General features: G+C 28.9%; 5 protein-coding genes across 6 annotated transcripts; 2 read left to right on the top strand and 3 right to left on the bottom strand.

The window, feature by feature from the left end:
• Positions 1 to 12,635: 12,635 nt before the first annotated feature.
• On the bottom strand, positions 12,636 to 51,670 carry LOC113378641. 2 transcript variants are annotated; one of them, XM_026619198.1, is made up of 27 exons: positions 51,500 to 51,670; positions 50,695 to 50,784; positions 49,814 to 50,015; positions 47,374 to 47,528; positions 45,507 to 45,653; positions 44,187 to 44,298; positions 43,880 to 44,046; positions 43,418 to 43,516; positions 38,077 to 38,241; positions 34,824 to 35,040; positions 34,348 to 34,567; positions 32,300 to 32,772; positions 31,024 to 31,331; positions 30,785 to 30,967; positions 30,447 to 30,638; positions 30,253 to 30,378; positions 29,668 to 29,934; positions 29,252 to 29,555; positions 25,525 to 29,117; positions 23,964 to 24,161; positions 18,998 to 19,276; positions 18,774 to 18,863; positions 17,831 to 17,967; positions 17,498 to 17,708; positions 16,290 to 16,489; positions 14,328 to 14,496; positions 12,636 to 12,715 (listed from the first exon to the last, which is right to left on the bottom strand). In XM_026619198.1, exons 1-27 carry the CDS (start codon positions 51,503 to 51,505, stop codon positions 12,686 to 12,688), a joined length of 8,340 nt encoding a protein of 2,779 aa, XP_026474983.1. In that variant the 5' UTR covers positions 51,506 to 51,670; the 3' UTR covers positions 12,636 to 12,685. The 2 variants fall into 2 exon arrangements, with proteins under 2 accessions (XP_026474983.1, XP_026474984.1); XM_026619199.1 differs by lacking the exon at positions 43,418 to 43,516.
• A 2,279-nt stretch (positions 51,671 to 53,949) lies between these two features.
• Positions 53,950 to 57,683, bottom strand: LOC113376794 (vacuolar protein sorting-associated protein 52 homolog). Its single transcript, XM_026616854.1, has 8 exons — positions 57,246 to 57,683; positions 56,697 to 56,842; positions 55,947 to 56,514; positions 55,550 to 55,705; positions 55,364 to 55,482; positions 55,013 to 55,133; positions 54,752 to 54,944; positions 53,950 to 54,454 (listed from the first exon to the last, which is right to left on the bottom strand). Exons 1-8 carry the CDS (start codon positions 57,501 to 57,503, stop codon positions 54,018 to 54,020), a joined length of 1,998 nt encoding a protein of 665 aa, XP_026472639.1. The 5' UTR covers positions 57,504 to 57,683; the 3' UTR covers positions 53,950 to 54,017.
• A 190-nt stretch (positions 57,684 to 57,873) lies between these two features.
• On the top strand, positions 57,874 to 60,352 carry LOC113376795 (ubiquitin-like modifier-activating enzyme 5). Its single transcript, XM_026616855.1, has 8 exons — positions 57,874 to 58,221; positions 58,304 to 58,439; positions 58,497 to 58,693; positions 58,764 to 58,950; positions 59,489 to 59,600; positions 59,689 to 59,824; positions 59,889 to 59,974; positions 60,134 to 60,352. Exons 1-8 carry the CDS (start codon positions 58,085 to 58,087, stop codon positions 60,319 to 60,321), a joined length of 1,179 nt encoding a protein of 392 aa, XP_026472640.1. The 5' UTR covers positions 57,874 to 58,084; the 3' UTR covers positions 60,322 to 60,352.
• Positions 60,353 to 61,509: 1,157 nt separating this feature from the next.
• On the top strand, positions 61,510 to 66,298 carry LOC113376880 (potential E3 ubiquitin-protein ligase ariadne-2). The gene is made up of 7 exons (XM_026616969.1): positions 61,510 to 62,062; positions 62,682 to 62,919; positions 63,283 to 63,458; positions 63,522 to 63,704; positions 64,448 to 64,750; positions 64,824 to 64,973; positions 65,591 to 66,298. The coding sequence occupies exons 1-7, from the start codon at positions 61,838 to 61,840 to the stop codon at positions 65,738 to 65,740; spliced, it is 1,425 nt and encodes a 474-aa protein (XP_026472754.1). The 5' UTR covers positions 61,510 to 61,837; the 3' UTR covers positions 65,741 to 66,298.
• A 119-nt stretch (positions 66,299 to 66,417) lies between these two features.
• LOC113377970 (proline-rich protein PRCC-like) lies at positions 66,418 to 68,201 on the bottom strand. The gene is made up of 6 exons (XM_026618446.1): positions 67,934 to 68,201; positions 67,714 to 67,874; positions 67,458 to 67,511; positions 66,947 to 67,384; positions 66,650 to 66,871; positions 66,418 to 66,530 (listed from the first exon to the last, which is right to left on the bottom strand). Exons 1-6 carry the CDS (start codon positions 68,112 to 68,114, stop codon positions 66,444 to 66,446), a joined length of 1,143 nt encoding a protein of 380 aa, XP_026474231.1. The 5' UTR covers positions 68,115 to 68,201; the 3' UTR covers positions 66,418 to 66,443.
• Between the last annotated feature and the right edge of the window lie 3,888 nt (positions 68,202 to 72,089).

Genomic DNA, 72,089 nt, shown 5'->3' with positions numbered 1-72,089 from the left:
CATTTCACACCGCCGTGCCCAAAATAGGCTATTTTTTGCCTTAATTTATTTTGCATCTATATTTTGAGGTGAAAATTGCTATCACTACTAAATGATATCAAGTTATATAGAGCGAAGGATTCGAATTGACGACGTGCGAACATTTGACTCCGATGCAATATGTTTAACAGCAAATTTCAACAGATATAATATACAAAATTAAATATCTAATAAGAAAAAAAACACAATATCAAAACGATCTCAAATAAGGCAGTCAATATATAATTTTAGATATTGAAAGCCATTATTATTATTTCATACTAGATAAATTAACAAAAAACATAACGTAGGTAAAATTTAAAATAACTGGAACCGATTAAAATTTACAGCGTCAATAAAAGTTTCTCAATTAATTGATATACTTGAGAAAATAATTGAAACTTAGAGGAATAAAACTGTCAATAACAAGTAGAAGCTTACCTTGCTTGTATAAATTATTCCAACTCCATTTTGAATTCTTTACACAAATATAGTTAAATATATTTTAAAAATTATAAAAACATAAACTAATTTAAATGTTTGCTACAACTTTACTATTTTAACTTTTATAATTCAATATGACTATGAAAACTATTCTCTAATATAATTCTTTTATGAGATTTTTGCAAAAAAAATATTATAGTATTATTTTATTGAGGAATTCATCTGGAAATTGATATTTTTAATATACTTCCTAAACAAAAACAAATCCCTTTAAGACCAATAAGTTCAATACCTCGTAACTTACTTTATTTTTTTTTATAAAGTTATTTCACAACTTTTTATGCACGGCATGTGGTTTGATGAACGATGCATGTGCTATTTATCATTTCAGAATAAAAAAATAACTGCGGATTATCCCAATCATATTGCAAATTGAATACAATTTATTTGCAATTTATAAGAACTAATAACACGTATTGGTAATAATAAATTGACATTCGTGGAATTTGAACATCTTCAGCACTGAAAAACAGCATTCAACTGGTGAAATTTTGGAACAAATTACTTTAAACCCTTTAAGGCATTCAAATATAGATAAATTTTCATTAGCATCAGCATAAGCATTTATCATAAAAAATAAATTTAATAATATATTTACTCTAAGCCCTTTAAAATTAGATAAAATCTTCATTAGCATCAGCATTAGCATTAATTAAAAAAAATGAATTTTATGAATAATTTTACTGTTGTTTGTAGTGGTATTTCAATTAATGTTCAGATTAAAGTATTTTAATATAAAATGGATATTTTAATATCAAACTACAATTTCTATATTACATAATACCGTATGTAACTTTTTATATTCTATTGATAAAAAAATTGTAAACAAGCAACAGTTCGAGTGATATAAAATTATAAATACTAGAAAGACATGTTCTTTACATGACCTGATCTTTTTTAATTGAAATTCGATGTTTATTGAATTATTCGGTTAATTTTTCGACCTTGTATTACAGGCTGATGAACCCTCATTTGTATTAATTTCAGTGTTATGTTGCAATAAGGCGAAACGACGCGCATAATATCTCTGATCTTTTCTGTGCAACATATATAAACAGCTGATGCAAACTTAAAAAAAAAAATCAATAAATAATTCAAATTAAAAGTTAATAGTTTAATATTTTAAAATAATCTTGATACAAAAATATAAATAATTACGTTATTTCACAAAACATTACAAACAATATATTACAATCACAAATTGAATTTCAATATATTATTAAGATATTATAAATGCAAGAAGAATATTCTACCAAAAAAGATCTAACTTGAAATTTCTAAATATAAGCAAAATAAAAAATAACCCAAAAACTCAACGAATTTGGCTCATAGAAAATGTTTTAAATCCTAAGAAATGGAATGAATTTAATTTGAATGATTTAAAAAATCACTAGAGAACTGTAACAATGAAAATTTATATATGCATTAAATATTAAATCTAAAACTCTATTTTTTGTGTTTAATTAACCACATTAGTTGATTCAGTTGATTAATCAGATTTATGGAATTAAGAATTAATATTATATTAAAGTGACTATTGGTACGTAATCATCAATAAATATCATTCTGACTATTTTTATTAACTTTTCAAAGAAGTAAATTTGGACTTCAAGTCTTAACGATCATTCTAAAATATTTAATGTCTAAGAAAAGTGCTTAAAATTCATTAAAGTGTGAATCAATGAGCCGTGTCCAAATTTATATAGAAAAAAACTATGTACTATTTATATAGAAAAAAATTAAAAGAGTAAAATTTTATTAAAACAGGTAATAAGTAAAAAATAGACAAGATCAGTGTGAATAGACAAGATGAGTGAACCACGTTAATTCTTTTCGGATATCTTTTAAACTTCGGACAAAAAGGGGGTTTGGAAAAAGGGGTCACTTTCACATAATTTTAATGATATCTCAGTCATAATGATAATAAGCTAATAAGAGAGTTGAATATTAGTACATATAATTTTTTCAATAAGACCTATAAAACAGTGTATAAATTGTTTAAATATCAGGGTGGTGTCGATTCTGTGTAGTAACCCATACCCTTTGTTTTGTTTGAGGGTTTTATACGAAAAAAGGGTAACATATCGAATGGTATAATTATAATTATAATATTTAATTAAAGTTTAAAAAATTGACAGAATATAATATGTAAGATTATTGAGTAAATATTGAAAAATTAATATAGGTCGTTTTTCTATATTTTTGAAGTAACATACGAGTATTGAATTTGAATACTATAATGCATCTTTGCATATGATTGAATTGTTTTTATTTTAGTAGTTTTCTTAATAAAAATGTTGTTAGCATAAACGAGAAAACAAAATATCAATTTAATAACGCTAACAAGGAGAACCTCAGGTTTACTCTTCTAAGATTTTGATGAAACTTGGCATAACGATAGAGATAGAGGATAGATTATAGGTCTATGAGATGCGGTTTAATTATAACATTTGATTAAAGTTTTGGAAAATTGTGAGATATAATATGTGGGATTAATGAGTAAATATTGAAAAATTTAATAAAGGTCGTTTTTCTATATCTCTATGTCTCTTTATCGAACTATTCGTTTACCTTCGACAACATATACAAGATGATATAATTTTGTTTAATTTTCTGAGTACACCTGGTATCGGCCAGCTCTCCCTTTAAGCTACTCTTGATAGAATTATCAATGTGTGCATGAACGCCGCATATTAAAGAAAAGTAAAAGAAATGATAAAACATACGATTCGAGATAAAAAGAACTTTATTTGGCTAATGCACAAATACACTCGTACAAGTTTCCGTGCGATTTTGAAGTTTCGAATACGAGATTAAAGAATTTATTTTCTCTCATTCGGGATTTTCCATGTTCGCAAAGGAATGCGATAGGCTTCGACAGAGTGAAGTGTTCGAACATTTCTTACTTTTTTTAAAAGATTAGCAGTTCACCAATATTTAAATTGATATTATAGATAATGAACAAGTACGATGTACGTTTAACAGTAAACTTCAGCAAATATAAAATACAAAATTATACATCTAATAAGAAAAATAAAAATTTGTATACATTAAAACGGGCGAGGCACAAAGGTCCTATTCGAGTTTGAGCAATAATATTCTAAAAACCCATACCAATTACATTATAACAAATAACAAATATAAGAAAACAACTATTTCATTTAACTAGTTTTGTTTTTTCTGTTTTACACACATTTGTCACCTTGCCCATTTTACCCCATTGACGGGGTAAAGGAGACAAACAGGTCCAATTTTTTAAAATTTGTAATTTTAAAGAAATTCTACAAAAATATAGCTATATTTCAACCAATGCAAAATAAAAATTTCATGAGTACAATTTTTATAGAGATAACGCTGTATATAATGAAGAAATATTCACCAGCAGTGTCAGAATAACTTTTTACTTAATTTAAATCTTGTAAAATATTTTTGAAAAATGCTGTTTTTAACTTAATTTACTTTTTTGTTGTTTACACCTTTGCCAGGTTAAAGTTTCAGTTGATCCTTTTTACCCCACCCACGTGCAAGCTTTTATATGCCATATAAAAAACACTGTTAAATCTCACTTAAAATTAACAATACATTTTACAAAACATCTAAATAATGTATACTTGAAAATTATATTGAGGCCTTGTGAACTAAACAACAGTGCTCACAACCAAAAAACTAACAACGAAACAAAATACTTTTGTTATTAATTTTCAAACATCTTCTGACAGCAACGTCGTAAAAAGCAAAGTGATGGCTGGTTATACGCCTTTTTCCTTTTCCTTTCAAATATTGTTAAAAAAATTCTAACTTTACTTGTTTTTGAGATGGTTGACCATTTTTACCGCGCACCTTTAAGACCCGCTCTATCCTACTATATATTTCCAAAAATATTTTACACCACTAATAATTCAGTTTGCACGCTTCATAATATTTCATTGAGGCGAACCAAAAATTCAATTTATTTGATTATTTTTCCATATAAAAAATATGAAAATCAATAAATATTAGAAAATATTTTTTATTCAAAAAAAGATACCACACTCGGAAGGTGTGGTAATTCCGAAGTTATGTGAATCTCGTTCTCTTCCTCAAACCACAAAATATGTAAATTAACCACACAGTATTTTTGGTAATATGCCGAGCAAAAATAATAAATAATAATGTTATATAAAAGAATAAAAAAATGTGAAAAGAACTTTTTTACTAAGTGAGGCTAAAGTTAATTGAAAAGATTCATTAAAATATATGGTTATTTTTAATATGAAAAATTGAGAACAAGATTCATATGCTATTACAGTTTAGAAAATGTACATACAATAACTCATAATTATTAATTCAATTTGATGATATATTATAAATAGTGCATTTGTATTTTTATAAACCCGTTCGCTAAAAATAGTGACAGATAAATATAGCATAAAAGAATTGCGAAGTTGCATTAAGATCGTACTGAATTAAATGCCCGAGAGAATCATTTTTCTTCTTAGAGCATACAGTTAATAATTTCACAAATTCGATTAAACTACATTCAAAAAGGTTTTGTTGCGTTTATTATATGAGTCAATTGATGCAATCATTGGCGGAATAATATTCATATATATTACACATCGTATAGTATTTCATTAATAACGAAACTGTTGAATTTGAGACAAATTCATTCATAGATGTATATTAGTTTAAATTATTTCGTATAGTTTATATAAAACTACACAACAAAATTAAAAAGAAAAAAGCATATAGATTAACCTAGTTTATAAACCGTAAATCTTAAAAACAAGTAAAGTTAGAATATTTTTAACAATAATTGAAAGTAAAGATGTACAACCTACCTTATAGCTATTAATCTATCCAAGGAAGGAGTACAATTTTTATTTATAGAATAAAATACAATAATTTATTTGCACTCAATTTTTTATTTTGTAAAAAATAGTCAATAGATTTCGGCAGTTGTAAATACATAAAAAAATATTATATTAGTAGCAGCAAACAGAATTTAATTGCTCTACAAGTTCGTTGTGACCAATTCTTAAAAACGTTGCTTTATAGTTGGCAATCCTAATCCTGATGACTTTTCATTGGATACAACAATACCGGCTATTTTCATTTCGAAACATATTACTATCTATATTTTCAAGTGAAAACCTATGTCACTACTGCTTGTGACTGCTTGTACATGAGGAAGTTACCAAACCTGGAACGCCTTTGAAAGACCATAAACCCTAACCACTAATCCACGGGGAAGCCCACATACATAAGATGAAAAAACAATTATATTAAATTAATCCCGAAAAATAAAATTATCTATGGTTGGTATATTTGTATCTGGGCGATTTTGGCACATTTCTCGAAGCTCTATGCAAAAGTCGGTTGATTTATAATATAAGTGATCACATATGAGCAGACGAAGTGTCCAGAGTTGACCAACATTGAGCTGCTCATAGTCCCTTGGTTCAAACGTTATGTAACAAGAGAAGGCTGTTTTTATTTAATTTAATATCATATTTTAGATCTTTAACGAGTTACAAGCCAATTTTGTAGAACTTTTGCTTGATTTGGTTGACCAACTCAGAACTAGTGGGTGCTTTACCACATTCTTACCACGGAGCCGCAGCTACTCTTAGGAAAATTTTTAATGATTTAATACAGACCCTTTCTTTTATCAAGAAAATGTTTATTTTTTCAAAAACTTTTCAAATCGTCAAATTTACTTCAAAATTACTAAAGTTTCCGAGCATATTTGATTTGAATTGTGTAAACCAATCCATTCAAATCACCGCACATATAATGCGACAAACGCTCGGAAATTTTGAATTTTCTGTTATTTGTAGTCAATGCATAATGAAAATGAAATGCTTTAAATAAACTGTCAATTCAAATCAAAATATTCACGTAATACAAATCGCGTTTATTTGCTTTAAATTCTATTCACGATCTGATGAGGCATGCACGACATGTCTGGCTCGTATATAAGTTCATTCACTATTAATGATTAGTAAATATCATTACGTTTTAGACGTAATTGTAGATTTCCGAGTCATTAACGAAATTGAAAGATGAGTCACAACGTTTCGAATAATTATTTGATGTGTATTCGATCAAATTATGATAACAACAATTCTGGAAAAAATAATTATTATTGAACTTGACATGTTATCATGAGAATAAATCAAATGAGGAAATAAAACAACAATTATAATTACCCATTAACACTAGTATGATTAACTTGCACTCCTTTATGAATAAATTAAATTATATAGAACGGTTATACAGTGGTATCTAATATAGCATAAAATGACACAATCATAGTTATTGTTTGTATAATTAAAATCCTTGCAGCTTTGTCAAAATACTCTATACTCCGCTCTTACAAAATACAAATACTATGTAAGAATTTCGCAAGAATTAAAAAATCACAGCATTATTCATACATTTTTTATCAGGCGCGTAGCTACCGCCGAATCTGTCCGACCCAATATACTTTTAATTACAATTTGTCATACTAGGACATTCTGTAATTGATTTGATAATCATATGGCTTTTCAAATAAACTATAACCTTTTGACATCAAATCTACCTGATGTCGCTCTTGGCCGTGACTGGTATCGAACCAGCAAACCCGAGATTAATTTGTGCTCGTCTACGACCGAATTGATTACGCCACCGCTGGGCCCAAGTAAAAATTAGTCAAAACCCTCCAAATTTCTCATCCAGATAGAAACTTTAGGAATTCAAAGTTATAATCTACTATAAATGATTTATGAAAGTTTGCAATTTATCAAGAATATTTAAATGCCTCATAGAAGATACCAAATTGTTTAATCCATACCGATGCCAACCTCATTCAGACAAATAGAAAAGTCGCCTCGAAGATCACCCAATCTCACTTGCCAGAGTATTTCGCCACAAGAATTTTTGAAACACTCATTTTTGGTAAATGGGTGTTCTAACTCATGTATTTTCCTTACAAGAGCAAACTGGCAAATTACAGAAAAAAATCATGCTTTGAAGTGCGGAACCCTGAAATACGTGTTTCATACAAATCGGCGTCTAGTAAACTGCTTGATTATTGCTAACACACCGCCGATCTCTTGAATTTGATCGTACGAATAGATAGCATCATTTATAAATTCATCGCGAATATATAAATAGAGTAAAACTATATGTGCATACATATCTTATGACACCATACTTAGCATTAAATCTGTATCATATATTCCATACAAGTTAATCTTCGTGCAATCATGCATGAAATATTCAGATTTCGCAAACATTTTTAACATCAACTTATTTATGTTCTAATTATTTTTTTAAATTTTTTTGAAAATAATTGTAAACATGAATTGGCGTTTATTTATTATTTGATGAACAAAATATATCTTCAAAAAAAAAACATTTGAAGTCAGTTGTAATATTTTTTTTTTGTATTGACATTATTTTTTCATCATTCCTCATCCTTCTTTAAATTTTTGAACTCATTAAAATTTGTTCCAGAATTTGTATAATATTTATATATTAAGTTTTAATATTATAAAATTTATGAAAATAATTTTTTAACCTGGCCCAAATGGGTATCCAACCCGGAACAAGTAGTTCCTAGACCACGTTTATATCAGATTTTCACTTGAGATTGTAGACATACAATTATACTCTGTTATCTATAGATAGATCTAAAATATCAACTCTATTAAAAATTGTCTAAAACTAGAAGGAACAACAATGGGCTCGAGACAGACGAGCTATCTATAATGTTATAGATTATTATGTTCTACTATAAGTCAAAAATAGTAATGAATAACTAACGAATCAATGCAATATTATTAAAATAAATGACAATAAATAAAATGAAGCAAAATCGCTACTCATACATTTCCAAAACTTTTTAATAAAATAACTTTTATACTGATGACATCTGATTGGATGCTGTTATATAGCCAGTAAAGGGCTATTTTACTTAAAAACATATTGCTTTCTTTATTTTCATTTAAAAACCGATGTCACTACTGCTTGATATCAGACTGTACAAAGTAGGTAGCAAACGCGGAACTTCTGATTAGAGGTCTATAGTTTTAACCACGGATGCAGGGAAAAGCCCAATATTCATAGCCCATAATTATAGCATATATTATTCATTTAGTCTAGACATTCGACACAATTAAACATTTTATGGATAATATATGCTCAACCTGTAAAAATGTTTACGTATGTCAGTTTTTTCAAATTGTAAATGATTAAGCGATCTTGAGGGTTAGTCCGTAGTGTTGACTACAACCTATATAATAAATTTTGGTAATATCTTTTTTATTTTTTTATATGTTTATATATTTGAAGTTTATATGTTTGAACAACCAAAATGTTTTGGTTCTATGAGCTATTGTGATGAATTACTCAAACACTGCGGCGGATTTATAGATGACAACCCAAATAGTTGTCCAATCTTTAATATGATCTATTTCATTATTACAATTTTATTAATCCTGGTGAATTTTTATCGATGCAGCAATGCTGGGTAAGATCAATTTTCACTTGGAAACATATTGCTATTTATATTTCAAGCAATAAGAGAAAACCGATGAGACTTCTACTTGACAACAGACTGCTCGAAGCTAGTATCGAACCTGGGACTTTTGATTCAAATCACATTGCTCTATCCAATCACCTAAGAGCGAGCAAATCTGAGCCCTTGTTAATATTTGAAAAGAATTTTTCTTCGCTTTGAGGTCAGGTGCGGGTCAACATGTGCGAGGTGTAAATAATACAAATCACGTATCAGAAATAACGTGAATCAGGAAACCGACATTCCCGATATTTCAGTGACTGAATGTTTACCTATATGTCGGAATAAATAAATTACTCATTGCGAATTCTTAGGATAGTTCCAACAAAGCATCCATATAATTGCTTTTTGGTAAATACATGTTATCTTGCAGTACGCATAAAGCAAATATTTTCTTGCTTTCGATAATCAGTATAGTGATAGTCGAGATATACTGGAAAATAAAAATATTTCAATAAACTAAATGATTACTAGCAAAAAAACATTACAGGCAGTGTTAAAATTGGTATGAATTGCGTGTAAATAATTACTAAATTGGCACTTTTGTATACCTTAATGTTTGCTTCGAACTGGAATCTCAAAAACGCAAAACGTTCAAAATGAACGAGATGTAATGAGCGAAAAGTACTTAAAATATTTACGCTTGTCCGTTGCATAATTTCGGCGTGTTACCGTTGCAAGTGAAGGGCAGGGCCTTGGCCGTGACATATGTTTATGAAATGTATGCATAAAAACGAAATAATTGCAAAAAAATATACCCGTGATGAAATTTAATAATATGCATGCACTACGAAAATATTCAATTCTGAATACACTTAAAAAATTCTGACTATGGCAATATTAGAAAATTTCATTAATTTCAAAGACGAAAAAATATCGTATGTACTATAGATTGCATTTTCTTTCCTTTTTTAATATTTGCACCTATTCCATACTGAACTTTAGCAAATTTTTGGTCGTGTTTGAAAAATATGTCTAAATCAAATGCCAATCCACATCGATTGGGCGTCCGCGTATTATAATCGTATGAAAAATAACATCGATTAAAATGAATACTGCATATAAATAAAAAGTTATGATCTGATATTTATATAATTTTGTACTTGTTTTAATTGTATATAAAAAATTAGACAATCATAAATTGAGTAAAAATTTAATTTTAATTTTTAATTTCCTGAAAAAATACGAAACTTTCGTTCGTACTGTTCCGTTAGAACGAATTTTGTGAGCCTCGGAATTGTTATAAAATAATTTAGAATTGACATTTAATAGTAGGGTGATCCAAATTTGGTAAAGAGGCTATATACATATTATAAAAATATCTATATTAAATTTCTGATAATATGCAAAATTCATATATGAAAAGGTGGGTCCAAAAAAATGCTTAAGGTGTTTCACCGAAAACTAATCTGATCAGCAGATTATCAACATGAATGTGGTGTTTTTCAACGCATATTCAACATATATATATACATATATATATATATATATATATATATATATATGTGTGTGTGTGTGTGTGTGTGTGTTTGTGTGTGTGTGTTTATGTATATGTGTGTACTATACGTACTTATATCAAAATGATTACTTCATAAATGCTAAGATAGGAAAAATGATTTTCTTTTATGATAAAATTTTAGAAAGCTCAGGATAGCCCATCAGTAAGCTACGGTTAATTTTTGTTGTTGCAGTTCTTTTATTTGTTTATTATCTATGAACAGATAAATATGATTATGATAAATTGATTTAAAATAAATTAAAGCATTGTTTATTAGAGTGCTTAATCTACTATTAGACCGCAGACATGTACCTATGTTGTGTATTTTACTTATATAAATGAAATATATTCTGGAAAACGCAGTAATTTAAAACTTTTCTTTGAAAAGTTTTGGTTTTTTATTATCTGTTTTTTTATTATTTGGTATTTTATTAGAAATTTAAATATATGAGGTTAAAAAGCTTAATTTGTTGAAATTGGTAAAGAATCCGCGAATAGCAGTTCAAAGTGTTTCTTATTACCAGATCGTTCGTATGCATTTGATCATTGTAAAAAACGAATGTAGTTTTATCGGCCTTCGTTTTCAACTACAACTAATTTTATGTTTTTTCAAAGTGAAGAAAACTTTACATGTTTGTTGATCAAAATCAATCTTGAACATGTGCCAAATATCCCTTTATAATTAGGAATAGCGCACAAGTTTCGAACGTTCACGTCGCCCGATCTTAAACTAATGTATAAGAACAATAAAAATACTTCCTTGGTGAGATAAACACAAATCTGGACATTGTTCGAATTCATGAATATGCATATTCTGGACCGACACGAACAGTTCATTTATGTACAAATTATAAAATCGTACAAGACAGACTCCGCGTCGTTTATCACCGGATATTGTCAGTATCTTTTAAAATACGGTAAGTTCCTTTTGTGTTATTTATGAAGGGCATTTGAAAAGAATTTTTTAGCGATGCGATTCGCGTATCATGCTAATGCAGAAATGCCTTTTTTGCTTTAAATATGCGAGTGTTAACAAATAAATCATGCTGCGTAATATGTTTTTATTCTCGGACCAGCAGTCCCTATATAAATTGACAACTAGTTTAAGTACTAAAATATTGCTATCATTTTTCTGCCATCGAGATATATTGATTAAACTTTCAATAAATAATGGAGGTAATAGATAGCATGAATGGAGGTAATATAAGCTTGCGTGAAAAAATCAATTATGCATCCTGCAGAGTCAAAGAAGATGCACAGGGATTACATTATATCATGATGGCTTACCATAAAGGTAACTATAACATGATTAACAAATAATAAATAATATGATGAAAAATAAATTCCAACATGAGAATTCTGAACATTGATATCAATAGCAAATAAATATTTAAGTATGCTATAACTATGTATAAAATAATTCAAGACAACACTGAAGAACAATTCATAAAAATACTGGATCAGTAGTGAACACTTGTTATAAATAAAATATAAATTCGCTTTTGTACATAATTCTTAAATAATAAAATGTGTTAGATATTTTAAACCAATAAAAATTTTGTCTTAATAATATATAAAAAAAATTACACTTATTTTTTATTTATTATTTCAATAATTAATTAATTAATAATATACCAATAATATTTATATTTTATCAGAAATTAAATAATTAATTAAATATTGTCTATAATCTAGATGTGATAAATCAAATCACCCTTTACAAAGTCAATTATTTAAAATTGAAAAATTTTGATTTCCTAGTAATAAAATATAAAATTGTAGAAATAAATGTTTGATAGTGGATCATATTGGATAATATATGCTCATTATATTTTATTATATATGTGGTGCTCTTTAGGCAAATTAAAATTCTGCGGCAAAATACATATTCATCCAGCAATTCGCGAGTATAGAAACATAATATTAGAAATTATATATAACATTTTTAATTCATTCATTGTACTATATGTATATACAAGTAATATGGATTTATTTAAAATATTTTTATATATATATATATATATATATATAAGTTATGACTTAATTAATATAAAATTTATATAACAAAGTTTGTTTATAAGTTTTTTAATACGCCTTTTCAAGAATGGATGTCTTGCGATCTAATCTAGAGGAATTTGTTCCAAAACAATCTGTAAAACAAAATATTTTTAATGATAATAAATAATAATAAATAAATCAATATATTTGTTAAAAAATCAAATGCTTCACAAAACTTTAAATAAAACCATTTAGTTAGTAAAAATTGACGTAAATTTAAAAAATAATGTTAATAAATCCAATTAACAGAAAGCAGGATATCAAGACATTGTGTGAGTTCCATGTTAATTTGAACTAAAATTATAATTTTGTTTAACAAAAATGCGCAATCAGGTATAGAGTGTTAAATTTCTTATAACTTTAACACGTTAGTTCCATGTTAGTGCATAATGCATAAGACAAACTTTGTCCAGTGTGCGAGAGGCCGATTTAGAAAGATTTAATATTTAAATAGGTCATCATGGTTAAGAAGTGTTTAATATGTTTCTTAATAAGAACATATTTACAACAACATAAGAGTTGAAATTAGAATTTGAGTATGCCATTTGCATCAGCAAACAATTTTGCTCAATAGGAATAAAAAACAAAGGATTTTCCGAGATTAAGACATTTACATATCTAAAATGCACAACGATAACTATATCAAATAATGAAATACATGATCTTCTGTTCTGTATATATAAAAATATTTCATAACTAAAATGACGTTCTTTTAACTATTTTGAGAAATATTTTTGTCCCATTTCTTTTCATCTCAAGGCATCCAATTAGTCCAGTAACATAATAACAAATTTTCAAATGTTAGATTATACATTTGTCTACACGTTGCGGCAATCAACTAACATTTGGCAGAAATTAGAAAATTTTAATTATGTAAAGAATAGTTAGGTAATGTACGATATTTTAGAAGGTAATGTACGATATTTTAGAAGGTAATGTACGATATTTTAAAATTTTGTTATGACTTTTTAAGGGGCACAACTAGTGTAACCGCCTAAAAAAAAGGTGATTTTTGGGATTTTATATTAGAAAAATTACTCTATCAATCATTTCAAAATTTAAGGAAAATATTCATACATGTTTTAAGAATACATACTAAAATTTTTGAAGAAAACAATTAAATATTTATAAAAAGGCCCTTAACTGCTGCAGTGATCCCGGCTTTTCTACGTGGATGAAATTAAAAAAAAATCTGGTTAAACTAGATAATATTGTCTGTAAAATGAACTACGATAAAGAAAAAAAATCAAGAATTGACAAAATGACGGCGTTTTTTTTAAAAAAAAGTCGGATTTTACTCAAAATTTTGGTCGTTTTTGGACTGCCAAAATTCGATTTTTGATCCGATCAAAAAAACGATAGTTCATTTTACGGAGAACTATATATAGAACATGTAAAAAAAATTGATAATGATCGGATCATTTGTTTTTGAGTAATCAATGCAGCAAATTCGTAAAATGCTGTTTCGAGAAAAACGCGTTTAAAGATTAAATGATCGTTATACAATATACTACATATATACTCTTTAGATGGCTGTAACTCAAAAACTATTTAAGATATCGATTTAAAATTTTGGTATGTTATTTTTCAAGGTATAACCTATCGAAATATGGAAAAATTGAAAATTCGATTTTTTGAAAATTTCACACTAGTTGTGCCCCTTAAATCGTACAAAAGGGTGTAATCGTGCGCCACTTGGCTAACCTTTTGACACATGCCGCGGTAGATGTCGTCTGTGTCCCAAGGGCCGCGTTCGGGAAGCGCGATGCCGCGCCTCCTCAACTCCTGAACGCACTCGGTCAAATCCATGGCCGCGAGCGGGTCCAGGCTGGCCGCTCGCACACGAGACACCAGATACTCCACATAATGTCCCCTGAACAGACCGCAAGCACCAGAACGAAAACACATGCGGTTAGTAGAAATAATGGTAATAACAATCGAATTCTGAATTTATGGCAGAATTTAGAGACATAATCGAAGGTAAAGATTTTGACTGAGTGCCCTAATTGCTATGTGCCTAATTTCTGTTACTCGTATGATTAAGAACGACGAGTAGTACTATACTACTGTTTTTTTTTTCAAATAATATAATTAGCTTTTTCTTGAGATTCAATATCAATTTATATTATTTAATTATATAAAGTTTGTGGCGAGCATGGGTCACTTAGTAGTGTGTTTGATTAACACGATAGAGATCTTTGGATCGAATCCTGCTAATGACTTAGAATTTATGAAAAAAATATGTGTAGTTAAGTAGAAATTGAATAAAAATTAAGAAAAATAGGAATTACAAAATTCTTATAGCTGAATTGTATCAAGAATAAGAAGAAAAAATATTATTATTTCTTGATAATAAAAAAATAAAAATGAAGGAAAAAATGGAATGAAGATAGAAGTTGAATAGAATTAGAAATTTGATATGAAAAAGCAAGAATTGAAGAAAATAAGAAGAAGAAAAATTAAGAAGAATATAGAATAAGATATATATAAATTGAATATGATATAAAAATTAGAATAGAATGTAAATAAATAAAGATGTTGTAGGTGGCTAAATGCTCACAGTACGCGTGGCCAAGTGAAATTTTAAAAAAAAATTATATGAAGTTGAGCCAATAACTTGGCGTAGCTAAACAAACGAATAGACCGACGTAAACTCATTCTCAAAGTACCAAATTACAAAAAATAAGTATGAATTCTGGTTTCAAAAATTTTCGATAAATGTGGATATTCTTAAATATTGATACTTTTTACTTCAACTAACAATATCTTTATTATACATTTATATTTTTTAGAAACTAATTATACCAATGTTAAATTTTTTTATTTTATTGGTTTCTTCTAATTACCAATGTTACATATATTCGAGATTTTCTTTAAACAAAAAATAGTCTAAAATTCTGCCAGATAAATAGAAGTATTAATTTTGAATATATAAAAAATAACTACGTATGCATAAGCTCAATCTCAACCCTCTGTTAATTTTTAATATGCATTCCGAATAAATTTGATTTAAGACCTGAATCAAACGTTGTTTATACAGTCCACCAGTTTTATCATAAGGCTTTGGTGGCAAACGAATGGCCGCACGTCGGACCAAAGTCTCGAGATCATCACAAGACAATATCGAAATCGGATCGATTGTGTGATGTCTTATTTCGCTACATATATATTCTAAATAGTGCATCCTGAAATTCATTTAATATATTTATTCAGCGAGGGATATCATAAAATAAAACATAACAAATATAAAATAACAATCTCAAAGAAATCTTGCAAAATTAAAAGTATACTGCGTTAACAAAGCGATTTACAAGAACTCGGCTTGCATGGGTTGCACTTTAATAAATTTCCTTTAAGAAAAATGATTTGTTTCATTCCTAATAATATTTTTTAAAATTTTAAAATTCAAAGGTAATAAGGAATCTAAGATTCTAGTGAGTAACCTTGTGGGCTAAAGTAGAGTATAATAACCACAGAACAGCACATAATAATTTGTACAATAATGCATTATATCAAAGATCAACTTCAGTGATTTGAAATTTTTTTTGAATAATTACCACTTCAACAAATTATAACAAAATAATATAACCATTCGCGATGAACGGTATACAAAAGTTTTTTGCATCTCGCATACAATTCTTTCTAATAAATTTATATAGACTTTACCTGCACAAGCCAGCTTGTCCAGGAAGAACATCAGCATTACAAACAGAATCAACTAGACCTCCTGGTGTTTCCTTTTGAAGTTGAACTTGACACTTATCCGGTCCATAAGAATTTTTTGCAACGCCGCCTACTGCTCCATCTTCATCTTTTGGCTGCTCCTTAGCAGGTGGTGGCTCTACATCGTATGGTATGTTGTTTATCTGACGGTATAAAAAAAGGTTATTTCAATGTGAATAAAATAAAAATACAAAAAAATAAAAATATTGAAACTGAAATCGTATGCTTGAAGGCAAGAAAATTATAAGTGTATAGTAAAAGATTTTATTTTAAATATAAGAATTATTTAATCATAACAGATTGGTTGTTAATTTGCTTGAAAAATATCGCTAATTTAACTTATTTATAAAAGAACTTTATAATTACTCTTAAATATCAATGATATATCACGAACTGTTTTCTATAATTTGATCAAACGTAAATGTACAATTATAAAAAAATAATACAATTTATTAGTGATATAAACGTAGAAGCATAAAAGGAGGTTAAATATTACAGATTACTATATTTAGATGTTTTAAACATATTGAGTGTGACACCAAAGAGTTATCTGTGTATTTAAGAATATATAATTAAATAAAAAACATATGAGAAATGTATCACATACATAAAAAAATAAAAATAGTAAAAAATATGTAAAAATGTACCGTGGCTACTGTAGTGTACTGTTGCATGCTACAGTATTTTTTTTTGTAAATAATCGTCTTTATCAAAAGCAATAAGATGGTCTTAAATTTTATATTTTTAATTAGCAAAATCATATCAAGTGTGAAATTCAATTCGAATTCTCCGATTGTGGTATATGCATGTTAATTTGTGAATTTCACATCAGGTGTTCACTAGCTTAATAGATAATATTCAGTACGTTGATATATAAAATAACGTAATAAAAATAATTGCATATAATATATATATATATATATATATATATATATATATGTATATATATAATGGCTAACTTCTGAGTTACAATGATGATATAAAACGCATAATAAAAATAATAACGTAATAAGTTCTTAATCATCTCTAGCAAGCATTTTAGCTCGCTAGAGATAATTAAAAACTTGGCAATTGAGTAAAAAAACACAAATATATAAACCCAATAAATCTATTTATAATATATAGTTGGTTGGTTTTGTACTGAATCCTACCTTTAGAAGCCTCTGAAGCTCATGGGGTTCTTTATCTCGAAGATAGAACAGACAATTCCTCGGATGATGGGCGTGCAAACCCAATTTTCCGCAATAGGCCGAAACTCCACATTTTGCTCCCATAGTAAACGGTTTTCCACAGCCACAGCAAAACTCATATTTACACTGGCTGCATGTAAAATGCATACAACCTCCTCTGGACAAGGCATATCTGAAATTAGATAACAATGAATAATGCCTGAAAAATAAGTTTACCATTCTTACCAGAGTTGACAATAATCATACGTCTCAATAAAACTATTTATGAAGTGGAACTATATTTAGAAGAATTACCTAAATTTGCATTTGGGACAATCGATGCCATGATCCCGCAAGTGCCTCGCCACACCTTCGGCTTGCACATCTGGGTCATTAGCTTCCTTCCATTCCGCAAATTTTTCACAGGTGATTCCTTCGTGTTGTTTCTCCCACTGATGATAAAAAAATTCCATGGAATATTTGAATACAAGTGAAATTAACTGCACTTTGCAGTTTGAGGTCATTAGACCATGTCCATAATAATTTTACAGTTTTCAGTTTGCAAAATAAATATAATAAAATATTTATTTTATATACATTTCCAATGAAAATTATACATTCAATCATTAATGCGAATTCCTTATAAGTGATCGTAAATATTAAATTATATACATTCGGATATTAAACATAATTAACGCTTTTACAATATAACATAATTAAGCAATATATAGTATAAATTAGATTATGTATTTGATTTTCACATTACAAAAAACAGAAACGATTAAGATAAACTTATTCACTAAAAGTTTTGCACTAACATTAGAAAAAAAAGACACACTAATTTCAGGCATCGCATTTACAATTCAGTTAAAGGTTTAAAATTGCATATTTGTACTAAAAACTACACGAAAGAAAGTAACTTCTAGTACGAATGAGACTAAATTTTTCTATTACAAACGTATAACATTCTTCATCATCTCAAACCTTACTTTCGTCAAAGTTTTCGAATAAATATATTTATATCTACGGTATATAAGGCTTCTTATTTCATATCGATGAATATATACCAAATAGTTTGACAATTATTTTGCTTCAGAGGATTGTTTCTGATATAAGGATTATATAAGGTTAAGAAAGCGGAGCTAGTGATACCAAAAAAAAATTGGAACTAAAAACTATGTAAATGAATGTTGATTAATTATGAGCTATAGATGGTAAAAAATTAAAAAAAAAACATACATCTACATGCAGAACTTACAGGTCTTCTACATTGTGCACAAGTAACTGATCTGCAATCTGGGCAAATTAGCCTTTTATGACGCGGATGAGCAAAAAATCCAGAAGAACACTGTAAAGACGTAGTTTCATATATAATATTAGTCCAAATTTCATTCATAGGAAGTGAAAATTTCATTCATAGAAAATGAAACAAGTTTACTAAATATTATAAATAAAATTTTTATATAAGTGTGCCGTACTGACCTTAACACACCATTTGAAGTTAGGATCTTGCATCAAAGTTCTGTCTCTTAGTTTCCTTTGAAATAATTCATGAACTTCGGTATCCAATATACTTTTTAGCAATATGTCTAAATGTGAAAAATAATCTAATATATCATCTTCATCGGTGTTGGTAAGATCTGGGTCCTTGCAAAATGGGCATGTGCAATCTGTGATCGCTCTGTCAGTAATTTGTATCGTGAAGTAATTTTTGGCACATTCCTTACAACATCTATGGACACAACGCAGCATTGAAACCATCTATAAAAATAAAAATAATAAAAAATTATATATATATATATATATATATATATATATATATAATCAAAAAATACATTATTTCAGAAATAATGTTGATCTACAATGTTTTACATTTTTACTTATATAAATGAAAAAATTAACTATCAATAATGCAATTTTAAATTTCCCGTAGGATAGTTATAATAATGAGCCGCAAATCGAAAATGAAAATTTTTGCATATCTTCACGTTTTGAAAGTTTCTGAACATTTTGGCATACCTCAGAAAAAATGGATGCGTGTGTGTATGAGTGTGTGTGTGTATTTTGTGTCCGCATTTTTTTGTTCACGTTTTCGGGCGCACGGATCAACCGATTTGAATGGTTCAGAATTCAAAGTTTTGAGAGAACGGATTTATCCGATTTGAATAATCCAAAAAACATGACTTTAGTTTACCAAGCTAATTGTGCAAAAAATGGCAGTTTTTGAGAAAACTAAGTATCCGATTTGAATGATTCACAAAAATTTCTGCTTGTTTTGACAAAATAATTACAAGAAAAAAATATATTTCAAAATTCTTTTTTTTCTATTTTTTTTTGTGTATCGAAAATAATTCAGATTTTAATTTTAATTCTGGCTAAAGTTCTAAAGCTCACTTATATACTTTAAATAAATAATTTTAACTTTGTAATTCAGTTCATAAAATTCTTATTACGGAAAGTTCCAGCAATTTGCCTTAAGGCACGATGCCATACACAACTAGTTATATTATTCAAAGCAAAAATAACAATACAATAAATACAATATTTTTCGCTATGATATTCATATATTTTAATATTGCATTACAGCACAGATTATAACTTCTATTAGCGTAAATTCAAAAATTTACAATAATAATCTGTTATATTATGCTTAACATAATAGTATAACATCAAACAGGCCATAATTAGTATTCACATAATTAAATTATTTATAAAAATAGCCTTTTAAAATTACTTCTGTAATAAGAAATTTCAAGTATAAAGATGACGGTGGCCAAAACTAACCCAACGGCAAGTACAAAAAATGCACCAAATAAATGCTTCATTCTCAATTGAAATGCTGGTTTTCTTTCCTCTTTATCTAAATCAGCTTTTTTAGTTTGATCTGACTTTCTTAACACGCTGCTAGCCCAGAATTCAAATAATCCTGCAGATTTACAGTTCAATATCAATTCATTAAATCTGTGTTTCAGAGGGAATCCTTTGACCATCAACATTTCAATAGGTAGAGTTATTATATTTTCAGTAAAAGTGAATACTTTTGAATTGCCATCGAGATCTCGATACAAGTCTTGTGTGTAATCTAAATATGATCTGCTAACTGCAATAGCGCGATCACGACCATTTGCCACTCGCATTAGACAAGGATAAATAGTTTTGCAAAATTCATATCTTTCTGTAAAAGCTTTATCTTCTGATACATTATAATATTTGAAATATACCAATGTTTGTTCTTTGAAACTATATACCAATCCAGATTTAATTAAGTCCTTTGCATTATTTAACTGCGGCTCCATCAATGGGGATGAAAATGAATGCATTAAAGCAGTTTGAAATAAAACTCCTACATGTATTGAATAAAATACCCAAATTAACATAAAACTCCTTAAAATACAAAAACGTGGTTCTATACAAGTATTATTAAATAAGGCTATTGCCAAAACTGCAATCAACGAACTCGAAATTGATCGAAATAAAGGAGGTTCTGGCTTGTTTTTAGAAAGTAAATATACTAATAAACATGCTATTGCTATTACTACCACACAAGAAATCATTGTTCGGGGTGTCATTAAAACGAGATAATTCATCCACTTCGAAACTGGCTTGGAAATAGGAACTGTCCAGGCAATCATATCTTGCAGATAGGGCACCGAATGATCAAGATATTTATGCCTTATTTCACTTGGGTACATTGCACCAATTCCAACGTCAGATTCTCTTAAAATTAGTTTTTTAATCAAACCTGTTGATGTGCCATTGGAATAAATGTATCCGAAGTTTTCCGGCTGTTCAAAACTATAAAATTTAACAGTGAGATTCATTTTATGGGCCAATACTTTAATAAGCAAAACTTCATAACCGTTTCTTAAATCGATCTCTGATTCATCATTAACAATTTTATCATTGGAAGATAAAACGTATGGGGGCCATATCACTGTTATAACTCGCAAGGGACAGCCGTGCATATTTCTTGGAATTTTTTCGGGAAACAATACAGTATTCTTTTTGAATTTACCAAAATCACAAGAATCTATCTCTTGAATGTTATTAAAATTAGTTCCGCAATCATTATTTTCATAAGGTAACCATATGAATATATGGACTCTAGGTTTGAATTGTTTTTGTACCAATAATACAAAGTTTATTACGTAGAATTGCCATAAAGTTTCAACGGATGATGTCAAGAAATTTTCCCACTTCTCCGATTCATAAATAATTATTATAAATTTAGCATGAGCATTCCAGGACGAAGTATTTCTTAAATGAAATAAATTATTATCAAGTTCAATTTCCGAACTTACAAGTAAAATGTAACAGTTGGCAGATTCAATAAACTTGCTATTATAATAATTTTTCTCGTTCATCACTTTGACTAAAATATTCCAATATCCTTGACGATGTAACTGTTGCAGAAGTAGGCGATTTGAAGTCCGGGAAACCGAAGACATTTTACTATTATTGTAAGATCCTAATGAGGTCGAATATAATAACACTGAATCGTATGGAAAATATGTTAAACTTATTTCCAGTGCACAATTTGCTACACTAGAGTGCACTTCATATTCGTGAATAGGTTTCTGTAATGTGTAAATAGTGGTAGGAAATAGAACAGCAAGAATGCATAAAAATAATTTGGAATTAACGTCCATGTTTCTTCGAATATGTATATCAATTTTATTACGAAATAAAAAAATGAACTATATGTTTTACTAATGATGATTCAAAGAACAATATAGTTTAATAATGAAAATCTAGCCTTTGAAAAAATGCAATTTAAAATCATGAGTAAGTATATGCAAACAATCTGTCCGTTTTGTAAGAGCATACATTTTAATCGCTGATTGCGTTTTCAAATATCAATATTGATGCACATTAAAATGATTGAAAATATAATTACGGTATGTCAATTTATCGCATTTGAGGATTTTGTGAACAAAGTCTTAAAAATTGTCTTCCAATTTATTTACAAAAGTCGACGACAATGCAATGTATTTTTATAAGAAACTACAGTTTTATTCATTGCAGACCACCAAACGAAAAAAAAGTAGCAAAAACCAAGATTTTAAACAAATTATTGTTTTAAAACTATAGTGAAAATACGTTGATATTAATACATATTATAATTAAATACGTAAACTTATATATAAAAATGGAGCTCTCGATCAAATGATTCGGTAAAACTCGAAAACGGCTAAACCGATTTGGCCAGTCTTAGTCTTGAAAAATTCATGCTAATCAGTAGGTTGTCGGAAAGGTGAGATATTATTTCAAAATCGCGTAGTTTGAATAAAACAATGGACGGTGGCTAATACGTGAAATGTCAAACGTTTTTGACAGATGATGTTCTATTATGTATAATAGGATGTTTTACGTGAATATTATTTAATTATGATTAAATTGTAGTAAATAGTTTTGTTCGTAGTTATATTTATACACAAAAACGTTATTAAACGAGTTACAAGTGTTACTTAGAAACTCAAAGTATCAACTTTTTTGAAATGTTAATATGAAAATGCACTTTATGGCATATTTTTCTCAAACACGGTGCTCGGAAAGATCTCATTTGTATAATTATATACTCATTGGTATTTATAAAACATTTTCTAGGTTATATAATTTTTTATTTATGTTATTTAAATTCAGAAACTAAATTTGGTATCGATCAAAGGGAACCTCGCCCTGCTCTACATATATACTTTTTATTAAATTTACTTTAATTCATAGAATGTTACTTGAAACTTTTCAAAAAGCAGGTCAAAGAAGAAATACTTTATTCATTTTCTTTCTATCTCTCCTCGCAGAAATTTGAAAATTTTATATAAGCTCAATAGTATTATTTACAATTATACACAAAATCCAGAATCCAAAAACTTGAAACGTAATCAATAAGTCAAAAGACCAAGAAAGACTTGGATTGGATTATACAATGTTTTCTATAAAAAGTGTATGAAACTTCCAGTTTGATTGTATTGACAAAATATAGACAAACTAATGGGGTTTATTGTTTTTATAATATTTCATTGTATACAGCATTCAAACAACACATCGTTATACACTTATCATTATTAATAGTATTAATATTTTTGATTCTCTAGAAATTGTTCAGAATATACCTTACTTAGCAAAACAATGTTTGCCGGGTCAGCTAGTTTGTTAATAAAAACGATTGAAAAATTTACACATTTAGATATATTTTATATACGTTTTATATAAAATAATGTTTCTAATTTTCATACTTAATTCATAAAAAAACTATAGGGCATTATTTATGTGGCACACATATTTTATTTTTTAATTGTTCTTAAATATGTAATTAGGATATTATTACAATCATATCCTAAACAATAATATCCCAATACCTGGGCTTCTAAAATGGCTAGTATATTTCAATGATCAAGTTTTGAATAATAATGTTTCTTATTATTCATGCCAATTAGTTATAATTTACCTGGTGCATAGGATATTTTCCGGTGCAGAGTTCGCACTCCTGTTGGAGAAAAGCTATAGCAGCATCCAAAGTCCCACATTCCCTTGAGGCGTACAAGGCCGACTCAGGGTCGAATTTCAGGTCAATCAGGGTAACGGCAAGTTCAGCTTCTGAATAACTTCGAACGAGCCCTTCCGCCAAGAACCTTCTTGCCTGACGCTGATTAAGAATAACAGATTAATAATTTGGTCAAATGAAGCAGAATCTGTTAGAAAAAATGCAGTTTGCCATAGGAATAAATAAGCTATCTTTCATTCAAAATTATTCAATCAAGCACATGCCATTAAACATCTAGTTTTTATTTTGAATAATATTATATAACTATAACTTGTGTTGTGACATTTTTAGAGCAAATGCAGCAAAACGTTTTTTTTTTTTTTGAAAATGTTCCTATTTTTATGAAAAAATATAACCTAAACTTAGTTCTAAGAGCAATATACTTAACAAAGTATTTATTATAAAAATTATATTTCTATCGTATATAACGTAGAATTTTTTATTTGCTCATTTAACTTCTAGTTGCGATTGCTTTACAAAAACTGATATAAAAGATTTTTATTTTCTATCAATATTTGAAATTATTCTATTTGATTTGATTAACTCCAGTTTAGAGTTTACAATAGAAATAAATACAATAAAGTAGTACAATCAGCTTTCATTATCGTATGATTGATTTTTTTTCTAATATTAGGTCTCCTATAAAAATTGCATACACACACCCATATAAAATAATTTTAATTGTCAATAAAAATCATACAGAAAAATTTAAATATACTGGGTCAAAAAAGAACAAAAAGGCATGTGAAAATATTATGCTGTGAATATGTCAAATTTCAGAATTTATAGCAATATTATTTCTAAAATAAATTATTTCACTATCAAAAACCAAATACAAAAGTCTTGATGTTATTTGTACGAAAACAGTTTGTAATATAAGTACACTTGTACAGTAAAAGCATCTACAAAAATGTAGTTATATATAAAATTCATAATTATTTATTATAAATTTATAATTTATATTATAATATTGATATAATACTGGCATGTGCGACTTCGATTGTATAATTTTGTCGAAAAAAGGGTGATTTAATATATGATGTTGAGTTTCAAATGAAAAATATCACAAAATTTATATTTCTTCCACTCCTAATACTACTGACATACATGCATATATACATATATATATATATATATATATATATATATGTGTGTGTGTATATATATATAAAATTTTGGTAATGAGTAAAATACTTGATACTAACTTTGATAAAAAACTGGTAATGAGTAAAATACTTGATACTAACTTTGTCAGTTTAATTTTCTAATTTGCGTTAAGTTCGGTTAAGAAAAGTATATGAAAATACTTGAACGATTTAATATACAGAAATTGATAAATAAATCAAAAATTTAATTATTATGAATGAATTAACAAATCAAAATTATGATTACACCAAATCCAGCTATTCTACTATTAAATGTACTATATTAATATATTATGAGCTAACACTCTCAGAAATCATACCTCCGTGGGTTCGCTATTAATGATAATTTGAGCTGTTTCTAATATGCTTTTCCATTTCTCTTCCTCATTATTGTTATCTATTTTAGAAGGAACAGTGTTTGTTTGACTTTGTGTCTTTGGCGAAGGTTTAGGTAATGGCTCGTCATCTAAAATATCTTCATCGCTAAAACACGATTCTCGAAAATAATTATTTTTCTTTTTATTGTCTGCATTCGATACATTTGTAGGAGATTTGCTAGAACCATCTTTGATAGTTGATGATGTTTGATTTGATGACCCAGAGTCATTATTTATAGCGACAACTGTTTTGGCAGGATCATCCTTGACGACTGTTGTAGGACCTTTGAATGATTTTACGGAAGGCTTAATATCTTGCTTTACAGACCCTAATGACGGCGGACTATTCTTAACAATACTGTTCTTCGTGTCTATTTTCTTTGGTATATTTGTAGCTTTATTATTTTGTGCATTATTTGCAGTCTTTGGAATGCTGTTTGCTTTATTCAACAGGCCTTGTTGCAGTCTTTTTATGTTAGAAGTTGTACCATTTATAGATTTACTTTTATTTCTAAGATTTTCAGTCTGTTTTTGAGGTGCCGTTTTGGATTCCTCATTGTCTGTAATTAATGAATTTGTTGGTTGCTGTTGATTGTTCAAAATAAGTAAAAATTCATCACTTGTATTTTCGGCATTCACTACATTATTTGGAAATTCGTCAATATTTTGTTTCATTTCAGCAACAGTTTCCTCGATATTTTGTACGATATTTTCAACTTGATCAGTTTCATTAACATTTATATTATCTTTATCATTATTTTGAAATTCATCTATATTCTGTTTCATTTCAGCTACAGTGTCATCGATATTTTGCACTATTTGATCGACTGTTTGTGAAGAAGTTATTTTAGAAACTTGTTTATTTTCTTGTAGAATTAATTCTGGGACTACGTTTTCTTCAACTGATTTATTATGACCATTGTCATGCATGTTAGTATTTTTACTACTTGCAATAACTTGGGTCGAAGTATCGGCATCAGAATTTGACTTTTTTTCATTACTTCCGTCTCCTGGATTGAATTCAAATTTTATATCGCTAATTAATACAGTATTAGAATCCAATGTTTCAACAACTTTGTTATTTTTTGGAGAAGAATCCGCTAGATTTTGTTCTGTGGAATTTGATTGCATTACATTTTCGTTTATAGAAGGTTCGTAAATTTGACCAGGTTCTGCATCTAAATGCTCGATTGCTTCGCTGAATTCTTCGTCACTGTTTTGTTCTGTTCGATCAGTTTGGTTTTCGCTTTCTTCTTCTTCTTCTCCGGTTTCTTCTTCTCCATCGTCTGTATAACTTTCTTCTTCAGGATCATACTCTTCTTCACCTTCTTCCAGACTGCTAAAAATTTCAGAACCACTTTCATTTGACCACTCACTTCCTGAATATTCCGTGCTTTCATAGCTCCCTTCCGAGTTACGTTCACCCTCTGATACATAGCTTGCCATATCTGAGGTTATTTCATCTTTCATTTGCTTTATTATCTTTTGCGTATCTTCTACAATCTTTGAAAGATTTTGCTGTTTATTAGATAGAGGACTGGGAACTATGTCTCTATAACCTGATTCGGTATTTATTTGTAAATTTTCAACTGATTTTTCTTTGATTTTTTTATTTTCTTCATTTTTTGTATTAGCATTTTCATTTTCTTCTTCATAATCTTCTTCGGAGTCGGATCCACTATAAAGCTCCCCTTCCGAATCTTCAGAAGTGTTAGATACAATCACTTCGATAATTTTGATACTAGATCTAGAACTTTCTTTCTTTATTTCTTGGGGACTTTGCAAATTATCATTATCTTCGGGTTGAGCAATGTTCACTTCATTACTTTGATCATTATCTTCGGATTGCGTAATGTTCACTTGATTAATTTGCTGATTATCTAAGATTTCCGATTTATTCTGCGCCTTTTCGACAATATTGTCAATTTTAATTTCTGTTGTTAGTGGTGATTTGTCGATAGTATGATCAGGTTCTAGTTTTGAAATTGGACTAGGATTCGAATTCAATTGACTGCTATTATCTGATATTAATGGCTGATTAATATTACCCTTATAGACTTTAGTTTTAGGAATTGAAGATGTTCTCTTAATGGGAATTTTAGATTTTGATCTGAATGCTTTTTTTGGGAAGTTGCTTGAACTATTCGTAGCTTTGATTTGGTCAGTATTAGATGAGGTAACCATATTATTTTTTGATTCTGTTCCGGATGGTATAGCTTGAGATGTTTCTTTATTTAAACCTACATTTACATTCGTTTTTTCCAAAGTTGAATCAGCATTCAGCAATTTTGGTGTTTCCTCCACTTGTTCAATTGTATTTTGAATTTCTTGAATTTCATCTTTTATTATATTATCATCTTCAATTTTTTGGGTATCATCATTATTCTGAACAGTATTAATAGAGCTTTTATTCAAAACTACATTTTCTGATTGATTTTTGTTTCTAAGATTTTCATTATAATTTTCGTTCTCAGTTGTTAAGATAGGAGAAACAATTTGCTGAATTTCAGTATTTTCTATTGGGTGTCTATTATTAGAAATTAATTCCGTTTCAGTATTTTCTATTGGATGTTTATTATTAGAGGGTGGTTGTGATATTGCGGAGTTATTTTCTTTAGATTTACCTTTTTTCTTATTACGTTTCTTTGTGGTATTTATTATATTATTAGAAGTACTTGATGCTAATTTATCTGTAGATTGTGATTTTAATTGTACAGTAGAATTATCAGAAACAGCGCTCAAACCGTTGTCAGTTAGTAATGTTGAAGTACCAACTTCAACTAATTTATCATCATCATCATTTGTTTTTATTGGAATGCTATCCAAATTAATGTTACCCTTATTAACAAGATTTTGGTTATTACTTACATCAATTTCACTTTGAACGTCTGGATTGCTGCGTTTATTAACATCTAAGGTCATTTCTTTATCTAACTGAATTGGAACTTGAACTTGAGTCTTTTCTGAACCGTTAGACATCTTCTCTTGGAAAGGCTTATTTTCAATTTCAATTTCATTCTGAATAGAACTGCTAGTGTCTAAATTATTTGTATCAGTAACCATATTTTCTAAATTGCTATTATTAATTTCTAAGATTTTCTCTTCATTTTCTTGATTTTCAATTGAATCATTTAATTGTTCTTTAATTAAATTTTGATGTTTGTTGTCTTTATTTTCTTGTGTATTCAATAAATTTGTATCTTTTTGAGATATTTGCGACACGATATTTTCTTGTGGTTTTAAAACATTATCGGATTTGTAAGATTGGTTAGCTTCAATGGCGAACAGGGATGCCTGCAGATCATCAAGAATGTTTGGCAGAGTTTTTGTACTAGCATCTTCTTGATCAAATTTTTGTAAAATTTCGAAATTTCGTAACTCACCTTGTTCTGATGCATTATTTTGAGATTTTGCAACGCTTTCGGAGATTATGTTAGGTGCGTTACTCACCGCACGCGCCGAATCTATAGCGGCTTCCGAGGCGAGCATTTCCTTATCTGCATATTCACTGATGAAATCCTTTAGAGACTTTGAATCTGTTCAACATTAAATAAACCATACATATAATAAGAAGAATTAATAATTAATTATGATAAAGAGAAATAAAGTAATATTATAAAATTAATTTTGTAACCACAATACATAAACTGGTTTGGTAACTATAACTTACTTGATTCAACATTTTTCTGTATAGATGCTCGCCCCGGCTCTTCCGTTCTTTCATTGAAATTTCCCAATGCTAATTTATTCAACATATTTGCTTCATCAGTAGCCAAATTATTAACTATCATTGGGGGACTGTTAGCGCTATCGTTTTCGATACCAGCAGGTGGACCCCAGATCCTCATGAGAAATGGCTTCAACTGCGATTTATTTAGTTCCATAAGTGCTGCATCCATATCGCCATGATGAGCAGTTAATGAGGTGACTATATCTTCACGAGTGAAATTACCGCGCGACATTAGATCGGCGTACTAAAAAGTAATTACAATTTATAAAAAAAACATTAAAAACTATATAATAAAAAATAATTTGAGCTGCACTAAGCCATATAACACATATAGTTCCCTTCAAGAACAACTCTACCTTTTTTTGTCTTTGTTCAACGCATTCAGTTACAGCAGCCCACACATTTCCGCGGTGTAACCTCAGAGCTTCCTTCGCCTCATTTGCCGAAATGGTTCCAACTGTGTTTTCACGTCGCTCATGACCGTAATTTGTAGCCAAAGTTCTAACAGTATCAATCATGCTGCTCCAATTAGCTTTTAACCAAGCAACTGGATCAGATCCATCAGAACAATGAGCCAAGGCTGCTTGCAATTCTTCCGCTGTGTATTTATTCTGTTCGGCCTCCTATTGAAACCATAACTTAGTTCTCAGTAAAATATAATTACAGGCAAAAATCTAAGCCTGTTTTAAAGAAGTAACAGTTTTGAAGAACTAATAGTAAGTGTACATTTTATATGTATTTGTTTATCTTTTATGCTATCTGTATTTGTACTCCATTATTAAAATGTCTGTATTGTGATCGCAATAAAAATTATTGTTTCAAAGCAAAACAAATAAATCTTAGTCTTTGCTGATATTAATGTAACAAATACTGAAACTTCTAATAAATGTTGAAGTCATTAAAACTTTTGAGCTACTCCGTAACAGTATTTTTAAACTTACTCGTAACATCCGAACTAATTCCATCCCTTGCGATTTTATGACATCAGCTCGTCTTCTATTAATTAAGTCTTCCAATATACTATCTGGAGGTTGTGATTCAGCTCTAGTTCTTCTTGAACGGTCACTCTAACAAATATATTTTAAATGAGCAAATTTAAATTTTGTTTAAAATATTAATTTCATATTTTACTAACCCGTGAATATCCATCGGCATACGAATACTTTCTTTCCCTATACAGTTCAGGTTTTCTCAAATCAAGGATACTTCTATAATTCCTGGATGAATGATCTTGATATCTGGCGGCTATTGCTCTTTCTGCTATGGCCAAAATCTCATCATCGTATCGAGTAGGCGATAACTCTCTGGGAGGAGTATTTGGTAAACTCTGTAAAAATTACGCTTTAAAAGTATATAAGATATTCAACCAGAAATTGCATGAGATATCAGTACTCGTTAATAATAATTACATGCTTTTAAAAATTCGGGCGTAAAGAAATTAATTTACTAAGTATTTTGCATCAGTTAGATTACCTGTGTATCACTAGAAAAGGATTGCCTGCTTAACGATCTATGTAACGGAGAAGGAGCCTGACTAGATCTTCTAGACATGTGCATAGAATGAGATCTTCTTAAAGCTCTAGGAGTTCTAGAAGACCTATGTTCATCGTCATCTTTTTCTCTTGCAGCAGTGTGCGCTGGTAACTCATCATACGTCTAGAAACATGAATTTTATGTATATTTGCATTTTATGCATATTTTTTTAATAATACCTGTGTAGAAATACTTTGAGGAGGAGGGGAAGTTCCTGTACTTGTTGTTTTCTTGTAATCATTTCGTTGTATCATTATGGATTCTGTTTTGGAATCTAACTTATCGCTAGTAACTAAATCATTTACTATTTTATTAGATGTATTTGCAACTATTTCTCTTGGTGGTGATGTACCGCAGCTAGTAGATATTCGATCTGCTTTTTCAATATGAGTTTTGATGCGACTATTGTCATAAGCATCAGACAAACTATTTTGCACATGCTGCAATCTTGGAGATTCATCCTCGATCTTTTCTTCTTTAAAATCCCCTATAATTAATACCAAAATTTGCTTTTGTCTTATTTGTCAAAATGTTAATCGTGAAACGGTACTCTTCAGAACAATTGTGATTAAATAATATATACAAAAGAGAACTGTTAAAATTATGATATATAAAATCCCACCTTCTTACTTTTGTAACTATACAAGTGATGTAAAAAATACAATATTGTTTAGTTGTACTACACAAGTTTTATTTAAAATTAATATTAAAAAGTAACAAAAGTTTACATGCTCATAAATAAGTCAAATTATATTAAAATTATACAAATCAAATTTAAAATACAAAAGTGAATCACATATATTTAAAATGTATTATTTATAAGTAAGTTCCATTCTCAAAAATGATAAATATTGAAATATGACTTACAACTAATTACTATGTTCAAGAGTAGAAATAATTTGAGAAACTATTCACAAGATAAAGTATAATATTATTATTGTATTATTATGTATATTTTTTTAGATGAACTACAAGAATGCATGCACTTAAATAAATATGTCTGCGAAAAGGTTGATGAATTTGAACTTTTAATTCACTACTAAAAATGAGCTTAAGACTATATTTTATAATTTTAAATAATTAATTCGAAATAATGAATGAACAAATTAAATACTTCAATGTGATGTTTAATATAATTTTTACTCTCTTGCAATATACGTTAGTCGTAGTATTGTATATATACATGAATTTAAGTATGCGCAAAATAAAATCTATACATCAAATATACAATGCACAAGTAAATTTAAGCTGAAAGACATTAATTTATAAATTACGTTCTCTTTTCGTAAAAAATGTTCTGAATTTCAAACCGTTCCACAACTAACGTTCGAAAAACTTTTACGATACATTTGCAAATATCACTCAATTTCGTTTATTAGTAACAGTTCTTTATCACTACTGAACTATCACAACTTCACTTAGTGCCGGGCCAGAAAGATATTTTTCTGTTCCTACCTTTCTTCTTGCCATCGCTGCTATCTTCGCCAGCGCTCGTGATCTTCATCTGCTTTCCGAAATTTTCAGATAGGTCGTCTGGTTTCTTCTGCTTCGGATTTCCCGATGGAGTTTTGCAGCATACGCCACATATTGTTACACCTGCTTCATTAACAAATGTACAGTGCTCACATTCCCAATCGTGATCTGGTGGCGAAGGAGGCGGGCCTAGAGGTGTCATATCGTCTTCGACTTTTTGACTCACGGACTCGTTATCACTGGCCGAACTGACTACTTTTCGAGTTTGAGTATTATTTTTTCGCTGTGATTTTGCTGCATCACTGGCGACTGAAGCTTTCCGTCGGGTTTGACGGATGTCTTCCGAATCATGTTTTCTGGCATTTCTCGATCGTAATGATTCTCTTTCAAGAATTTCGTCATCGATGTCGTCTTCGAAGCTGCTTTGCGTCGTACTATTGCCGCGCGGTCTTCGTCTGGTGATAAAAAACAATAATAAAATACAGCATACTAATTGATATTTTTAACTTCCCGAAGGAGAAGTATGTGTGTGTGTGTGTGTGTGTATGTGAACAGATTTTTTGCAGTAAATCGACGTTTTCTCAAAAACGGCTGGAACGATTTCAAAAATTTAAAAGCCATTCGATGTATCTCGATGAGGACTATTATTTGTCAGTTTTATGCGACGATCGGCCAAGCCGTTTCTTTATAAATCGCAGAAAAGTGAAAAAAATTTCGTCTACGTTTTAGCCCGCAATTCTGAATCGATTTTGAAAATTCAAAAACCGTTCGAAAGATATTGATTGGGAATCGTGCTGATTAGTTTTTGGTACAGATCGGCCGGGCCGTTTTCTTGTAATAAAGTTTAAAAAAAAAAACACGATTTTTATGATTATTTTTTTGGCGGTAAATACCATAGTCTTCTAGATCATACTGAAATATTACGGCCCTACAACAACTCGTTTAGCTTTAAAAATTCGTCAAAGTTTGTAAAAATTAGTATGGTCTTCTTGACTTTTGTCAAAATTAGAACTTTCATCGACTTTTGCGCAAAAACGCCTGAACCGATTTCAAAAATTTAAAAACCATTTGATGTATCTCGATGAGGATTGTCGTTTCTCAGTTTTGTGCGACGATCGGCCAAGTCGTTTCTTTGTAATTTGACAAAAAGTGTTAAACTTTTCGTCCACATTTAAGCTCATTCTACCGAATCGATTTTAAAAAATCAAAAATTGTTCGAAAGATATTAGTTTTGAATGATACTGATTAGTTTCAGGTGAAAATCTACCGAGCCGTTTTCTTGTAATTGTAACTGTTGAAACAAAAATTGAAGCCGATTTTTATGGAACTTTTTTTGGCGATATATATCAATGTCTTATACAACTTATTGAAATATTACACCCTTATTAAAATGTAATTTTAAAAATTCACCAAATTTTAAGAAAATGAGTAGTTTTTTTGACGTTTGTTAAAATTAAAAATAGACGACTTACTTGGTATGACGATAGAGTTCTTGGTTTTATTGAACATACTGAGCCATTAAAGTTCTATGGAAACTGGTTCAATTATAATAATTGTTGATTTTTGAAAATTTACTTTTAGAAAATACTCCGAGTCAAAGTGTTCGTTCGTGTTCAATTATGTGTAATAAATCCACTCGGAATACTTTTAATCATTCATAAATTATTTTATTTTTTATTGATTAAGTCGATTATTCACACATATCGGGAAGTTCATGTAACTTGCCTCAAGGCTAAATACCGAACCAACTAGTTTCTACTTAATCAGATTACAAATTAACACTCTAAAGCTATATAGAATAATTTGTGCTAATTAGAATAATTGAAAAAATAAGATCCTTAAATTAATTAAAGAGATAAAAAATATATGTAAAAGAGAGCAAAATTAAAAACATAACGCATTTATATGAGTTATAATAAATTCAAATCCTTTAAAACAGTAAAGGACTAATTTTACTGCTCATTCAGAATCATTCCTAATGTTAACATATTGTACTTATGTTATGATATCACAATTCTAAATAAGCTAACCGAGAACTAAAACTCTCCCTCCTGTGCCTAGAACCGCGATAGGAAAGACGTTCATCCTGTTCATCATCTGATTCTTCATCGTCCGCCAAAACCATGCCTCCTGGCCCAACGTTGGTGCGTCCTGCACGTCTACTGGTGCGTGATACGTGCGATTTACGGGATTTTAGACTTAATGTTGGGGAAACTGGGCGTGAACTAGAACGTCGACGGGGTAATGTACCTTAAAAAAGAAGAAAGTGATAGATTAAAATAACATAATATGAAATATATTTGTTGAGATGAATATCTCATAAACTCATTATTGAAAAGTTTAATATTTTATCATAACAAGTAACATAAAAGGACTTTTAAAAGCAGCAGTTTCATAAATGAGTAACTATAAAGTTAGGAATTCTGAATGAATATGAAAATGTTGACTATTTTGACAATAGTAACATTTATTATCTATCAATAGTAACATTTATTGTCTATCTTACCATTATTTGGCATGCCAGGCATCATTCCCATTGGATAACCTGGGTACATAGGTTGTCCCCAAGGACCCATCCACATTGGAGCATGCGGATATTCCATTGGATGGTAACCTTGAGGCATCATATTCAAACTTAAGTTACTTCCGCTTAACTGTTGCGGTTGCTGTGGCCACATGCCGTGTTGACAGCCCATACAATTTAATTGGGCTAAAGATTGGGCCTGATTTAGAAAAGACAAAATGAATAATTGTAAAGTAAATAAACGAAAATATTTAGGGATAATTATTAATGGAAAGGAAACATTTAGGGATAATTATTAATCATATTTAAAAAATAATAATAATATTTTTTACTTATGCTCAACTTATTGCTAAAAATGTATTTATTGGTTAATAAGACAATAAATTATAAATCTCTAAAGCAGAATGATTTAATCCACTTTCATATATTATATCAATTTTGGTAAACTACTTAATATAAATGTATTTTTTGTAAAAACGGGCAGAAAGCATTCAAACCTCAATTACTTTATAATTCGATTTCCAAATATATATATATATATATATATATATATATATATATATATACTAGCAAACCCGACGAACTCCGTTTTGCCACCAGATGGTTTCGTGAGAAACATGAAGAAATTTTTGTTTGTTTTATATTTGAAAAGGAAAAATTTGATTTTATTACACAACAGTAATTTATTTCGATTACAAAAATGAAGTGTTTTTTAGTTGAACTTCTCTAAGTAAATTATAGTGAATCCGCAAATTATCCGTTTCATTGAAGTGCTTTTTGGTAAACCACATTTTTTGTTTTTTGGTCTGACGTTAACACAAACAAAGCGGATGGCTTTCCAACTCGTGAACAGGCAACGTATAACTGCCCATGTAAGAAACAATTTTTTTCTAAATAATCTATTTGAAATTTATCCCGTAAACACTAAGCGATTGGCCTTGCGACTTGTTATTGCGAACGCAAGGCGAACTGGAAATTGCAATCGTTTGAAGTCAAACAGAAGACCAGTCGGAATCATTGGTATGTCACCAAATCGTCAGCAATTTTTGATTGAATGGTGAAATTCAGTGCGTGTACATCATTATTCTTTGCGGCAAGAATTGCTCGTTGACTTAACCAAGCATAATTCTGATAACTCTCACTAATGTCATTACTCGAATTTTTAATTACGGTGCGTGAATTTCCAGCAATTTGTATTAAGGCACGATGCCATGCAACACTAATTTTCTTAGCTATAAACGTTGCGGAGCCCGAGACCTTTCCGACGAATGCAAAATTGTCTAAATCGGTTCGTGCGTTCTGGAGTTATTTCGTCAGGAAGGAAAACCCGACTTATTTATATATATATATATATATATATATATATATATATATATATAATTTGGAAATATGAACAAACAACACTCTTTTTGCACTAATTTATTAAATAATAATTTTCACAAACGTTTCGAGACTAGGTTTGTCTCATCATCAGTGTGCTATAATTAAAAAATTTTTTTATTATGGTATTAAAAGAACAACGTGCAGTGAACGACGTGTAATGAAAAACACAACATGCTAATTTAGATTTCCATATTTTAAAAATTTTTTAATTATAACACACTGATGATGAGACAAACCTAGTCTCGAAACGTTTGTGAAAATTATTATTTAATAAATTAGTGCAAAAAGAGTGTTGTTTGTTCATATTTCCAAATTAATATCTATTATCCACTCAGAATACATTTGTAATATATATATATATATATATATATATATATACGAGGTGTGTTCAAAAATTTTTAAATTTCGCGGGTCTGGAGTGTCTGATTGTCAAAATTTTTTTTTATTGTGTTGGTATACATGCCCCTAAAGTATGATGAAATTTTCAGCTATATTCACTGTTTACTTTGTCTGTGGTAGTCGCTAAGGTTCGACGTGTTTTTCTGAGCTCGGCGATTTTTACAATGGAAGAATTGAAAAGTCAAAGAATTTGTATTAAATTTTGCGTAAAAAATGAAATAAAGTGTAACAAAGTGTGTGAAATGTTACAAAAAGCCTATGGTGAGTCTGCTATGAAAAAAACAAGTGTTTACGAGTGGTATAAGCGTTTCCAAGATGGCCGCGAAGACGTTGAAGATGACGAACGCTCCGGTCGACCCAGCACGTCAACAAACGATGAAAATGTGAAAGAAGTGGAAAAAATGGTTATGAATGATCGCCGAATCACAATTAGAGAAGTTGCTGATGAAGTTGGCATATCAATTGGCTCATGTCATAACATTTTTTCAAATGTTTTGGGCATGAAACGAGTGGCAGCAAAATTCATTCCAAAACTGCTAAATTTTGACCAAAAAAGCAATCGCATGAACATCGCTCAAGAGCTGTTAAATGACGTCAACAACGATCCAAGTTTGCTTGAAAGGGTCATAACTGGTGATGAAACATGGGTGTACGGTTATGATGTCGAAACCAAAGCCCAATCGTCCCAATGGAAGAGCCCAGGTGAGCCAAGACCGAAAAAAGCACGTCAAGTTCGATCGAATGTCAAGGTTTTGCTTACTGTTTTCTTTGATTATAACGGCATAGTGCATCAAGAGTTCTTACCACAAGGTCGTACGGTTAATAAGGAGTATTACCTTGAAGTGATGCGACGTTTGCGTGAAGCAATCCGAAAAAAACGCTCCGATTTATGGAAAAACAATTCATGGCTGTTGCACCACGATAACGCACCTGCTCACTCGTCGTTGCTTGTTCGTAATTTTTTGGCCAAAAACAATACCGTAGTAATGCCCCAACCTCCATATTCACCAGATATGGCTCCGTGTGACTTTTTCCTATTCCCAAAGTTGAAGAGACCCATGAAAGGACGGCGATTTTCCTCGATTGAAGAAATAAAGGCCGAATCGCTGAGAGTGCTCAAGGACATATCAAAAAGTGAATATCAAGGGTGCTTCGAAAATTGGAAAAAACGCTGGCATAAGTGTATTATATCTGGGGGGGACTACTTTGAAGGGGACCACATTCATGTAGACGAATAAATAAATATTTTTTTGAAAAAACGAAAATTCCGGATACTTTTTGAACAGACCTCGTATATATATATGTAGATATATATATACACACACACATATATATATATGTATATATATATATATGTGTGTGTGTCTGTGTGTGTGTTTGTTTGTGTGCCATTAGTGAGCTAAAAACGATTGAATTATTTTAATTGTCTTCTATATTTAGAGTATTATATTACTTGTTGCATTTGTGTAAATCCAGAATGAACATGTGGCATTCCGGGTGAAGCCATTCCAGCACGATGCAAATCGAGCACAGAGGCACTCATTCCTCGAATGGATCCAGTTCTGGATCTTGCGCCACTTTGGCTTAACGGCGGCGAAACGTTGCCTCTACTTGTAGGCTAGATTATAAAAAACAGCAGATTTTTATTATAAAATTGTAGCAAAGTTAATACAATTAATACCTAATAACTAATGAATAAACTTCAAATAGCTACAAAAATTATACAAAAGGTTTTAAGTAAATTTACACATGCAGTAAACTAATTACAGATATCATGGCAATTCGAACCTAATACTACTAACAGACTACTTGACCAAAATAGCAACTAACATTTTCTAAGTAACAAAAATGCTTTACAATAACAGTTAAATCAATGTCATTCGCCAAAATTGTACTTAATAATTGAACTACGACACACACTCTAATATTATTCTTATAGAGGGAGTCCCGTAACGCCGGACGGCACCAAAGACCGGACACTCTATTTAACACGTATTATTTAAGCGAGTATAAATCTTTTTATTTCCTAGTCAAAGAATGAAAAGCTTATGAATGCACCAGCTGAGAGAATCGGTGTGGCCCAGCCAAAAGGGTGGATGAATAGTGACTGTTTTTTGCAATATCTAAGAATATTCGTTAAAGACACATATGCAGACTTTCCAGAGCGTGGAGATGGCTACATATGTGATCAATGCAGGTTATTTTGCAATGTCCGGTACTAGGTGCCACTGTCTAAAATCATATTTTTTGAGAGCAAAGTTTGATGGATAGTATTAATTATTTTTTAGCAAAGATTGCGGTTTTGTTAATTTAGTTTGATTTCTAACTTTGTTACCTAACATAAATCATAATTTAATAAACATTTCGTAAAATATTTTTTGATTTATTTATAAATAACTTTAGGCAGTGCTGGATTTACAGTAGGGGCAGTCGGGGCTACTGCCCAGGGCGGCAAATTTTCGGGGGCGGCAAAATTTGAATAATGAGAAAAAATTCTATACCATATAATTAACTCATTTTTTTAATAACACTTTTTATTCAAGAAATATAATTAACAAAACATTATACAAATGTAATGCAAAATTTGGTAATTTGGCAATTTGGCTAATATAAAGATTCGTAATTGAGTTGAAAGTTTAAGAAAAATATGTTCTTCATATCTCGAGCTCTCTTAAGATGACGAATTTGTGCACTTCCAAGCTTAGAGCGACGAAAAAAATTAAAATAGTGACGCATGGCATTATGCCTGTTACTGAAACTTTCCGTACTGAAAATTACATTTTATAAAAAACTTTAAAATTTTTTGAAAAATGATAAAAATTGAATTTAAAAAACCTATTTCGAAATTTTTTGAAAATTATTAACTCTTATTTATTAAATTTAGTAAAATTAAATTTTATTTGAATGATTCGATTCCTATTGATAGTGAGACGATTAGTTATTGACCAAGGCAGGTCCAACTGTTTCGAAAATACGGAGCCAAAATATTAATTCAGTTTTTAAAATTCATTAAATTTTACACGTATAGACAAAATGGAGAACTGATTAATTTTGTGGAAGGCAGGTGTAGCGGTTTCAGTGATCCAATAAAAAAAATTGAAAAAGAAACACTTGGCGGTTAAAAGTAATCATTATTCGTTAATTCAGTTTTTGAGAAACGAAACCTTCAATATCATTCAGAAATAATTTACATGAATGAAGAACTGCTTAAATTTGTAGGAAGCAGGTCTAGCGGTTTTGGTGATACAATAAAAAAATTGAAAGAGAAACATTTAGCGGTCAAAAATGATCATTAGACGTATGAATTTTGTTTACATTTCTATGGGTTCTGTAACATTCTTACACGTTATTCTACGAGGCGGCGCTTGCGCGCTTCTTTATTTTGTCTCTACTCAGCTAATAGACCAAGAGCCAGTGAACCTTTTGAATAACGGTGTTCTTGTAAGGCTAAAAATTTTTGTACAGGTGATTCTTAACGTGCTAAGTACGGAAACGACGGTCTGGCAGGTTTTAGCCCTGCACATCATGGTCGTCCAGGCGTTTGAAAGTGTAAAAAACACCCGAAAACTAAACTTGTTCCTGTAAGGTTCAAATTTTTATACAATGTAATTTACTCATTGAGAAGTTCGAAAATCAATCTGCCAGACCATTTCGACCTGCAAAAGTACCTGCCAGACGAGCCGGAAAGTGAGCAAAAAATGCCCCAAAATAAACTTTGTCCTGTAAAGCTGAAATTTACATATGTGTTTATCTAAGCAATTCTAAAAAGGTCTGTGCAATTGCCAGACCATTCTGGCTAGCATAAGCCCTTGCCAGACGAGGGCAAAAATGCTATGGCGGGAGGCGAGTAATAGGCGTTGCGTGAAAACTTATAGCATATATTCAAACTATATTATGAGAAATTACAAATTATGGTCAAAATAAATTTAATTAGTCACAATAAAATATATATTATCATGAATTAATCATCATTATCAGATATATCGCTAATTAATACTTCATCGTCATAAGATTCGGCATTGCTGACTTATCGTCTATAAAAAAAAAATTAAATATATTAATAATATAATAAATATAAAATATTACAAATTTAAAAATTTTAACATTACCGCCTATGTGTTGATCAGCTCTGTTTGCATCCTCCTCAGCAATACGAGAAGGATGTTGTGATATTATTTCAAAATTTGAAGAAGGAACGGTATCTCCCACAAACTAATTGAAATCAAATATTTTTTCAATCAATATCCAGCCAGTATTTTGAGATTTAAGAATTGTTGGTACTTTTAAATGACTATTTGAAAACTATATCTACTCGTGCAGCATGTGCTGCCGCTAAAATAGACATTATTTTTTCGAAATATTACCGAATGTTTTTGGTATATTTTTTATTGAATGCAGTAAATAAAGTCGATCGAAAACAACAGCATTATACCAAATTGTTTCGTTATCAGTTATATTTGCTTGTAAGACTTCAATCATTGCTGTTCTCGCGGTTTTATAGATAGTTCCATCTGCGTGGCAAAGTGACATTAAAACTAGTTGGTATTCGTATTTTGCCTTGAGGCAAGTTACATGAACTTCCCGACTTAATCAATAAAAAATAAATTAATTTATGAGTGATTAAGAGTATTACGAGTGGATTTATTACACATAATTGAAAACGAACGAACACGTTAACTCGGAGTATTTTCTAAAATCAAATTTTCACAAATCAATAATTTTTATAATTGAACCAGTATTCGTAGGACTTTAATGGTTCAGTATGTTCATTAAGACCATGTACTCTATCGTTATACCAAGTAAATCGTCTAATTTTAATTTTAACAAATGTAAAAATAAAAATTCACAAAGTACTCATACTCATTTTTTCAATCTTTGATGAATTTTTAAAATTAAACTACTTGTCGTAATGCGGTAATATTTCATTAAGTTCTATAAGACCATGATATATATATCCCCAAAAAAAGTTCCATAAAAATCGGCTTAAATTTTGTTTTCAACAGTTAATTACAAGAAAACGGCTCGGTAGATTTTCATCTAAAACTAATCAATATCATTCCCAACTAATATCTTTCGAACAGTTTTTGATTTTTTAAAATCGATTCGGTAGTATGAGCTTAAATGTGGATGAAAAGTTTAACACATTTTTTCAAATTACAAAGAAACGGCAGATCGTAGCACAAAACTGACAAACGATAGTTCTCATCGATGTACATCAAATGGCTTTTGAATTTTTGAAATCGGTTCCGGCGTTTTTGAGCAAACGTCGATAAAAGGTCTAATTTTGACAAATGCCAAAAAAGCGATATTAATTTTTGTAAATTTTGATGAATTTTTAAATCGGTCCAGTCGTTTTTTAGAAAACGTCGATTTACTTACGGAAAAAAATCTGTTCACTTTTTCCAAATTTGGTCTCATTCGATTCAGAATGGCTTGAAACGTCGAGAAAATATAAAATTAACCAATGGGATTTTTTGATGAAAACAAACTTCTTCAGGAAGCTAACAATTGTAATGAGATATGATAAGGTTTTTTGAAGATCAATATTATATTGGATTTATCGCGCCAACAGGCGACCAACCAAATCACGTTGGACACGAATTTCGTGAATTTTATTATTAGCTTTAATAGGTTTCTTTTTTTTCTGAAAATGTGTGAAATTTTTTCTTTAAATCTGTTACCCTCCGTTGAACATTCAGAAATAAATGTTTCTTTCCAACTTTCACCTATTTTCAGAAAATTCAATTGATACTCAATAGAAGCCTGAATTGAAGTATTAATTAGCGATATATCTGATAATGATGATTAATTCATGATAATATATATTTTATTGTGACTAATTAAATTTATTTTGACCATAATTTGTAATTTCTCATAATATAGTTTGAATATATGCTATAAGTTTTCACGCAACGCCTATTACTCGCCTCCCGCCATAGCATTTTTGCCCTCGTCTGGCAAGGGCTTATGCTAGCCAGAATGGTCTGGCAATTGCACAGACCTTTTTAGAATTGCTTAGATAAACACATATGTAAATTTCAGCTTTACAGGACAAAGTTTATTTTGGGGCATTTTTTGCTCACTTTCCGGCTCGTCTGGCAGGTACTTTTGCAGGTCGAAATGGTCTGGCAGATTGATTTTCGAACTTCTCATTGAGTAAATTACATCGTATAAAAATTTGAACCTTACAGGAACAAGTTTAATTTTCGGGTGTTTTTTACACTTTCAAGCGCCTGGACGACCATGATGTGCAGGGCTAAAACCTGCCAGACCGTCGTTTCCGTACTTAGCACGTTAAGAATCACCTGTACAAAATTTTTTAGCCTTACAGGAACACCGTTATTCAAAAGGTTCACTGGCTCTCAGTCTATAAAGCAGAGCGATCACTTTAATTTTTTTTTTAATTTTCAAGTATCAGCAATTTGCCTTAAGGCACACGTCAAGCACCACTATTTATAGTATGTAATGAGTAATACATTTTCTGCAGTCGAATAGTTATTTTAATTTAAGAAAAATGATATATAAAAAATATTTTAAGGAAAAATTCAGGGATAGGGCGGCATTTTTGTCATTGCCCCAGGGCGCCAAATTTCTAAATCCGGCCCTGACTTTAGGTGTCTGCCACTTGGGGACTTCCCCCTACTCTTATTTTTCAACTTATAACATCGTATTATACAACACAATATTTGTAATACCGTGTAAAACAGAAATAAGAGTTTGTGAAATAATTGAAGCCCGAAAAAGTTTTTAGACTCCAAAACATCAAAATTATGTAATTTTAATCCTATACATACGTGCATCATATTTTTTTGATCTAATCCAGAAACGCTTCCGGATCTCATCCGGTTCGCACCTAATGAATCCCAATCATTGAAATTTTCATTCGGAGCAATCTACAGACAGAAATAGGTCAAATGTTAGCATAGCTAAGATCTAAAGACTTAAAATCCAGTTTCTGACCCAACTGCTTTTATAATTAGAGGTTAAAATTAGATCAAAGACCGATTTAAATTTTTTACTTTACAAAAATAGCTTTAACTAATAGGTACGCATGAGCGGCTCGACTATAAATAAAACATGTATAATTATGTATCCTATTTTAGAAAAAGCACACTTGCAACTAATTAAATAGAAATCAAACCGTAAACATCTAACTTTTCAAAATTTTAAATTTTGAAATGACATAAATCCAATTATAGAAATCTTTTTGAACGATTTTTTTTAACAGAGTCATATATAAAATGCTTATTATTTACCGGTGCTTCACTTGGTCTAGAAGCTGTACTCTCTCTTCTAGATGGAGTAAGATTTCTCATGGCTTCCTGGTGCTGCCTATAACGTTCTTGTAATGAACTGAGCCTAGAATCTAATGTCGCGCCTGGAGCTTGCTTAGGCGGCTCTGGTGGTTGTCTCAAATTTGTAGCTTTAGGAAAAACAAATTCCAAATAAAATACTGTCTTATGAACTACTTCTAAGATTAATCATTTTAATTATAATTTATTTTAATTTTACTATTAAGTACTCAGCATAATTTACGTTGTCAATTAATATTATCAAACATACAGTGCTGTCTATCACTAGGAGTCGCCGGCAATGGTCTAGGAGTGCTGCTTATCATTCTTTTCAGTGAACCCATACGATCCAATATTGTTGTTGAATTTTGTTGCGATGAAACCTATAATAATTTTACAAATTATCGCTAAATACAAAAAATCAAATATTATTCATATGTAAATACTACTTATAAAAACACTTAAAGTTAGTTTCATAAAGCTCTATAATTTTTTCAGATAAAATACTAATAAAGATTTAATTCGAGTAAGAGTTGTTATAACTAACAAGGAGAACCTCAGGTTTACTCTTCTGATATTTCGATGAAACTTCGCATGGTCATAGAGTTTATAGTCAAACCGAACACCTTAAAATATTATAGGCCTATGAGAAGTGATTTAATTATAAAAACTAATTAATGCAAAAAATAAACCGCGCGCAATAATCCTTGTAAATATAAATAATCTGTTATAAAATAAATATAAAGAAAATTGAAACTAATTATTATTAATATACATACCTAATTTTAATCCTTTGAAACATTGAAAATAATTATTTAAATAAATTTAGTAAATTTGACATGAGATTATTAGATTATCATTATATTTATTATCATAAACGAAATAATGTTGTTAAATAATTATTATACTACACTATTATACTTTGTTCATAAAAAGATTTTAAACTTTTAAATATTTTGTTAACGTATACAATTGTAATATTCATTCAAAGATCACATGTACCATCGCAATGTCGTAGGAAACCATTATAGGGCAAAAAATTAAGGAATTAAGGGCAAAAAATATGAATATGTGCTTTATCAAATACAGAAGTGAAAACTGAAAATATGACAAAATCTGTACAATTTTTCAAGTATCTCCAACGTACATGCTTTATGGTTTTTGTATATTATAAATATAATAGAGTAAAGTGTATTATAGTGTACTATTTTTGTATATGTTTATGTTTTTGTTTATGATATATTAAGATGTGAATTCATAGGAATGAAGTTATGTGTATAAATCGATAAATAAAAAGTAGAAGATATTTAATATCATCCGAATATATTATAAGCATAAACATATTTATACATTTATCTTATATGTTACTTTAAATTTACAGGGGCATTTAAATAATATTATAAATTGCAAACATAAATCGATTTGTGCACAAATCGCCTTAATAAAGCTGCTATATGTACAATATCGCATACAAAGTAAATTTTAAGCAGGTACAAAGGACATATTGAAATATTTCTAATTGTAAGTGATATTTCACTGCACATTTTTTTAAACATTCTAACGGAGTCTAGCTAATGCAGCAGTGGCGTACCTGGTCTTTTCTGCCGAGCAGCGGACTAGAAGGGGCATGCCTTGACAAGGAACTACCGGGACGCTTATTTCTTCTTGGAGGCGGTACAGGAGCAGCAGCCGATTCACCTTTTGGCGGCAACGGTGGTCGAAACACTGTCTCCGTTGGCTGCAAATAATTCAAATGATCGTTTTATCAAAACCATCTTCAATAAAGTCTTCCAAATCGCTTCATAAGCCATAAATAAATTAATAGACAGTAAATTGTCTGATATACCGAGTCGTTAGATTCTAATCTAAGATTTTATATATTTTGTTGTGAGACAATCATTTTAGGTTTAAACATATCATGTTCATATAATTATATTTTTAAATTTCATTAAATGCATATTTATAAATATTATCAATATTTTATTTATTCAAAATTGCGATGTAAAATTTCTAAAATTAATTATTGAATTTAAACATGTTATTCAATCATGTAAATATTCTAGATTCGGTTTGATAGAAATGTTAACGATTTTAATAAAAAATTAGAATTAAATTGAAACTGATATAAGGAATTAAATATTTTTGTCTATTGAAAAACAAAGTATGCAATTATATTAAACAATATAAGAAAAGCTGCCATAACTATATGTATAGCAGCAATTTTAAATTTGTAGGATAAAACTTCAACGCTTCTAAAAATAACATGAGTATATGTTCAAATTGAAATATAATTAGAACGCAGCTGCCGTGTTTATAGATTTGATGTCTTAATGAGTTGCTAACGAGAATTTTATTATACGGAAACACAATTTATAGCATAATTTGGACATTGCTAGTAATCAAATCAGTTCATTACTCAAAATTAATTTTATTTCTTGAACTCGAGTAGCCGACCTATTTAGATTGCAGCATATATAGAATAAATATATCCTAAAATTAGAATAGCAAAATAGAAGCTGTGGGCTTATTTATAAAATATATAATAGATTGAAGCTCAGCAAATGAAATGCTGTATAACTAATCAAGTCGTGAATTTAAATATAATAAATACCACACACTATATGTCATATATCATAACAAATGCCAAAAATTCTGACTCAAACAAATTCGATGAAATTAGCTTCGAATGAATGTTAAACAAATCATGTAACATGTGTTTTCAAAACTTATAGAAAAACTGATATTAGTACAGCATATATATTAAAATCTCAGTTTAGATTACATAGACAAAAATTCAGCTGAATCCACAAAATCTCTAATGTAAGTCATCAAGTAATCGAAGAAAAATAATACTTTTTAGCAGTAGGTACTAATCGTTGCACAACAAACAGACTTTAAAAATTAAAATTAAAAATTCGTACTAATCGTTACACAACAAATATACATTTAGAATTGAAATTAAAAATACATACTAGCGTGTGAATATTTCAGAACTAGGTAAAAAACACAAAATAAGACTCTAGGATCCATAATTAAAGCGTCGTGGTATGAAAGTATTGATCATTCAGTAAAAAGTTACTAATTGATAATTACGGATATGATAAATAGGATTAAAAATTTGCACTAAAAACTATCAATGAGTAAAAATAAGTAATAATATACCCAATAATGTATAAATTTAATAACCGAAAGAATCATCTAATTGAGATAAACTTAAAATCAATAAAAAAAAATCTACTCGATGGAAAACACTTTTAAATCATATGTTATTAAAATCTATATAGATTTTCTGATAAATAAAGAAGAAAATTAGAAAATCGAATTTAAAGTTTTGTACAATAGTAAATTGATTTGAAATAAAAAAAAATAGTTAACGGAAAAAAGATGAATTGATATATTTTCCCAAAATTAACTTGTTTTAACCATATAATTTAAATGTGTGATAATAAATAATTTACCTTTCGGATATGAGTTTGTCTTTTAGGATGTCTGTGATACATTTCATCGCAGGATAAGCAAAATATCTGATTGGCACACTGCTCACATCGGACGCAGGTTGCGTTATTGCCGCACAAATCGCAGTGCCTTCCATCACCGCGTCTACCTCCATTTTCTTAAATAAATTAAAAAACACAGATATTATAAATTAATATGTATTACTGATCAAATATTTATATATATATATATATATATATACAATATATAGAGTAGAACAGGCCTTCAAGGTCCGCGGGTAAAAAGGTCCACCACCCATATCTCAAAAACAAGTAAAGTTAAAAAAATGTTAACAATGGCTTTTCGAAGTAGTGGGAAAAGATGTATAACCAGTTATCAAATTGATTCTTACGACGTTGTTATCGGAAGATAAATAAACGGCAATGTTTGAAAATCCGCAACAAAAATATTTTCTTTCGTTGATAGTTTTTTTGTTCAGTTTACAAGACCTTTATATAAATTTCATGTATACGTTATTTAATTAATTTATAAGAAGTATTGTAATATTTAGGTTCGATTAAATAGTATTTTTATGTAATCTCTATGAAAGCTCACATGTGGCTGGGGTAAAAATGTCTAACTGAACTTTTACCCTGGCAAACGTGTGAACAACAAAAAATGGTAAATAAATAGGTAAATCAAGGTGAAAGAGGCAATGTTAAAAGAGATATATTAAATAAATAGTTACTCCAACTCTGCTGATGAATATTGCTGGCGAAATACCAGTTCAAGTTTATATACATTGAACAGCTCATATTTTGCATTGGTTGAATGACTATTATAGTAAATCTCTTAAAAATTAAATAGACCGTGATAAATTTGAAAACAGAAATACACTCTACTATGATGAAATAGCTAGGTTTTGATTATTTTAGGCTATAGCTGAGCTTAGTCAGTCTGAACATAGCCAGATGGTTGTTTGCATCACAATATAATTGCTCAAAATCAAATTGGACCTTTGTTCCCCACTATTGCATATGTGGCATATATGTAAAATAAATAAATGATAAAGTGGATAAATTTTGAAACAGCAAAAAAACACATTCTACTATGATGAAATAGCTGAGAGTTATAGTGAACATAGTCAGATAGTTGTTGTATCATAATATAATTGCTCAAAATCAAATTGGACCTTTGTTCCCCACTATTGCATATGTGGCATATATGTAAAATAAATAAATAATAAAGTGGATCATTTTTTGAAAAACAGCAAAAAACACATTCTACTATAATGAAATTGCTGAGGGTTAGTCTGAGTCTGAACATAGTCAGATAGTTGTTGGTATCACAATAAATTGCTCAAAATCAAATTGGACCTTTGTTCCTCACTATTGCTTATGTGACATATATGTAAAATTGTTTTAACCCAGGATAAAGCGTGTAACACTCATTAATCTTTTAAAACATTTTATGATTAAATTCACTTCTCTTCAAATTGCTGATTTTTGAACAATGATTTCAGTAATCAACATGCCCAATAATCAAAAATGACCTAATACAATAACTAAAAGCCATGACAACAAAAAAGTGAAGAACAATCACCAGTGTCTGGTTGAGTCATTCTTGATCATTTTCTTCAACCTTAAGGGATATTTCATATTTTCAAAGTTTAACTATCTAAGAATATGGGTACGAGAAGGTTTTTGAAAATTTGAATTATTTTCAGATATATAGGCATTTTATTGACTCGGTCTCCATACTGGTTTGGCTTCACGCAAAACTTTAAATGCGTTTTTCTCAGAACAGACTTTTTCAGTACTGTTGACACGATTTCTCGAGTTTTAATCGACCGATTCACTTGAAATGTTCAGAGAGTCTTGTTTATAGACCTATCTATAGCCCGAACTAGGATTATCCCCAAATTCCAATATCTACTATTTTTTAAAAATTCGAGAAACTCAAAAAACAGTAAAAAAATACCTTTTTTTCAAACAGTAGCCAATTTGCAGAAAAATATTTTTTTTACTCATCGCTAATTCGGGCGATTGCGACATCATTGTTGATTAATAATTTTTTTATTTTTTACATTTCTGATGGCTAGGAGAGCTGAAATCATGTTAAAACTGAGGTGCCAATTTTTTGAGACTACCCACTTCATCAGCTGCCAGTTTTTACAATTTTTAACTTTTTCATTTTTTAATTTTTGTTTTGTATTTTAATAATATTAATAAACAAGTGGTAAAAAAATGGATAGTGAAAACATTCAATGCTTTCTTTTACGACACTTCAAAAATGACCTAAAATGCATCGCTCTACACTAGAATACCCCCTTAAATAGAATAACTGCTCAGACACTAAGACTTAAGAAAGTTTTCAATCTTAATATTTATTAGATAAAATACGAAAATCTAAAATTACAATGACAAATATAAAACAATTGGGTTTTTCGAAATTTGTACTTACCATGATTTTTAGCAGGCAAAGGGGGCGGTCCAGAATTTATGTATTGCGTTGCGGACGGAGGACATTCAATGACCTCATATTCTGGATCAGGGGGGGTCGGAGAATCTGACCGGAAGCGTAAAAATCCGTTACCGTTGAAACGGCTGTCATCACGCGGCGACGGCGGCGGAGGGGGCACTGGACCACCTCTACCGCTTTTCGACTAAAGTACCAAAATAAATAAATATATTTAACTTTATATTACGATCATGTATATAAGTAATAATTTTCATTGAAAGGAATATATATTACAAAATATTTGAGTGTAGAACTCTGAAATATTAATCAATCATGAACGCCAGATGTATAATAATATAAATATTTATATTTCAAAATAACTGCGAGTTTAAATTTTGTATCTAGTTCACATTTGCAAAAAATTTGTTGAGTGTTATAAGATCAAGTTTAAAATAACTCCATTTAAAAACTCTTACGATACGGCACTCTTTACCAAACACTGTTCTTAATTACTATCTTTCTATATTACGAGGACATTGAGAAATTCTTGTTGACATGTAGTGTATGGCTTGTTTTTGGTGGGCAACCCAATAGTTGTCCTATCCAATTGTGACTAATAACTCATGCGATAATACTTTTTAACTTTTTATAATTTAATATGCACCTATACAAGCGAAAGACAATTATCACTTGAGATTATATTTAAGATCTTTCTACTTCAAGTGGCAATGTCAACAAAGTCGAGATTGGCCGAGGGTGGGATCGAACGCCGGATTTGTTTGTGCTAGCCCACGTCCTTACTTTTAATAAAATAATCATTTTGTTTTTCATTTTAAAAACTATTTTATGATAGGGGTTTAACTAATAAAATCATCTAGACTTACCATCCATTCTGGCATGGAACGTCCTGTCCTCATTCTGTTACTAGCATTAGTTATTGTTATCGGACGCCATTTTTCACTCCCGTTAGCATTCTACCAATAACAAAAACAATTGAGAAGTTACACAAATTATATTCACTTTTCATCAAAATTTCTAAGTAATAAGCATTCATTTCGGGTATTTTTAAGTATCCAAGTCAGAACATCAACGCAGGTGCAATATATAATAACTTTATTTACCAATATTCTAATAGATACCAAAATCAGTTATTGATTTTAAAAAACAAAAATCAACAGTAATTAAGCATACCTATTTGCAGATTAATAAAAATGTATTTGAGTATTTAATATATTTGTGTCAATTATTATAAAATTTATTATTACTTATAACTATTTCAATGAAAGCAGAATCTAAATTCAAATAACTAGTGCTTTTTGCCCATAAACATTTTCAACACAGTTTTAAATATTGATTTAAACACTATTTATTATAGATAGAATACATAATACCACTTCAAAATATAAATTTTAGGATATTATGTTACATGTATACACTTAATAATAAATAAAAACACGTTCGAAAACAAGAAAACTGTATCCTGAATTTTGTTACAATACACTTTCACTACCGGGCTCGTTCGCCTGAATACAATTTTCTAAACCCACCAGGATCTATTATTAACCGCAACCACTGCACAATATGGTGAGATTTAAACTACACTATAATAAATTGACCTGAATTCCAGACAACCCATAATAAATCTTTCAACGTTATAAATATATTTAGGGATCAAAAATAGATACTAACATTCATGTTTTATTATTATCTTGATGCAAGCAAAGCTAAATGCAAGCTTTAGTTTGTAAGAGTTTTTCTTTGCGTTGAAGTAATGTTTTTTCGACACAACAATTGCACAATATGACACAATATTTTAAACCAATTACGGAAATAAAACATGGCGTCTGAAAATGTCAACGACGCCTGCAGAACTGATCCAGGCGGGCCGCGCATCAGGAAGAGAACGACCAGATTAGATAGTACAGGGCCTTGATTAAATATAATAGACTTTAACTTTGCGTTTTAAATTGCATATTTAAATACTTTTTTGTTATATTCACTCCGTTTTCGAGTTTAATGATGCAAATTATCGACATTTCTAAAGAATATATATTATATTTTCACTTTGCGAATTGTAATTCTATCATAATATCAATGAAAATAAATAACTTAAATAAATAGTAACGTAATACAAAAACTCTAAATAATTAATAATTAATAATAATTATTAATTTATTTCTAGTAAAAACGGTCCTAAAAACATCGCGTATATATAAAATTTTATCATAATTTTCTAGTTTTGTTTAAAATACTTTCACGATGTTAAAAATAATGATTTTAAAGTTTAAATATTCTTACATGATAACTATTTAATAATTCAATTTTTTTTTAATTTAAAATAATAAACAGTTTAATAAAGGACCACACTAAAAGAAAAAATAACGCATGCGTAAGAGATCCGCCATGATGATCTAAAAGCGGAAATCTCGGCAGTTTGGTAAAATGCCAATAATTACTAAAATTCTATACTGGTCTATAAATATTTTAAAATATGGTATATTTAATCATTTGTATAAATAATTAGATAAGTATTTGCTTGAACTTTTGGTTTCAATAAAATTTAAATATACAAGGATAAATGCATAAGTAATTGAAACCAATAAGTAATATTAAAAATAATTATTTTTACTGAATTTATCTATCAAATAATTTAACATAAATAAATTAAAATTAATATTTAATAAAACATTACATGTTTTTCGTAACATTGTAACACCACGCTCATATGATTTCACATCAAGTGATTTTTACATCACTAAAATGAAATCTAATTTTAGCAAAAAAATATTTATAATTTACTAGTTAAAAATACTAAGTGTATCACATTTTGAATAAACATGAAATATATCTAGAATGAGACCAGACATTTATTGATTTTTGACTCCAAAAATTATAATTTTCAGCAGAAATGATCGCACTGTATGCAGTTGCACAAAATTTAAGCCAAGTTTTTAATACTCGTGGCTATACAACCAATGTTACATTATAAAAAATAGAATATTTACCCCTAAATATCTTACGTGTACCAGCTACAATTTTAAACCAGTCACATTATAATATTATTTATTTTCAAGCGATTACACTCTATCCAACCGCCGACTTCATTTTATTAATTATAAAATAATGTTCGAACAAGATAACACAGGATACCAGATCCATAGCTTGCAATACTATTTCTGAGAAATTTTAGTACGAAATTTTCCGTTGCCGAGGCGATAAGCGGGCTTTACAATCAAAATTATATTTTTCATGAAAATTACATTTGCTGACGCTAACACCCCGAAGACCGCACCAAAAATCGTACTTTATATGTGGAAACCACACCAAAAATTGGCTATTCCTAGATAGTTCCAGATAAACATATCGTGTGCCCACATGCGTTGTGACTGCATGTTAAGTAATACCGCGTTGGCCAAAGGCTGGATCGAAGTTGGGGTCTCATTGTGAGACACAAACGGAATCCACAGGACCTTCCTATCATATATGATCACTTCTGAAGATTGAAACTTGTACTGAAATATATTTCAAGATTAATACCTCAAGGTTCTAACAAAACATCGACTGCCCATCATCATCGAGTTTATGAGCCCAGGAGTGGAAAAAAGTACAATTTCTATAGTTAACAACCACAGTCATGTCATATGACTGGCACAGATTCAATTCAGAATGATCATTTGGTATGATAGAAGGTTTTCATATAGAATTAAAGCAAAACAAAACGTATTCAATGACTAAGCTTTTCTAAGTAGAAAAAACGTTTTTAAAAAGATTTAAAAAAAAATTGGTTCACTTTGATAATAAGAAGTCAATATCTGGAGTTCTTGTTAAAAACAAAAATAAATTTTCATAAGAGAAGATTTAATTAAGAAATTAAATAATTCTTAAAACATTTTTTAAAAACTGTTAAGATTTTTGTGCATAATTCAAAGCCTATTAGGCGCATACAGACTTAAATTCAAATCAGCACAAATATAATTATATACAATTGTTAATCGTCTAAAATTCTTGCATTATATACAATAATAAAATAAAATAATTGTATAAATATAGATATATTACATAATATTAAATAATAAATTTAAATTTTTAAGTACTAATATTAACAATGTTAGAATTGATTTACAGGTTCACCAGCCAGTAATGGAATGTAATACTATTTCATTATCTAACAAAAAAATTGCACATTAAAACTATAAAATATCTTAAATTAATAATTAGTTTTATATTTCTTAAGTTCTACCATTATAACATGTATATTTGTAAGTTGTGTTCTTGCATTTGGCGTAAGCAATTTATGAAATCGATGATAATACTGCACTAAACTTGTGAGAGCCAATTGCAATAAAGTTGATCCAGTAACCAAATTTGGAAAAGATAATAAAATTTCTCTATTCAATTCTTCCAAGCTTTTCTTCCAATTAGCCGAAAATGTTGTCACTAAAGCCAAAGATTTTCTTTCTTGCTTTTTAACTTCTTCAGTTTGTCCCTTCTCTAGAAGAATTTCTCCTTCTTTAACAAATTGCATAATTCCACCAAAGTGTGGACTCAATATTTCTTCAACGTACTCAGTACTCCTAGCATTCAATTGTTCTCGGAAACTTTCTGCTTCTTTAGAATTATCTCGTGTACGTTCCATTAATATTCCTAAATTGCAATATTCACATCTTATTTCACAGTTATTTTAAATATTCACAAATATAAAAATGATAACTTTCATATAATTTTTATAAATATCTGATCTGATCAACACAAATTACTATTTTTAGCTATTAGTTCAGTACATTTCATCAGCAAAAGATATGATAAAGATATAATAAAATTTTGACATAAATCCGATTAAACTTTTGCTCAAAAAGCCCAATGATTCCACAGAAATTTTAATTTTCTTATTATTAGGATATGCAAAAAAGAACAAACGTGCTATTAAGTTAATAAACTTACCTAAAACCATATCATAATTATTAATAAGATAGATCAGTTGTTCTTTCCTTTGAGGAAATATTGCAGCCATTCGCAAAATAAAACATTCAACTTCAGTCTGTAACTCGGCCAGTAGTCTGTTTACCAGTTCATTAGGAAAATGTTCACTAATTCCAACAATTGCAGCAGAAAATTCTGCATAGCGTCTAGTTATCTAAAATTACATATTGAATTTATATTGGATTTAAAAATAGAAAAATATTTAAATAAAATCTATCATACATAATGAGGCCCCATCTCTTTATTAAATTTTGTTGGATCACAATCTCGAATACTTTGAATGTTTAATTGAAATATGTGTTCAAATCTTGGCCATATTGCCGACTGCAAAGAATCCCAGTACCTAAAATATTATAAAAACTTACAAATGTTTATTACCATCTAAATTTCATATTAAACAAATCTATTAAACAAAGCAATCTGTATCAAATGTAAGCAAAAATAAGATGTACATAAATGATATAGATATAAATTTATAGACAAACAAAATTTGTATATATATATATATATATATATATATATATATATATATACAAAGTTTCATATATATTTATATACCATATTATTACTTACATATCTAAAGCCGGTACACATCGTTTATGGCACATGAGTTGATACCTCAATATGAGATGTACACAAAGAAACAACGCTATGGAATCATAGCACTCTTGAACAAAAGTTTCTAAATTTTTCTATTAAAAATAAAAAATCCATTATGGAGTGCCCAAATTAGAATATTTCATGTAAAGGTATACATACTATTAATAGAGTAAGAGTTTTTCCTAATATTTGATTAAAGAGATCTTGTGCCTGTGTTCCTCTAACTTTAAAAAGTTCAGTTAGAAATAAATACTCTCTACAGGCATTGTCAACAAGAGCATATTGCAGACTTCGAAACAGTGCTTCATATGGATACTGAAAAAAGTGATTTAATTTTTTGTAATGTATATAATTTTTGATCTGTAAAACTAAGTTAATATATATATATATATATATATATATATATATATATATATAATTACAACAAATTAATCAAGCAATCGGTTGGTTAAATATAGAGAAGTCTAAAGTTCACTATTATCTAATGAATAAAATATTCATCTAACTGTTATTAATATTGTTATTTATATTACTTTTATAATAACTATTACCTTACCCTATTTTTCTGTTGTGCATGAGGCACAATTATAGGTGCTTCTAATTGCTGTGCTAATACTTCACCACGATTACCTATGGTAAAAACTGTGCCTTTGTGTTTCAAAGATGCCTTATGAAAAATACTTCTCGTGGCAGTGTCTTCAATTCCCATTAGATCATCTTTTGTTGCTAGTTCTTCAAATTGAAGTTTACATAATCGACCAGAATAACTTTTAAAATAAGTAAAATATATTTTACTCATAGTATCAACATATTCTGTACAAATCTCTTGAGCTACATTTCTTTCATTTGATAATATAAATTCAAAAAAGAATTTATGTTTAAGCATTGCATTTTGGGGAACTTGATAATTAGCCATTGGTTTTCTAAACTTATATATTTGTTCTAAAAAGTATGTTCTTATTTTTGACATTGCCTTAATTTTCAGCTTCTCTAGTACATCTCTAACATCATTGCTAGCTTTGGCATCTTGAAATTGTTGTTCTTTTACAAAACTGATCTTGTGATTGAGTATTTGTAACTGAGTTATAAATTCTTTCTCAGTAACTGGTGTATCCAAAATTCCGCTAAAATAAAATTCAGGTAAAATAACACTATCGCCAGAATGATTTTACAAAAATTATAGAAAAATAACTTTTAAAATATTTTTATCAAAAGACATTGGCATATTATATTTTAAATTATAGCTGAAGGCGAACTCTTGATAATACTTATATATAATTTAAGTTTATTAACTAAATTTTCTCACGTTATCAGACTTTGAGTAACAGAAATATCTTCGATAAACTGTGAGAGATCTCCTCGTACAGCCTGCCTATTTGATAATTGAATGGACATTGAAACAGATTTTTTTTGTAGAGACGTTATTTCAGAACTGATATTACCTAAAACACTCTAAAATGATAAAAACAGATTATTTCATTTCTAGAATAAAATAAATATTTTATTTACAATTATTATGCAGTATTAGCACTATATAAAAACTTTTTAAGCCAACCAACACATATTGAAACATCCTTAGATAATGTAAATTAATCAAATTCTTTTTTAGGATAAATTAATTATCAAATTTTAAAAATGATAATCGTCAATGTTTTAAAACATAATGTGCACATTAAATTGGCAAGTTTATTCAATAAAATATGTAATATCAAAAAGATTATATATTTATTTTTTGGCGATATATCCAGTAATAAAAAATAAATAACTCACAGATTTTATTATGATGGATAATATAAAAAAATTGTTAATATGTACAGTTCATTGTTTTCAAAGATAAATCACATCCACAACAGACCTGAAAACTCATTAACATATCTTCCATTCTTTCAAGGATGTCATCGCAAGCCCCAATTTGATTGTGCAAGCTAGCTATATTTTGGCTTTCTTTAATATAATCCTGTATAGATTTATTTTCTACATCTTTCAGTTCTTTTTCTATTTGTTTCGAGTATTGTCTCAGATCAGTGCCAGTTTTGAGAATTTCTTGAACAACATCATCTTCTAAACTCTGCAGCTCCTTTTCTGGGTCCTCAGGAAAATCGCCAGAAATCATTATGAAATTAAAGTTTCAGAAGCTGATTTATAAAACGTATAAACTGTTAAACTACAGTCATATCTTCTAAAACTTAACAGTCTTCTAATTAAATAATCCAGGCAAAATGACAGGAGTCACAAAGTTTACATAGAGTTTTGACGTTTCACCCAAAACTGAAGTTTCCAAACTTCTTGCCTTCCCATGTTGCAAACCTTATATATTAGTCATAAAAAACAGAAAATGAAAGCAACATTCTATATTAATTCAGCATGCAACATTTGCACTCCGCGTCGTTTATATCCATTGCATTTTTTATTGGAATATGTCAAATGTTTGCCGCCAAAATTTTAAAAGTGGGTTCTGCACTTAGGTTTGAATTTCGTATTCTTATTGGAAAAGACACGTGGACAAAGTTTTGACAAGTGTCCACAACCGAAATGACAGCTGTTGAAAATTTCAATTAAACTAAAACAAAGTTATAATTGCTATGCTAGTGTAATATTTTAAATTATTGACATTCTAAAGAGATCATTTAAAAATATTGTAGAACCTATAACATAAGAAAACATTGAAAATTAGCATTACATTCCTAAAGCAATATGTCGACTGTAGAAGAATTAAAATCGAAAATCAAGGAATTGGAATTGCAATTAGAAGCCGAACGGCATAAAAATGGCCCAGGACGAAGTAAAATATTGCAAATGTCATCAGAAGTTGTAGATTCTAATCCTTACAGGTTGAATTCTGGATTCAAATTAGGATAAGAAAGTAATTTCACTTCCACATGTAACTGTAATAATTATAATTTTTACTTCCAGTCGTTTAATGGCCTTGAAGCGAATGGGTATAGTGGATAATTATGAACAAATCAGAGGATTTACTGTAGCAGTTGTAGGAGTAGGCGGGGTTGGGAGTGTTACTGCAGAAATGTTAACCAGATGCGGAATAGGAAAGGTTTGTTAAGGTAGTCAACTTAAGTCGTGATATAACATAGTAGTATATTCATTTTAGCTAGTATTATTTGATTATGATCGTGTTGAGCTGGCAAATATGAATCGTTTGTTTTTCACACCTCAACAAGCTGGTTTAAGTAAAGTAGTTGCTGCAGCACATACTTTACAAAACATTAATCCAGATGTTGAAATTGATACACATAATTATGACATCACCACAGTAAGCAACTTCCAACAATTTTTAGATGCAATAAGGTAACATTGATACTGCATCATATTGTTGCGATATATGTTCATTAAAATGTCACTGTTATAATTTTTATAGCACAGGTTCTATGTCCGGTGGTCCTGTAGACTTAGTATTATCATGTGTTGATAATTTTGAAGCTAGAATGGCCATTAATACAGCATGTAATGAACTAAATAAGAAATGGTTTGAATCAGGAGTGGCCGAAAATGCAGTGTCAGGGCACATACAGTTTATAATACCTGGAGAAACAGCCTGTTTTGCTGTAAGTTAATAACTTAAAATTACCTAATAATACTGTAACATTTTTAATTATCTATATTTTGATCATGTGACATTTAATTATGATCTATATACACTTTCACATATGTATGTTTATATACCTGAATCAAGTGATTACCTAAACACACGCACACAAATATATATTTGTATATATATATATATATATATATATATATATATATATATATTGAATGTTAAATATGAATAACACAACACTCAGATTTTTACACACACTTTATTTAATAATTAGACTCGTTTCGAGACCATGATATGCCTCATCTTCAATGTAATTTCAAAACAGTAAAAATTATATCCTTGTACTTTATTTAACATTTCATTTGAACTTGATTTACTTTTTAAAACATAACACCAACTTTATCTTACAATGCTTGACACCGTACTAACGTTGTGTTGTTCATATTTAACATTTAATATTCGTTCCGCTAATATCACAAAATTCTATATATATATATATATATATATATATATATATATATATATATATTGATGAATATTTACAGTGTGCACCACCACTTGTTGTTGCAGCTAATATTGATGAAAAGACTTTAAAAAAAGATGGAGTATGTGCAGCAAGCTTACCTACTACAATGGGTATAGTGGCCGGCTTGCTAGGTATTTTTTCATATAAATTTTTTATTTACGTATTCTATTATATCTTATTTTGTTGTGTATTCAATTCTATATATATATATATTTGCAGTTCAGAATGCATTGAAATATTTGCTAAATTTTGGCAGTATTTCCTTTTATTTGGGATACAGTGCTTTACCTGATTTTTTCCCCAGAATGGCTCTTAAACCAAACCCATCTTGTAGCGACAGCTTTTGTATTCAACGGTAAATATAATTTGAAATACAAAATTTATGCATACAGATTTATGAACTCCAGAGTAATTTTCAGACAGAAAGAATTTGCTGCAAAACCTAAATTAGAAAAAAAGGAAATGATTGAAGTTGAAAAACCTGTTCATGAAGATAACGAATGGGGTAATTTTTTTAGTATTGTTTACATTCATAGTGAAATATTGTCAAAGTTATTTATCTAATTGAGTAGATTGCTTTTATAAAAAAATTGGATCTTTGACACACTAATTTGATAATTGAATTTAGATACTGGTTTACAAAGATTTGATTTGTATGTTATAGGTATTTGTGTAGTAGAAGATAACAATCCTCAGGAAGATGAATCGGCAGGCTTAAAATTGGGTTTAGTAGAAGGTCTTAAATTGCAATATACCATGCCTTCGGTGTCAAACAACATTTCTGAAGAATCCCCAAGTCAAAATGAAGATATATCTTTAGAGGAACTGATGGCACAAATGAAATCTATATAGATGTATTAAAACATTGATATTTAATATATAATGGAAAAATATAATGATTGACATGATTATTTCTCTCTTCTTCCGCTAAAATCAACTTGTCGCTCAGTTGTATTTTATTAAGTATTAATTGAAAATATTTCAGAAATATGTGAATGTAAAATATATTACTTTCAATTTATAATAATATATATTAGTTAAAGTAAATTTTGTGCATGTGCACTCGCATTATTTATAGCATTTGTAATATAGATTTTATATTTTATAATATGGAACAGAAATATCTAAGTTGAAAATTAAAGTGAATGATTGTTTTCTTTTGTTTCATTTCATTTGATACATAATTTTAATTTTAACAAGTTACATTAGTATGATGGATTGTGAAAAATTGTCTGAGAAACCAAAAGCAACTGGTTACGGCTGTGCTTTCATGCTGTTGTTATTCATTATGATGTCAATAACTGCATTTATAAAATACACATTTCCAGGGAATGCTCTTGATTCCAAAAAAATGCACAGCAGCAGTGGTGGTTTGCATTAGAATTTTAAAAACTATCATAAATTTAGAGTGAGTAAAGATCTTAAAATTTATTACATATTTATATTAATGTTCTGTTTGCATATTATCATTTAATAATAACTATTTAATAATGTTTTACTACGCAGAATAAAAAATAATTAATTGATCTTCTATTTTACACCTATATTTTACATTACAAAAAATATTTTATTTAATTCATTGAAGACTTTATATGGTCAAAATTAACATTTTTGCTTATGATTGGATCATAGTACTCAAATATCCCAATAAATTTAAAAAAATAATTTGCTTTAAACGCTATATTCTCTTTATATATATTTCACATTTAAAATTTATAATTGAAACTACTGAACAACAAATTTAATATTCAATATCTAGTAGTATTTCAATTGAACCAAAACATATGTATTCTTATGACAATTTTGTTTTAACTTAGAAAAACAAAAAATAGTTCGTTATTAATAACAATTACATGTGAATAATTTAATTTGAAATTTCAGAGCCTTTGAAAACGCCATAAAATTGAAGAACAAAATATTTTTTCTCAAAATTGCCGGACTATTTGACTGAATGAAGTACGTACAATTCAAAGTTGGTATACGATCTATTACTATATGATGTTACAGATCTACGAGCGAGGCCTAGAAAAATAGATGTTGGCACGAACATGTCAAATGCTTTATTTTGTGAACTTATTTCAGTAAGAATGTTCGAAAAATGTATTTATAAAAATGTCGTTCTTTCTAAAGGGAAATGTACAATTTGTTAACAATATATTATCAGTTTTTATTTTACGATTGTGTACAATAATAATAAAAGTGCCCATGTCGAGCAATGGCTGTCTGTAAATGGCCGTGTGAGACATCTGTCAAATTCGTGATGATATGACGGGCAATTTCAATTAGTTATTTCTGTTTAACCAAGTGAATACGTTAATATTTTATAAACCTACAGTTTTAATTCGAATCTCTTCTAAGTGATATTACAATGTCTGGTGAATCTGACATGGATTACTCTGATGAGTGTGATGAGTATGGAGATTATTATAAAACGGGGGATGAAGACTGCGATATAGAACAAATAGATCCTAGTAAAACAGATCCGGAGTATTTTGTTTATGAATGCTTAAATGTCGAAGCCGTCGAGAAATTGCTAAATGAATCCGTTGAAACTTTGAGCAATCGTTTGGATATTACTCCATCCATAGCTAAGGTTTGTTTTTTATATCTTTTGGGCTCTTAAAATTAAGTATATTTTGTAAATGATATAGCATTGTTATAGATATAGAAATCGTTAAATATTGTTATTCATAAAACTTGAAGAATCTATTTTCAATTTTTTCTTTTTACTAAAGTTTGAATGAATCTTATATATTACCACACTGTTCTTAGATGCTCTGAGAAAGCAAATATTCTTCAAAAATATAAATACAAGTCAACAAAAATATAATTTATTGTTGGTATTTTTAAGAATATACTGTTTTTGAGATACTTATAATTTTAAGGAATCTTTTAAAATAGATGTGAATTAAATTATTGTATTTCCTAGTTCATGATGTGAGAACACCATAATTTAATGGTTCTTTTTTTCTTCTTTGTTTTCCTTAGATTATATAGGTAATAATAATAACGTAGTGTCCAAAGACTTGCTTTCTCAATGTTTTTAGAATCTTGAATAGAAACAGTCTCAAAACTTACATTCTAATTTTTCTTACAGAAAAGCCTACATTTTGGCTAGGTAGTAAATTTTTATCAGTACCGCTCAATTTTATCTATACTGGTTATATCAACTTTCTAATTTATATATAATATTAAATATGAAAAATTTTCAGGTGTTGCTGAATACTCATGGTTGGCATACGCAAGACATTATTTCAAAATATCGTGATAATTCTTCATGTTTGCATGTCAGGGCTGAGCCACCAAGAGTGCCTCCAATATCTTCAAATAATTTGTGTTGTCCTGTATGCGTAGCTGTTTTAAATTATGATCGATTTGCTGCTCTGTCTTGTGGACATTTCTTTTGTAAAGATTGCTGGGGAATGCACTTTGAAATTCAAATAATGCAAGGTGATTACTGATTTACATTCTTATCAATTATTATGAAATTGAATATGTCATACTTATATAGAAATTTGTTGCAAATAAATATATGAAGTCTTATATTTTTTATATATTTTTATCGTACTGTTGGTAGAGCATATAAAAGAGCAATGAGCAGACAAAATTATATAATTTATTTATGTTTTATGTTCTATATGAATCTCTTAAATTATTTTATGCTACTTTGAAAATTTTGTATGTGCCATATATTGTAACTACTATGAATAGTAACTAAAAATGAGTCATTTATAGAAATATTGTGATTTTAATTTTTTTTTAAAAGATAGAACAGCTCAGCAAATTTATACTTATGATTATTAATTTTTATAGGTATTTCTACTGGGATAAGTTGTATGGCACAAAATTGTGCTATGCTTGCACCTGAAGATTTCATTTTAAATTTGATAACCAGACCGGCTTTGCGAGATAAATATCAGCAATTTACATTTCAAGATTATGTAAAGTCACATCCTCAACTAAGATTTTGTCCTGGGCCTAATTGTCAAGTAAGAAATTTTGTCATTAATAAATAAAGTGTCGCTATCTTTCAATCAATTATATTTTTGCAGATTGTTATCTGGTCAAAGGAGCCTTTAGCTAAACGAGCCGTGTGTTCTTCTTGTAAAACGTCATTCTGTTTTGGTTGCGGTACTGACTATCATGCTCCTACTGACTGCCAAGTGATAAGGCGTTGGTTAACAAAATGTGCAGATGATAGTGAAACAGCCAATTACATAAGTGCCCATACTAAGGTATAAAACATAAAAAATGATCAGATACCGCTATTTCGGTTTATTATTTTTTTAATTAACTTTTTATTAATAGAATCAAACATTTAAGTATTCCCATGATAAATATATAATATTTAGATACTATGTACATTGCCACCACTGGGCTTAAAAAAAATATTTCTTCTAATATAGAGAATGTTATTACATGTAATTTATTTAATGCTGGAAAAATTTCTATTCTATTTAAAAATATGGATGAAAAATATGTAGACTTTGTGAACATAACCCCTAGAAGATGATATATTCATATATTATATTGATCTCTTTATTAATAAGTATATATATATAATGAAATAAGCATAATATTTTGAATAAAAATATTAATAAATTTGATAAATAATTTGATAAATAAATAATAAACTAAATATGTAGTTTGAAAAAAAAATGGATTCATATTATTGAAGAAATAATGTTTAATGAAACACTGCAAATTTGTATACTATTGTCATTTATTTAATTTATTATTTGTTCTAACATATTTTGCAATAATTTATAATGTGTAGCATTTTTTTTTTGTTTTTGTTACATTCATTATTATAAACTGTTAGCTTTATATAATAATTTCCAATGCATTCATTTATTTTTCTTAATTTCAATTTAAATATGTAAAAAGTTTCATTTTTTCAATCTTCAAGATCTGACTTAGTGCTTCGATTTATTTTCAATTATATTTTTCTAGCTATTGAAAAAAATCTTTGTTTTAGGATTGTCCTAAATGCCATATATGCATAGAGAAAAATGGTGGATGTAATCATATGCAATGCTCGAATTGTAAGCATGATTTTTGTTGGATGTGCTTAGGAGACTGGAAGGCACATGGTTCTGAATATTATGAATGCTCTCGATATAAAGAAAATCCTAATATTGCGCATGAATCAGTTAATGCACAAGCAAGAGAAGCATTGAAAAAATACTTGCATTATTATGAACGTTGGGAGAATCATAGCAAAAGTTTAAAATTAGAGGAACAAACATTAGAAAAAATTAAAAATCGCATTAATCAAAAAGTAAAATCTTGTTATAATTATTCTAATTTCAGTGTTCATTTAGTTTCCATTATAATCATTTTAAAATTTTTAGGTAATGGATTCTTTAGGTACATGGATTGATTGGCAATACTTGTTTGAAGCTGCTACACTACTAGCTAAATGTCGGTATACTCTTCAGTATACATATCCATATGCTTATTTCATGGAAGGGCCAAGGAAAGAGTTATTCGAGTACCAACAGGTTGAGAAACATTATATTTTTTGCTCTTGGTGACTGAATGTTATTGATCAAGAAGAAGCTTTATGCACATGTTCTTCTTTTAGTTTGACAAATTAAAATAATGAAAAATATAAAATTATGAAAATCACTTTCATCACTTAACGCTATAACAATAACCCTATTTTTTGTGAAGTGAGGCCAAAAACAGTTTTTTTTTTGTTTTTCCAAAATTCACGGCAAAGCAGATTGCTAAAATCATCAAATCATACTTTTGAACAATTATATAATAAATATCCACTTACAAGTATACACTTGTAAGCTTTATGAAATAATAATCCATTCAATAATTTGAGACTATAAAAAGTATTGTTATGCCCACATTCATAGATATATGCGGAATACAAAAAGGCCAAAAATTATTGCTTCAGATAATAATTTGAAGATAATATATAAATAAACAGACGAGAGGTACTCAAGATAGCAAAACTCGAACAGTTATCTATTCTGCCTATAATATTTGAGATATTCAAAATGGCTGTTTTGTTTAATAGACTTTAAGAGCTCAAAAATAAAAATATGTATGTGTAAGATTGAATCTAAATTCAGTAAAATATATTTAAATATATTAAATTTTCCAGGCTCAGTTAGAAGCAGAAATTGAAAATTTGTCATGGAAAGTAGAGCGAGCTGAAACAACTGATAGAGGTGATTTAGAAAATCAAATGGATATTGCCGAGAAAAGACGAACCACTTTGTTGAAGGATTTTCTTGATGGCAGAAGTAAATAGTATTTTTCAACAGACTATTGGAACTAAGTGTTATGTATTTGTCTGTAAATGTTTAAGTCATATATATGTTATTAATAGGGGTATTGAATATTTATTATGATTTTCTTTACATATATAGACATTTTTTAATGTATGATGCAGTATTCCTGTAATTTAGGTTTTGTTATAAGAATGGCAGCATAGTTTTATGCAACTTATGGTGTATTGAACAAATGAAAGAATAATATTAATTTATGAAACAAATGCACCTCTCATTGTACGCATCTTCTTGTGACTCAATAGGGCTAAATAATATGAAGTAAAATAAATTGAAGTACTAAATACTGTGATTATAACAAAATGACAAAATTATTCTCATTATCTGATTGTATAGTCAAATCCCATTTAAACAAGTAGATCAAAAAATGGTCATTTGTTATTTCTTTTATAAAGAACTGCAACAATTATTTATTTTATATAGCATAAATACTGCATAAATTACTTATTAGTATTAAAATATATCAAACGAAATGAATCATGTATAATTGCATGGCAGTGTCTTCATTGTTAGTGATAACAGCAGCGAGATTCTTAGAAACAATTTATTTAAGATGAAATTACAAAGATGTAGAAAATTTTGTAAATAAATTATTTAAAACAAAATATAACTTGAAAATTCATATAGATTTTTGTTACAAGCTGTTTTTCAATTTATACAATGACTTCAAAAACCGTACTTTGATTGTGTTTGTCTTCTAGTCATTCTATTGTTTGCCCATTGATTTTGCAGTTCCAGCTCATTAGCTTTTGCCTATAATTGAAGATTGGTTAAATAAAAATAGTTTTTGTCCAATGTACCAGTTTACAAGGCCAATAAAACAATAAAAGAAAAATAGTTAGAAATGATGAAGATCTAAAATACATATTTACTTGTTGAGCAAGATATGTGATTTGATGTTTGCGTTTTTGTGTAGATGATGGTCCTCCTAAAGGTTTTACTGAATGTGATGCTCTTGGTCCAGCTGTTGCTTCTTGCAGAGCTTCCCTCATCCATTCTTCTTCATTTGGAAGTATGTCTTTATGCGACATATCAATAATTTGTATACTCTCAGGTTTAAACCTTTTTGCTCTGCTACCGCAAAGCTTCCGAAGCTAAAAGACAAAATAAATTAATAATTTTTACTTAAATTTTATTAATAAAATACGTTTTATAAATTTTGTACTAACTGCTTCTTCATCTAATGATAATTCACCATCTTGAGCTTCCTCATTTATTGTTTGCTCAGTGTCAACATTTTCAAAGATAATAGGAGTTTCAACAAAATTTTTATTTGGTATTTCATTAAATTTATTCCTAATTGGTTCAGATGGTATATTTTCATATGGAACTTCAGGTAATTTATATTCTTGATTTAAAGAGAAGAAATCTGAGTTTTGATTGCTCGAGTTTTCGGACAGATTTTCAGAATCACTTTCATCAGAAGAATCATAATGTATAAGTGGTTTAGCATTATTGCTTTTAGTGATAGATTTTTTAGGTGATGGAATCGGTTTTGCAGCAGGTTTTTTTGTTAGAACATGAGGTACCATCATTGATTTTTTAGTGTTGTGGGATACTATATATTCCTTTGGTGGTGGCAACATTCCTAAAAGACCAGATTTGTTCTAAAAATGATAAATTGATTTCACTTATAAATTTTGAAAATATATTTCACAATGTAGGTTATATTTTAAGTACCTCAGATGGTGCTTTCATTGGCATGGCCACAGCGGGACGGTCATCATCATGCAACTACAAAATTAAAAACACAAATTGCAGGTATGTTTCAAGACAAAAATAAACATTAACATAAGGAATATGTAAAATATAAGAATTTTGAGAAAAGCTTTTATAGCTTTACCAAAATGCAATAAGAAAAATTAACAAAGTCAGACAACAAAGAGTTTTATGATCAATGCAATAACCTAGTTATTCAAATCTACATTGCTATTACATCTGACAATGCTGTCAATTGAATTTTCACAGGTTTTCTCAATGTGACTGGCGGAGGTGGTTTGATTTCTGGTTTTTCTTTCTTCTTCAAAAATTCATCGTCTTCTTCTACAATAGCTACATTAATCATTTCCTTAGGTTGCGGGAGCTTTAGAAAAGTTTCTGGAAAACAAGCAACTTAATAGATATATTCCAATATGCATATATACACAAATGTATACCATTTTCAACATTCTGATTTGATTTCGGGGGAGGTAGTTTGAGTGTAGGACCACCAGTTCCTCTTTGTTCACTATCATTTATAACATTATTTTGAATCTGTTGTATTAAAACTGCCTCATCAGTCTTTTCCTCACATTCATCCTCACTAATATCACTATCATCATAAGCTACCAATGCCATGTTCAATAATGGAATATATAACTCGTATTTACAGTAATTTCATAAATAAAATATATATTTTTGTGTCAAAAATGATCTTTATTCAAAATAGAAAAGGCAAATTTTCAATATTAATTACAATTTTATTTGCTACTTAAAATATATTTATGTAAAAAAAATAAAGTTCTCTTAAATATTTATATTATTTACTTAAATAATATTTACGTAAAATTTTTAAGTTATCATTTTTCTCTTCCCGCTGAATTGACAGATCAACTAACTTCACCTTAGTTAATCTGCTGCCGTGTAGATGGCGACAACTTTAGGTATGGCGACAACAAATACAATTGGGTTAAATTCAGTTGTAGATTGTAGAACAACTAAACGACAACTATTGTTATGTTTAATAATAATTTTTTACTACAATAGTGAAAACGCGCTGTATATTAACCATTTGTATTATATATATTATTTTTATAATAATCATGAATACAAAAAAGTAAAACTCCCAAATACAAAAATTATATAAAATGTTATGTACGATGATATGTAAAAGGTTAGTGAAAATTAGATACTGAAATTGTAAATAGTAATAATTGTTAATTGTAAATATTATTTTAATTATTGTAACAAAAGCTTTTTAAATCTGAAAATCTATAGTTAACTATAGATATTATTTAATTTATTTAATTTATACCATCAATAATGTTTCAAATGTTATATATCAATGAATTGTATTAGTACCAGATGATAGGTATACAAAATCTTATATACTCACTTTTTCTTTTATGTAATATAATATGGAACAAATAAATCTTTTCAAACAAAAACAAAAACGAACTATAGATATTTGTTTACCTTGTTTAAGGTCGCAATGTTTTCCTCATGAGTAGAACTTGACACGAATTGATATTTTTATTCTGATTTGTAACTTATATAATGTATTTTCTAAATATAAAATATATGTTTGCCAGTCAATTCATTCCGAAATAAATCAAATTAAGATACAACATTGAATTATTTAACATACGAAAACATTATTTAATTGACACGAGTCATAAATTTATAATTTGTTGACTGAAAATGTAATTAAAAAAAATATCTTAAAATTTAGATTTGAAATATATTTTACACTATATAATTATTGCCTAAAACATATATTATTTGTCGCACTCTTTGAGCTTTTGGAGCTTAGGATTATTATAATAAAAACGTAAAAATTTATGTTCTGAAATATAAATCACAACGAATGTATATATATATATATATATATATATATATATATATATATATATGTTGTGGCCTTATGCTTAATTATTTAATTTTAATAACCAATATATTTCCAATACCCTGCGTAATGAATCATATTCTTAATTGTATTGCATTCAAAATAATAATAGTTATTACATTGTAATAAAGTTTTCGGACCCCACCGCTGCCACCAAATAATATGTTGGGCGCCAATTAGCTTTTCGCTTCATTCTCTTTTTTTGTCACACAATTATTTTTTTTTATTCTCTTTATTGAATTACAATCTGTCTTTACAAAAAGGAAGACATTCAGTAATTTTGATGATATATGAAATATTAAACATTAGATCTAAAAGGTTACCCAGTAGTAAGCCTTTTCAATTTTGATATATTAAATTTAAATTATGTGATTATACAATTATGATATAATTCTTATATTCATTTATACCTTTTATTGTTTACAAAACCAGGTATATGATGAGGGATACTATACCCATACCTATGGGTAAACATCCGAACAATGTCAAAAATGTAATGTAAATATTTATATTTATTGAAATATATGTTCGTTTATCTTTATATATCTTTTTCTCTTCATCAACCAATTTTGTTAGATGTTATAGTAAATATCAAATAATATATCATTAAACAGAATATTTTTCATGTAATATTTGTATATCTGCAGAATTGTTTTTCATTTATATTTATATTTCATTATTTTTCCACAATGAAAACAAATTCATATCTGAACTTATAATTTTTCTTGCATAAGAAACAAAATTCTCATAATTTAGTACATTATGCTAAATGAATAAATTTGCTATGAACAATAACCAAAAAAAAATTAGTACATCAAATGCGTACTGCGTTTGTTGAAAAAAATGTAGTGACAACCCTGATATTATGTAATCTATATAAAAACTTATAATTTAACACTTACGGGACGGCACCGATTTCAAAACAAGCTGTAAACTTGATTTCATTGTGTATGTTATGCAATTTGTTTGATAAAAATTTGTGGCCATTGAAGGACATACATTTATAATATTAATTTATTTTTCGATCATTTTATAAAGAATGGTGACGTTCAAAACAATTTCGAAAATGCATAGCTTGATGATTTTGATATGTTTTACAATAAAATGTTGTTCGCCGCCTTCCTCCTAGTACTTTTCTGTCAGAACAGACAATACAATCCCTTTTTCTTTTTCTCGCATTTAGAATGTGCCACTGATTAGTCAGTATATTTGTTTATTTTTTGTGCCATAATGGTTTGTTTTTTCTATTATATTGTCTTAATATTCATTTGTAAAATATAAAGTAAAATAATCTATTGGATGTCTTATATTGCTTCGTATTTGTTGTCGGGGTGTTTGTTGATGTATTATATAATGAAAACAAATTTTTATCTGAACTCTTAATTTAGTATCTATATGAACAATTGCATACTTCGTTTGTTGAAAAAATATAATTACAACCCTGATGTTAAGTAATCCATGTAAAATTATAATTTAATAAGAACTAAAAATATAAATGAATAGATGTAAATTTTGTTTATTATAATAGTGAATATTTACACAATTTCAATATTTTTAAGAGTAGATACTGTTATACAAATAGATACTAGTTATTTGAACTATAATTTAAATGTTTTTTTTTTTTTTTTTTTTTTTTTAAACTTTTTATTACTAATTATTTTTCTTTTTTTTTTTTTATCTTACATACTACATTTATTTTACTTTTTCTTTACATATTTTTACTGTTTATTACATTTTTCTTTACGAATATTTCTTCCAAGGGCAGGTCCGTGGTTGAGTTGAAAATGCACTCAATCATGGTTGCACGATGTCAGAGCCTTTACATTTTTCTGTTGTATAGAGATACAAATTCGACTTCCTTTTTGTATTTCAGCGATACCATCTTAGTACCTCTTTACTTCCAAGTGGCGTGTTGCCACTACAGCTTTGGCCCAAAGGCCATTTTCACTTGAAATCATACTTGAAATCTATGATTTCAAGTGAAAATTTGGTATCAAGCTGTTTTGATACCGAACCGACCGAGGTTGGATTCGAACCCGGGACTAGGATTGCTAGCCCACGTTCTACCACGGGACCACGGCCGGTCCCTTAAGAAGGTATAATATATTGTTTAATTATTATAATGTGTTCAAAGGTTATCATTTCCTTCATAAATTTCAAATTAAAACTTGTTGATTTTAATAATTAATTAAATTAAAAAAATGTATTATTATTTTTTAAATACTTAGAAATTCCCACATGTAATGTTCATTAAGATCATTTCTCCCATACGTTTCGTATTGTTCCTCTCGTATCTGTTCCGTTTACCGCAAGCGCGCGTTTAGTCGCACGCTGCCTGTTGCAGTGAGTGGTTGTGTCGGAAGTGCTTTCTTGTTCGAACAACGTGTTCCTGTGAATAAAACGTTCATGTTCTTCTGTGAACAGTGAATTAATTTTATTGTTAATGGAAATTATGGATAAAATATTTGTGATCTGTGCTTAGTGCTTGTGAGTTTATGGATGCTGCATTTTTTATATAAAGGTAAGTTGATAGATCAATTACTATTCTGATTTTGAAAAACTATTATGAAAACTTTATTTATAAATTAGGGCTATTATTTAGGGTTAAAACTATATATAAACTATAATTTGAATGGTTAAAACATTTTATAGTATTTAAAAAAACAAATAAATAATTATCTAATTATCTTATTATCTAATTATCTTAT

The sequence above is a fragment of the Ctenocephalides felis genome, unplaced genomic scaffold, assembly GCF_003426905.1.
Source record: "Ctenocephalides felis isolate EL2017-DRISC unplaced genomic scaffold, ASM342690v1 CF-g0.4_SCAFFOLD_01886, whole genome shotgun sequence".
In the NCBI taxonomy this organism is placed as follows: Eukaryota; Metazoa; Arthropoda; class Insecta; order Siphonaptera; family Pulicidae; genus Ctenocephalides; species Ctenocephalides felis.
The sequence above is the reverse complement of the archived record's forward strand: the minus strand, read 5'-3'. Positions and strand labels throughout refer to the sequence as shown.

Excerpts from the sequence above, each read along its gene's own strand:
- LOC113377970 (XM_026618446.1), bottom strand. The coding sequence starts at position 68,114 with ATGGCATTGGTAGCTTATGATGATAGTGATATTAGTGAGGATGAATGT. Across the intron at positions 67,512-67,713 it reads AATTGACAGCATTGTCAGAT|TTGCATGATGATGACCGTCC; the intron begins GTAATAGCAATG and ends TTAATTTTGTAG. Across the intron at positions 66,531-66,649 it reads TCACATATCTTGCTCAACAA|GCAAAAGCTAATGAGCTGGA; the intron begins GTAAATATGTAT and ends CTTCAATTATAG.
- LOC113376795 (XM_026616855.1), top strand. The coding sequence starts at position 58,085 with ATGTCGACTGTAGAAGAATTAAAATCGAAAATCAAGGAATTGGAATTG. Across the intron at positions 59,601-59,688 it reads TATAGTGGCCGGCTTGCTAG|TTCAGAATGCATTGAAATAT; the intron begins GTATTTTTTCAT and ends ATATATTTGCAG. Across the intron at positions 59,825-59,888 it reads GACAGCTTTTGTATTCAACG|ACAGAAAGAATTTGCTGCAA; the intron begins GTAAATATAATT and ends AGTAATTTTCAG.
- LOC113376880 (XM_026616969.1), top strand. The coding sequence starts at position 61,838 with ATGTCTGGTGAATCTGACATGGATTACTCTGATGAGTGTGATGAGTAT. Across the intron at positions 63,705-64,447 it reads ACATAAGTGCCCATACTAAG|GATTGTCCTAAATGCCATAT; the intron begins GTATAAAACATA and ends TCTTTGTTTTAG. Across the intron at positions 64,751-64,823 it reads AAAATCGCATTAATCAAAAA|GTAATGGATTCTTTAGGTAC; the intron begins GTAAAATCTTGT and ends TAAAATTTTTAG.
- LOC113376794 (XM_026616854.1), bottom strand. The coding sequence starts at position 57,503 with ATGATTTCTGGCGATTTTCCTGAGGACCCAGAAAAGGAGCTGCAGAGT. Across the intron at positions 56,843-57,245 it reads ATATGTTAATGAGTTTTCAG|AGTGTTTTAGGTAATATCAG; the intron begins GTCTGTTGTGGA and ends TTATCATTTTAG. Across the intron at positions 54,945-55,012 it reads AAGAGATGGGGCCTCATTAT|ATAACTAGACGCTATGCAGA; the intron begins GTATGATAGATT and ends ATGTAATTTTAG.
- LOC113378641 (XM_026619198.1), bottom strand. Across the intron at positions 30,379-30,446 it reads ATGCCGATGGATATTCACGG|AGTGACCGTTCAAGAAGAAC; the intron begins GTTAGTAAAATA and ends TATATTTGTTAG. Across the intron at positions 29,118-29,251 it reads ACAGAAAAATGTTGAATCAA|ATTCAAAGTCTCTAAAGGAT; the intron begins GTAAGTTATAGT and ends AATGTTGAACAG.